The sequence below is a fragment of the Lissotriton helveticus genome, chromosome 4_1, assembly GCF_964261635.1.
Source record: "Lissotriton helveticus chromosome 4_1, aLisHel1.1, whole genome shotgun sequence".
NCBI lineage: Eukaryota > Metazoa > Chordata > Amphibia > Caudata > Salamandridae > Lissotriton > Lissotriton helveticus.
In genome coordinates this window covers 1,449,738,775-1,449,810,863 of record NC_136063.1, presented here as the reverse complement: position 1 = coordinate 1,449,810,863, position 72,089 = coordinate 1,449,738,775, and the positions used below count along the sequence as shown (strand labels likewise).

General features: G+C 44.0%; 1 protein-coding gene and 1 pseudogene across 1 annotated transcript; both read right to left on the bottom strand.

Moving 5' to 3' along the window:
* Positions 1–18,181: 18,181 nt before the first annotated feature.
* Positions 18,182–18,638, bottom strand: LOC144827551 (von Willebrand factor A domain-containing protein 5A-like; annotated as a pseudogene).
* Positions 18,639–56,582: 37,944 nt separating this feature from the next.
* LOC144827550 (von Willebrand factor A domain-containing protein 5A-like) lies at positions 56,583–57,041 on the bottom strand. Its single transcript, XM_078685812.1, has one exon. The coding sequence runs from the start codon at positions 57,039–57,041 to the stop codon at positions 56,583–56,585; it is 459 nt and encodes a 152-aa protein (XP_078541938.1).
* Between the last annotated feature and the right edge of the window lie 15,048 nt (positions 57,042–72,089).

The following is a 72,089-nucleotide window of genomic DNA, read 5'->3' as shown; positions in this document are numbered from 1 at the left end:
CTTCTGTTTTAATGCATTTCCAAGCAATTTATAACATCAGCATTGGTTTTATTGCACTGTTTGTATTTTCCCCACAGCCTACAATAATTGACCACTTTGTTTGTAAATCTGGAACTCACCTTCTGAGTGCATGCTCACTGTCTTCATTCAGAGAAATCATGCTCATGCAGTATATTGTTGAATATAAAAAAAAGGCCAACAAGAGCAAACATTGTAGCGCACAATGTAATACATTTAAAATAGGTCATTACTGACCTCATGCTTTGCTAGCTAAAACTTGGAGAACACATCCTTTTGGGGAAACCCCACTATTGTTGAATTAACTGAGGAAGTTCCGCATCTCAATCCTACGTAATAGCAAATCCAAAAACGTCAGTGCTTTGCCATTGCTCAACCTCGTCTGTCTGACCATTTCATTAGGTTTGATTACTATGTTTTCGTAGTTAAAAAGGCTTCTGTTACTCAAGTACTTTTGTCTCTTCTTACCTCTTCCCTTACGAATTCTTTCTTCAGTATCTTTCTTTGATTTACTCTTGCAGCTTTTCCTACGTATCACGAAGAAGGGTTGTAGGCTCTGCTTACTACTCTTTGTGGCTCATGCACATAGTGACGGTACTCCAAATCTGTTCATGCTATGTGTCTTTCACCAAAGCAAAGATGTTGACTGGACTGAGACTGCATGTAATGAGAATACTCTGCATGGCAGCATGCTGACGGTGAACCACAATTTCCAATAGGTTTATGTTTCCTCGATAACATGGCAGCCTGGCAGGCCAATTCCCTTTATCTCAGCTAATGACAGTCTATTTGAGCATATATCGAGACATGTGGACTACTTCTTACAGGATCATGTTCACACTTTACCTTCATATGTGAAAGACATGGGTGATTGTCTTAAGAGGGTGTACGATATACCTTGGAGAGATGAATAGATGTTGATGACATTAGACGTAACATCTCTTTATACGAGCACACAACACCATGATAGCCTTAGGGCAGTGGAACATTTCCTAAAGAGTAGACCTTTGAATTTGTACAAACACACTCTCATGTTGATTGAAATGATCAAATGGTGCCTTAACAATAATTATTTTCTTTTTAACAAGGAAGTGTACAAGCAGATATGTGGAACAGCGATAGGCTCCTGCTTTGTTCCCAGCTATGCTTATTTGCAAATGGGCTGGTGGGAGAAATAGGTGCTCATCAATGACCACGGCCAAGTATTTGCAAAACATGTTGTGTGCTGGCTCAGATGTTTTGATGACTTATTTTGATTTGGAATGGTACCAGGGAGACAGCAGAGAATTTTGTTGAGGAAATGAATCACAATGATCCTTATTTACATTTCACAGTACACATCATCGAAATACTAATTGAGTTTTTAGATCTGCATGTTTATTTACAAAATGGGAAATTAGAAACTAGACTCTTTAAGAAATCCACAGCGGGTAATTCCATTTTGCTTGCCAGACGTTTACACCCAAAACACACCATATAGAACATTCCTTGTGGTCAGCTGTTGTGTATAAAAAGGAATTGCAGCACCACACAAGATTGGGAGACTAGCTAAGATGAAACAATACAGAGGTTCTATCAAAGGGGTTATTCTAGAGAACTAGTGCACAAAGCAGTCACCAAAGTGGAGTTGTTAAGTGGTGAGTTAGTACGTTTCTCTAAAAGATAGAAGAAGAAGAAAGAAGGATCCCAGATTCGAATGATCACCAACGTCAGTACACAACAGGCTAAACTGAGAACAATCCTGAGAAAGCATTGGCATTTCATGAAAACAGAGCCAATATTGGGACCGACTATACCCAGCTCCCGACTTATCACATTTTAAAGAGACCATTATATGAGGTATTGCCTTGTACAGAGTAGCTCAGAAGTGAGGATGAACAGAAATTGGCTGCAACAGTGGAAATACTTGGAAAAATGCCCCAACTGCAAAACTTGTAATTTTTGGCTAGACATTAGGTAAGTTATGACACCTTTTTCCAATGAACCCATTGAGCTCACACAACCGTATAATTGCAGAACTATATGTAATCTATGTACTACAATGTGGGTTATGATATATGCAGGAAGTACAATCCTACATGGATTGTACTTCCCATATAAGGATGCGGCAATACTTAAGGGAAGTTAAAAACCAGGATTGGTCCTACACAGTCTCCGGAAATGTTTCTGAAGCTCTTAACAACAATGCGGGGTGTCTGAAATATTTTGTCATTGATGCTGTTCCACCGCATACCAGGGGAGGAGATCTGGAGCGATCAACTAAGGAAGCTGGAAAGCAGATACATTCTGAACTTAGATAGTAAGTCCCCTAGGGACCTCAACATAGAAAAGGACTTTATATATTCTTATGAGGCTGTGAAAGAGTCATGACATATTCCCAGGCAAGATCCGTCAGTGATTAAGATACATTAGTACGACAGATATACTGCCAAGTAGTCATCTACGTGTAAAGATGAGGTGACCATTCACCTAACCTAATCAGGAATTGTGTTGATGGGAGTAAGTCTTTAATGTTGCATGGATATCGTAGATGGTTACATTTTTGTCACAGGAAGCTGAGATCAGGGGAGGTTATTTGACATGCTTGCTGAATGAGCATTGAGTGAGATCCTGTGTTTCATGATACATTAACATTTGATTGAAGGTTTTTTTCTTTTTGGTTATTTAAAAATCCCAATGATAGATGTTGGGTTTGTTTTAGAAGCAATAGCAAGAAGCAGTAGACCATGTTAAAAAGTATGATAACTTTTTCTTAATTGTAGTGCATGTCAGGGCAGGCCCACTTGGGTGATTCCTAATGGGGTCGCAATTGATGAGGTAGGTAGCAATTTCTGACTCAATGAGAATCACTAAAAACACAGGGATAGTGGCCTGCTGGGGACAGCAGACCATGATGTCTCTGTTCGCTTTTAAATGAAGCAATGTTTTTCATTTTTTGATAGTGCAGCCTGCTTTCCTTTTGAAACATTTCACTTTCATTGACTGTTCTTAAAAGAAATTCTCACAACCATACATATAAAGGGGAAGGGTTCCCCTGGGACCCATTCCCATCTGCGACTGGGTCTCCACCTACTTGAAGTAGGCGGTAAAATGCAGATGTTTTGCGACCGCATTTTGGTTGAGGGTGCGTCTAAATCAGCTTGACATAAAAAGCGTGCAATGTTATTAGTTATATATCGAAAAGAGAGTAGGGGCCAAAATGCAACCCTGTCGTACTCCTCTATGGGATAGGATCTTATCAGTCAGCTCATCCTGTCTCTCCCATCTTATTCATGCAAAGTTGTCCTCATGGAGATGAACTACCAATGACAATAGATGGGATGGCATTTTCATATAACCAAGTGTGTGCCAAAGGGTTGAGTGTAGGACTAGATCAAACTGAGTGCAGATTGACAAATGCAACATATAAGTTAGTGACTGTGCTCCAATAAATCATCAAATACTGGAAAGCTTGGTCAATAGTAGAAACTTTTGATCAAAATCCTACCTGAAATGGGCTAAGAAGGGCCATCTCAGACATCCAATCCTAGATATTGTTGAGAACACAAGCGTAGAAAATTTTCTGGATATGGTCAATTAGCCTTATGGGTCTATAATTGTTTGAAGTGGACCAATGCTTTTTCCTATGAACAGGAATCACAATGGTGCCTCTCCAAGACTCAGGATGGGGCCCCCACAGCAATGGCATGAGCAATAATGAGTATATAACATACCCATGCGTCCTTATCTGATAAAAAAACATCAACCTCGGGAGCTTTTCAGTCAGCAGGCTAGTCTTTGTTGCCCAAGACCGTACTTAATCAGGCAATGGCGCGAACGCGCGCAGCGGGCGCTCCACCGGCGCACCGAAGGCATGCCAAAGGCAAGCCCGTCTGCGCCCGTCCGCGCTCGTACCGTGCTCAGCGCCAGCCCCCCTGTCCCTAAGACCTCAGGGAGAACCATACCTCTTATATATTCCAGCAGTGCCTTGAAGACTCTCAACCAAAATAAATCTGACCAATCTTGCAGTATTTATCTACCTGAACACGGGCTCTCTCACATCTTGAAGCTCTGCACAGGATGCAATGTTAAGATTCCTGAGTTGACATCACTTCCTGTGGCAGAACGGACTAGGAAGCAGGTAGTTTCTAACCAAGGCACTGCCTGGAACTGTGTCCTGATCAACGCAATATCGTTGATCAAGCACAGTACTGAATGTGCCTCCTTTTTGGAAAATGAAGGTATAAAGATAGCCTTCGTCACTGAGACTTGGACGGATGATGGCTCAGGGCCTGACCTGGTGAAAGCTACACCGCCCGACTATATCTGCTATTCACTTAGCAGGGCTCAGAAAAAAGGAGGTGGTCTTGCAGTCATACATCACAACACCATAATATCATCCTTCAATCCACTAATAAATGAGAAATGTGAAGCGCTGGATTTCTGCCTTCGGATTTCTCATCAGGATTCTTTTAGAGGCTCCCTTATCTACAGGCCACCAGGCCCGAGAAAACCTTTTATACCCCATGTAGGTAACATTTTAGAAATTGGGCTTCACACTCCCTCATTTACAATATTGGGCGATTTCTATTTCCATCTAGAGGCAGACCTGGACCCAGATACAGCCAATCTTCTGGATCTTATGTCAGGTGGAAACCTAGAACAATTGTCCTTCGGAGCCACGCACCAAGCAGGTCACACTCTAGACGGGATCTTCTCCAATAACCCCCTACTCACTTTCACGAATGTACACCCTCTCACTTGGACCGTTCATTCAGCAGTACTCTTTAAGCTTACCATACCCAATCGGTCGGGCACTATACCCTCTAATAAATACGTCGAATCTAGAGCCTGGAAAAGTATAGTAGGGGAGGATTTAGACAGCCTTCTTACTACTACAGACTCCCCATCTCCCACGAACCTGGATCACACCACCAAAGCCTGCTCAAAATGGTTAGAAGAGGCATGGAAGAAGCTAGCCCCCTCAAAATCGGTTCGCCTTCATAGAACAAGACCTTCTGCACCTTTGTACTCACAGGAGCTCAAAGACCAGAAACTTATATGTAAACATCTTGAAAGAAATTGGAGAAAGGGATATAAGGACAAAGACAAAAAGGAATATAAAGTAAGTCTAGCTCAATATAAACAGTTGCTGCAAAACACTAAACAAAAATACTATACGGACATAATACTTGAGGCCAAAAACTCACCCAAAACTATCTTCAAAACTGTTAACTCCCTGGCCCACCCCAGAGTCCCAGCAATCCCAGCAAGCCAAGACTTATGCAATAAAATAGCCAAGTTCTTCTAAGACAAAGTTAACGTCATCTTCTCAACATTTTCAGATTCACCTAAGGGAATGACAGCTGATCCAGCCACTTGCACTAGCACAGGCTCAAATATAAAATCTAATCTTAGACTTACTAGATTTAGCCCTCTCTCCGAAGGGGACACCTACAATCTTTTGGCTAAAACTAAATCTGGCTCCCCTTATGACCCATGCCCGATAGAGGTATTAAAACTAGCTGGTTATACTGTGGCTTGCAAACTTACTTCCATCTTTAACCTCATTTTTAACCCCTTCGATGCTCATGACGGAACGGTTCCGTCATGAGCATCGGTCGAGCTGTGCTTATGACGGAACCGTTCCGTCATGACCACGCCCGTTTTCATTAGGGCTCAGCACCGGGAGGGAATCAGGGCCGCACGGAAGAGGATAAAGAAGGATACTTTCCTAGGGAATGGAAACAGGCCTCCATTCTGCCGCCACTGAAAAAACCTAACCTGGATTCCAATGATCCAAGCATCTTCAGGCCCATATCCAGACTTCCTAACCCAGCAAAATTGATTGAGAAAGATATGAATAATCAACGTAATCAGTTTCTTAATCGCACTCAGGCACTTGATCCCACCCAATACGGATTTAGAGAGGGCCATAGCACAGAAACGGCTCTTATCAAATCCACGGAGGAAATAAGAGCCGCTCTGGATAAAGGAGGCAGGGCCACCCTCATCATGCTGGACCTGTCAGCGGCATTTGATACGGTCCACCATGCAGTACTGTTGGACCGATTAGATGAGATAGGAGTTAAGGGCAATGCCCAAAAACTTTTAAAATCCTTTCTCCTGGAAAGATCCCAAACTGTTAAACTAGACAGATTTGAGGCGGATGCCTTCTCACTGCCATGCGGAGTCCCGCAGGGGTCTTCACTGAGCCCAACACTTTTTAACGTTTATGTGTCCTCTCTTGCGCCCCTCATTGAATCCTACGGTTTTAATTTAACATCATACGCTGACGACACCCAAATTGTAGTAACCATTCAACCTGAAAGACCACAAGACACCGCAGTCAAATTTCATGACTGCATGTATGCGATAGGAAACTGGATGGCACAAAACTGCTTGAAGCTAAATTCTAGTAAGACCAAAGTTGTGCTATTCGGAAACAACCCAGCTTTCTGGACTCCCAACTGTTGGCCGAACTCACTAGGACTACTACCAGTCCCAACCAGGAAGGTGAAAAACCTGGGAATTTGGATTGATGACACTCTTAGCTTCAGGGAACAGGTGAACTCAGTAGCATCCTCTACCCCGTTCACTCTCAGAGCCTGCAAAAAAATCATGCCACTAATTCCTAAAGAAGCACAACAAGCGATGGTAACTGCATTGGTAATGTCTAGATTAGACTATTGTAACAGTCTCTACCTCAAGCCACAAGAAGGCCTACTGAATAAGTTACAGATTCTCTAGAACGCAGCCGCCAGACTTCTTTCTGGAACACCTAAATATGCATCAATCACAGGCGCAATCAGAAGGCTACATTGGCTGCCGATGAGGAAGCCTACCAAGTTTAAGGCCTTGTGTGTGGTCTTCAAAGCACTGCATGGAATAGGTCCAAACTTCCTAAAACAACACTTCCAATGGTACTCACCTAAAAGAACACTCCGTTCTTCAGATGCCAAATTGGTGGTAACACCCAGGACGAAGAACGCCAATTGGGGCGGCAGAAGCTTTATTGCTAATGCAGCCATAGCTTGGAATTCCCTCCCTCCTCATCTAAGACATCTGACCAACCTGATGGCATTCAGAAAGGTCTTAAAACATGGCTTTTTACCAATTAGGTCTGAATCTAGTATACAAACCATCCTCCTAATGTCCGTCAGTAGGCACTTCACCCATAGCGCCAGGACACCTTTTTGGTAACAGCAGCGCTTTACAAATGCAATTAACATTAACATTAACTGAAAGGTCATCTGGTCCTGTGGTCCTTCCCCTTGCAGTGGCTGAAAGGGATTGGACCACATCTCTGAAGTCAAACAGGGCTTCAGAAGGAGATTGACAATGTAAGGGGGGATTGGGTTCAGGTCAGGTGTTTGGAATGTTGGCATCATATAAAATGCTCAGCCCATAATGAGGGGGCAACATTGTTTTCCGGTTCAAGTCCAACTGGAGCAGCACTATGAGACACTAACTTCCAGAATAAAGTAGTCTTTAATTACACAGGCTTCATGAACGGCAATCCATCTCTGCACATCCCATTTCCTTTTATCATAGGAAATAGCTGATTTGTAAGCTATCCTGGCCAGGGGTATGCTATACACATCTCTATATGGTTGATTGCCCTAACTAGAGAGTGCTGGTGCTTGCGACATTCAGTGCTGAAAAAAGAGGTTGGATTTGGGAGTGAGTCTTTTTCAGCTTGCCGGGACTGTGAAGTACCCTGCTATGCATTCAGACAAAGTTGTGTGGTTTAAAATCAACTGGTCATGAGAGTGCAGTTTGCCATCCTCAATTATTGTTATAGGTTAAGTAAAATCGGTAGCGAGGGTAGAAAGAATGTCAGGGCGATTTTCCACTTGACTCCAATTTAAATGGCATTTGTCAGAGGTCAATTTAACGTCCCTAGTAAGGAAGGACAAGGCAGGGTTCAAGGAGATGGTTAAATAAAGTTCCTTAATGGACAAGGAGAGCGAACCCACCTTTGTTAACCCCACCCCTCAGGTGCGGGAGGCGAGGTGAAGCACACATCTCAGTCTCCTCCATCTCAAAGTGGATCATGCCCCATCGCACTGGAGGGTGGCATTGTAGGAGTTGTACCCACCCTAAGGAAGGGACCCTTTTGTCCCGACCTGCACACCCCTTTAATGCCTCTAAATCTAGTATTTTGGGAGACCGTGAACCTTGCCTTCTGAGATTCTAGAAAAAAGGACCTAAGAGCTGTGCTGACCCAGGAAAGAGAAGAGTACACCAACTGCCTTGGCCCCAGCCCTACCAGCCTGTCCCGTCTATGACCTGCCTACAGCAAGAACCACGTGGAGTCCAGCAGCCAGCAACCCCCAGAGCCCAGAGGACCTGCCTTGCGACCATCCCATAGACCCTGTTTCCCGTGAGCACCTGATTTGCTCAAATAAACCTCAACGTGAAGGGTCTCCCCGATCGTGACCGGAGCTGGTGAGAAAACCCGACGCCAGAAGACACCCCTGCAGCCAACGCCCCAAAGTCTTGGGTAGCCTGACTGACAGTGCTCAGGCATCCCCCCAGACTTCAACTTACCTCTCCAGCTGGTGGTTGCCTTCAGAGAGCCTCCCTACAAGAGCCTGCAGCATCTTTTCAAAACCAAAGGTCTGTATTGGAAGGCACAGGGCCCCTGACGTTGGTTTTGCACCCTGCACCCAGCCGCCAGAGTCCCACTGGTGGTGCAGCACCTGTGCTGGTCATTGGCCCCTGTAGTGCTGACCTTAACCCCAGGAGCTTTGCTCCTACAAACGAGTAGCCTGCTCGTCAGCAGTCCCTATCCGAAGGCCCCTTTAGCCCCTTTAGCTAACATTGGACTCCTGCACTAGGCACCCGGCCGCCCCAGTGCCCTAATCTAGACCTTGGGGAACCTTGGTACTAACCCCGAAAACTAACTCTCACAAGTCATTTACTTACCTGCGAAATCGCTAACACTTGTTCCCCATAGGAACACATGTAAATATATTTTGGGCCTAAAAAATTTCTAAATGTTCAACTGTGTTATATGAAGAAAAGAACATTCTATTGCAAAGTATAAAAAGTCGTACTTATCTTCTATGTAGTGATCCTAAGGTGTGGTATCTAGGCATACCACCCCAGTACTTAAAGTAATCCTAAAGTAACTAAAAAGTAATCTAAAAGTACTTACTGTATAATTCCAACTGCATTTTAAAAGTGATAAAAACCTGTAACAATTGCAATTTCAAGCACAACTGCATTTCCTTGAACAGTCTTGCATTTGAAAGGATATTTTACTCGCCTGTGCCAAGTCCTGCTTGGTTCTAAAATAAAACATATGAATATATTTGTTTATACTCACCAAATTGGCCTGGATTTTGTCTCTGAGTGTGTGTAATCAGTCCTTGATTGAGTGACACAAGAAATGCTTAATACACCCTCTGTCTAAATGCTTGGCCACACTACCACGAAAAAAGCTGTTAGTAATTACCTAATTTAGCCTCTGCTATACCTCTGCTGGAGACTCCCTGGACACTGTGCACTATACCTTACTTTGGTATAGTATATACAGAGCCAGCTTCCTACCTACAATATCAGTGATGTCTCACAGTTGTTTTGCCCCAAACAATTTAACTCTTTCTTTAGATACAGAGCGACAACAATTCCAAATGAGCAGAGCATGCGTTTGAAACGTGCATGCCCTGGACTCCACCAATGTAGACTATTATCATAACAGAAAACCAAGTAAATATCCAAATCGGTTAGCCTGCATACCTAGATAAACTCCTGATTAAAATCCTTTATAATGACTCACTACAATTTCAGCATTCTCCCATGGCAAGTAGAAGCAGACACATTCAGACTCAGGAGCTATCATCAATAAGGACGCACCGCTGGGGTCATGCATAATGTCGCCACTACATAAACATGGAGGTAGGATAATAAGAATGAGAAGACATTGACAGTGCACATTGGAAGAAGACATTTCCCAAAAAGGCCATTTTGAAGAGCATCTCCCAACAATAAATATGACATCATTTTCTAAAATAGAAAAATAGCCTTAAAGCATTTTGTGATAAAATGTATAATAAATGGTTTTAAACATCACCAATGTCATGTATGAAGATTTAGCTATAGCAGCATAGTGAAAGGACTGCTCACATAAAGTAACTTGAGGAGCACTTGGGTGAGGCATTAAGCAAAGATAATCTAAAAAAAATCCAAGAATACCTAACCATTCAAAGTAGGTTTGAAACCATTTCCCAAGTCTATAATTATCCAGAGTGGCCAAGATTTACAGACACCGAGGGTCATATTTATCAAAACATCACACATCACAACACACCACACCACAGCAAGCCACCCTGCTGTGTGAAAGGACAGGAATGTGTCGTATTTCCCATTATACAGCACGTTCCGGTCCTTTCCTAACGCTGGTACACTTTTAGCTGCCTAACACCAATGCAGTCACCCTTGTTTCATGTTGCAAAGGTGCCTGCTTTGCAGACAGTGTTAGTTTTGCGCAGGAAGGGAAACCTTCTGGCACAAAGACAATCCACAGAGGCATTTTTCTCTGTTTACGTGTGCTGCTGAATGCAGCACACTTAGAGGGAGGAAACTACGAGGAGAAATAAAAATATATCTCCTTATTGCGCCTCTGGTGGAGAGGCGTACAATTCTGATGCATTCCCATGTCTGCCAATGTTGAAAAAATCTGAGAAAGTGTCAAAATCCATGGGTGAACCACCCACTCTCCACCCATGGCATGCCTCCCTGCTGCAGAATAATGCATGCAGCCTTGCGTTACTCAAGATTTATCAAGCCACTAAGGCAGAGATCTTCAAACTGTAGTTCGTGTGCCCTGGGGCCCTGTGGCTGCATTCCCTAGGAGGCGCAAATGCATCTTCGACTATTTGTAAATGAAGATGGCCTGGGCGTGAGATTTTGTTTAAATGGTGCACTTACAGCAGTGACAGCCGGCATAACTCGCGGGTGGCCGGGCATGCGCGGGGGTTGGGGAGCGTGAAGTTGCAAAATGCAAATAAATATATACACTTACCTTGCCGCTAGGTCCCGAAGCTCAGCTTCTGCTCTCCTCGTGGGACTCGAGGAACAGGAAGCCAGGAAGAACTGCCAGGCTCCCCTGACCAATCACAAGGCTGCAATACAGCGTTGTGATTGTTAAGTACCCATGCTCCCCTGACCAAATACAATGCTGCGATGCAGCATTGTGATTGGTTTTGAGCATCCTGGTTCTATGCTCAACCAAGGAATGGGGGCCTGGTCATGTTCTCCACACAGGCTGTAATGGAGAACAGTGAAAGTGCGCATGACTCTTGTGGGCGGCGCGAGAGGACCGACCAAACAGTCATTGCACACTTAGGAGTTGTTAAACCACTCATCCCCTGCCCTGCTCTGAGAGCAGAGCCGCCCCGCCGCCCCGCCGCCCCGCCTGCCTGCAAAGGAAACATTAAATGATAATAACTCAAAGGTATTATCATTTTATATTTCCTTTACTTTGCACTGCTCAAAAGCAGCAGGGTGACACTCCTTTGCCATAGCGGAGCAACGACACTGACTTACAGGCTCTCCTCATTTACAATGGGCATATTCTCAAGGACTTATCGGCGAGTTAGCAGCACTTTATCACAGCCTAAGTGGCAATAGATTTATCGCCCCATTCACAAGCTGGAGCTAACAGCCGATATTACCAGTTTTCCTGCGATAGCAGCTGCAAAAAATATCGCCACAGATGACACCAGCAACAAATGCTAATGATATGCAGAGTAGGTGTTCCCGTGCAAAAAGCCGCGAGAACACCACTTCACAACATTCTCAACGACCAGCCAGATCGGCGATGAGATCCCAAAACATGCTATAAGGCGAGTTAGCAGAAGGGATTTAACACCTGCTCTGACCTGGTGTTAAGTCGGACGACAACCTGCACCATAAAAGGGAGCCCAGCCCAGAGCCACACCTGAAGAACAGCAGATGCCATGGAGCTACTGATCAAGCAGCTCGGAGCCCCAAGAGGGCCACAACACTCACTGTCGCCAGCCTCAGGCCCGCCACTCCCCCGACCCTTCCTGCGCCCCCCCCCGGACTACCACAGAGGCAGCGCAGGCAAAGACAGAGAACCTTCAGAATACGCAACAGCCTCACAGACTTAACACCAGAGGATGTCACTGCCCACTACAGGCTCAAATGAACAACCATCCTCTGCATCCTTACCATCATTGCCCACAGGCTGACGGTACCAACCGCTTCACAAACCTTCACATCATTCCAGCGCCTCTTGACCTTTTCCATTGTCCTCCTCAAGTCTGCAACTGAATTCACATGGTCCGAGATGGTCTGTCATATTTACGTCTTTGTTGCCAATGACACGTTGGAGGTGACGAACAGTTGTTGGTAGTGTTCTATCACCGCCGTAACGATGATCCTGTTTTCCTGCGAACTGAACCGCGTCTTCCTCTTCTCCTTGGCCTTCCCCAACCCCGAGGTTCCTTGCTGGGCATCTGTTGGGCTTGTGGGGTTCGTGGTGTCCTCTGCACTCGGTCCAGGTGCATCCATAGTGCTACAGTTTTTTTTTTTGTTCTGCTTTTATAGTGCATTTTCCCGCATGACGCGTGGGAATTACAGGCCTGCCGCTGGTTATCGCTGATTTTTGTATATCGCGATTTGGGGCATCACAACTTTTTTCGTGTTTTGCATTTTTGGGCATCACGTTAATTTTAACGCGGTCATTTGGCACGTTTTTGTGAGACTATAGCATGGTGCTGCTGGGTTGAGAATACAACGTTAACACAGTGTTATTTTGTCGCGATAAACAGCGATGTGCAAAGTTGCGTTATGCTTATTTTGTGATAATTATCACCCGTTCTTGAGAATATCCCCCAAAGTGTGTGAACTTCTATCCTGAGTGCCATGGGGACATTAAAAGAGGTGTTGCCCTCCCCCTCTGTACGCTTCCTTTTTCCACAGTGGAGCGCAACTAAGAGCAAAGCCTTCTTTTCTGCCTAGGTTCATTTCAGACTTGCATCTCTCACCAAAAGATGTAACTTCTGGCTTTTTTATTCTCCTCCTCACCTGTCCATGAGGAGTGGCTTTTTAGATTCGAACGTAAGAGCTGTGAGCTTATACCGGTAGTTTATGGTTATTGACTAGTTTTCTAATTTTTATATGACTTAAAGAAAGAAACGCAGTACCAATTGGAAGTAGGCACTTTCTAGATGGACCTCTGTATTTATCAAAAACCTTTACCTGCTAGCAAACCAGGAGCTTGCCCGACAATTATTATATCACTTCTTAAATGAGGGCCTGTCCCTAAAATGTGCCTAGAAGCTCCTCTGATCTATTTTCAGACATGTTCAAGCACTATTACTTAGATGTGAAGTTCAGCATTGAATCACACTTGTCCTGGAGAGTTTTGTGGTGCATAATGAACTGGGTTGGCATGATGAGTTGAAGAGTTTATTGGTGTGATTCATGATGAAGCATCTGTGACAAAGGGAATCCACTAGAAGAATGGAAATTACCTTCTGTAGCGTTGTTTCCATTTTCTCATAAACCTTATGCCTTCTCTCTTGCTAGTGAATATTAATCCTGACTCAACCTTTTTAATCCTTTATTTTTGAATTGTTGCTCTTTTTGTCTCCATCATTGCCCATGTGGAGCACGGAAAATCAGGGTGAACTAATGTAATTGACACAGTTCGACAACTTTTTGGGCTTTCTTCTCTTCCAAATGTGACACCACACAGGTCTGTAGATAAAGTTGCAACCCTAGGTGGATTTTGTCTTTATCTTACAAATCACATGATGTAAGGTGAATAACGACATACAAATGGCCTCAATGCACATAGGAGGAATACCAAAATAAAAGTAATACCAAAATAAAAGTAAATAAAACTTTAATCATTTAACTATGAACGAATTTGTTAATTTCTTGTTGTGAATTCTGAAAAAACTTTGGATTGCAATGTGAGCAGTAAACAGCCTAATTACCTCACCTATTAGGTATCAAAGTTATGGCAGAATTTATTGAAAATGTACACTCAACACACAATTTCAAAATGTTTATAATTGTCTTTAAAAAGGAGACATTGCTGAACTCACCGTCACATTACCTCTCAAGAAGAATAAATATTTGTCAGAATGAAACTCCAAGTAACCAGTTAAAGTTTATACTGGCTCCCAAGCATTCTTTATATTTGGTGATTAACCTATTGCACACATTTACCTTTCAGGTGGCAGAGAAGAGATTTTTTTGTTTTACATCCATTGAAAATCCCAAGTGCACACCTGTTTTCCATTCCATTTGTTTTTTTATCTTGTTTTTTTATCAAAGTTTGTCCGTTCTGTTTTCTTTTGCGTGCAACCCGATGATGTGGTCTGCCCCAGTACCACATTAAATTTGAACAAATCGAAAATAGGAGCGAATATACACTCCAAATTGGACGCACAGCTGACTATGCATGATGCTATAAAATCTTTAACACATTGTCCATTTTTTAATTTGTATTCCTTGTACTCCTTTTAGTCCTCTTAATCCTTTTTGTTCTTCAAACGGTTCTTTGCCACTGGATTCAAGCAAGCCGGGCTGAAGACGGCTGGAATGCCAGAAACCGGTCCTCGGAAGCTTGTTTCTGGTCCAGGGAAGAAATGGCTTGTCAGTTCGGGCTGGACTGTTCCCATGAGGCACAGGGTCCGACTGATTTGCATATAGCCATGTCTGAACTGGGGTGGCAGAGTGGGCTAAAGAACGGTGATGGATTAAACCCAGATCTTTTGACTGGGTGTGAGTGTTTGATTGATTCAGATGCTCCGTCCATCACCACCCCCTTTTGTACCGCTTTTGGCCGCCATAAGTGTGGCAGGGTATGCTCAGACGTGAGTCCCTTGCTCACTTTGCCACTGGATTCAAGCAAGCCGGGCTGAAGACGGCTGGAATGCCAGAAACTGGTCCTCTGAAGCTTGTTTCCGGTCCAGGGAAGACATGGTTTGGCAGTTCGGGCTGGAATGTTCCCATGAGGCACAGGGCCAGACTGATTTGCATATAGCCATGTCTGAACTGGGGTGGCAGAGTGGGCTAAAGAACGATGATGGATTAAACCCAGATCTTTTGACTGGGTGTGAGTGTTTGATTGATTCAGATGCTCCGTCCATCACCACCCCCTTTTGTACTGCTGTTTTTTCTAAAAACAAACGTATCAACGTTTTCCCTCTAGGGCATTAAAGCTCCGTTAACCTTTATGAATAACTGCATCCAACTCACATCGTAATCTCCTCCCCAATATATTTCTCAAGCATCTGCTTTACACAAGGGTTAGAAAGCCTGCTTTGTATCTCAGTCTTAGGAGTAATGGCCCAGTGGAGTGGGCAGCGGAGTCAACCTGCTTCGCAAATTGTAGGTTTGATTAGTGCGGCTGGTGCTATGACACCAGGCCCCAGTGGCATGAGGGACCAGTTAAACCCAATGTCTGTTTTAACATTTTTCCTAACCTGCAGTAGGGCCCAGTAGCCACTTGCTCTTGCAATATTTCTTTGGGCCTCTGTGTAATGGTCATGGGGTGAGGGAAATTGTAGCAGAGGAGACACGCTACTTTAGGCATCAGTGAAATGGCAGTAACCGGGATGGGGCAATATGGGAGCTAATGTTTTTAACAAAGGGCAGAGGAGACATACCACTTGGCGAGGCAATAGCTATCATCAGTGAAGCAGGTGCAGCGGCACTGGGGTCCAGGGTTTTGAGGGGCCCACTGTATTACAATTCAGCGCTTTCTTATAAAAAAAGGATGTGGGCATATTTTCCTTGCGAGAGTTAGGACCGCGGTCATCATTGCTGCAAAAAGGAGGGACAACACATGGGAGCGCATTTTTTTCTCAAAAGGGAGGAAATGTGGCCTAATAGTGAGAACTGCTGACTTTGGAACTGGGGAACCAGGTTCAAGTCCCAGCGTTCGTCCAACATCCTGTGGTTCTTGGCAGATTCACTTAATTTTCCTGAGCCTTAAAAACATCCTACCTTGTGCATTGTAGTCGGAGGAGATTTCTTGCTACTCAGGGCCACGATTAACATTACTGCAGCAGGTGCAGTTGTATTGGGGCCGAGGAGTGTGACAGGCCAAATTATGGGAAGCAGAGCTTTTTTGGTTAATTTATGTTTTTGTTTGATGTAGTTGTTCTTTAATAAGTCTCACATTTATTGTGAATTATGCAGCATAGAAAACATCTCCCAGAATGATCTCATAAGGCCCAACCCTGTACTCAGCCCTACCTCTGCCCAATCTTTGTTATAAAGGTTTGGAGGGGGCCCTGACTTCAAAATATTTTATTTGTGAGGGTTCAGAACAAAACGTTTTAAGACCTCTGTGCTAAGGCCATGCAAGCTGGCTTTGCGTGGCTTGATAAATCTCATTTAGGTTTTGCGTCGCACTTGCTCTCCTCTGTGTCGTGCAAGGATGACACAAAACCTCGATTAAAAATGACCCAGAGTATATAGATTTTCCAAAATTATAACATTTATTAATAGAGAGATTTACGTAGTCACCTCTAGGCCGATAATTAGTTTAGAGAGGGTGGGCTACCCATATTGCAACACAAAAATATAGGCAAATCCAGAGGCAGATACTCAAAACTCCACAATTGTAAAATTGGGGAACTCCAGATTCCTCACTGTGAAGCCTTGCTATTCCCCATTCCTTTTCCCTCTAAATTCACCTTTTCGGGTGCTCTTATTTATCGCCTCCCTGGGCCTTCTAACAACTGGGGCTCTGTCCTTGCTGACTCCACTTGCCCCCATATTCTATGGGGGGGGGGCAATTAATCAGTGCTTGGTGACCTCAACTTTCATCTTGAGGACCCCAACAATAAATCAGCATTAGCTCTCATAGATGACCTGAACACTATTAGCCTTCGGCTTCTTAACTCCTCACCGACTCACTCAGCAGTGCACCGTTTGGACCGCATTTGTTCCAATATTTTAACCTTGACTGTTGCACTGCCTATTCAACTCTGCTGGACTGATCACTTTGCAGTTCCTTTTACCATCAAATCCCTCCCAGCCCCTCCTTCCTGACCGGTTTTAATGCAAAAATCAAGGAACTGGTCCAAACTTGATTAGTTGGTGCTTAATGAACAGCTCTTAAATAAAATCCGTATCCTTACATCCCAACCTGACCCAGAACAAATTTCTGTGCATCATTGGCTCTCGGAAGCTATTGATTCCACCCTTCCTCTGTTAGCCAAACCTCAACTCAGAATGCTCCCTCCTGCCCCTTGGTTCACCGACTCTCTCAAACAAGACAAAAAACACTGCAAAGTCCTAGCGAGGCAGTGGAGGAAGCACTAAGAGCCAGAGGCTAAGTTAGTTTACTTGGCAGCAATGAAAAAATAACATTCTCTGTGTATATAAGCTTGCGACACCTTCTTTATGGAAAGGATCACAAATTCCCAACATTGCCAGAAAACCCTGTTTAAAGTGGTGAAAGACATTTCAGCAGCTAGTACTTTTCTGCCTCCTCCGTCACTCACACAACATCAGTGTAATGAAATAGAAAAGTTTTTCCTTAATAAGGTAGAGTCCATTCACCACCAACTAGATTCAGACTGATCTCATCAAGGTAGCTTTACCTTCCCTGCTACCTCTTATGTTGATCATGCTGACACACTTTCCCAGGCTTCCTCTTCTGATGAGTCTCGACATATCAGGAACTGCCTCCGGCTGGACTTGGCCACTCTCCAAGCATTACTGGGAACTATCAAGTCTGGCTCCCCACTTGACCCTCAAACCCCATACAAGCTTAGGCTTTCGGACAAGTTGGTCCTTAGCGTGATTCTTAATCTTCCTAATGCCTCTCTAAGCTCAGGTCACATTCCTGAGAACTGGAAACACGTTCTTGTGCTTCCTTTACTGAAAAAGACCAGTCTTGATCCTCTTTACTGGTCATCTTATCGTCCTATAACGCTTCTATTTTCTCTAAAGTTTTGGAAAGACATATCAACTAACAACTATCCTCTCACGTGACAATTCAAAATGTATTTCATCCATCACAGTCTGGCTTCCGATCTGGCTGCAGTACCTCTGTTTATTAATTGATCAAACACATTTTGATCTGTGAATTCTTCCCATCGTTGAGTGGCTCTAGCTGTGGGTTTGGAACTCAGAGCTGAAGGGTGAATGGCAAAGAGCCTACAGTCTGCCTATAGACTCACAGTTCCAACACTCTGGGATCCACAGATGGGCCGAGCAGTGTGTCTTCAGCTTCTACACACTCAAGCAGAGGCATATCTTGTATGGTTCCTAGCCAACAGAATGAGCTTGCCTTTAGTATCCCAGTCATCGTAGCAAACCTGGCTGGTGGCATGTAGCCAGATCAGGGCGAGGATTGTGGCCCACACTGTCGAGTCAGTGTCCTGGCCTGTGATGTTTGCCTTGAGCTCCTCCTCAGTGGTCTCAAGGGCAGAAGCCAATGAAGCATTCAGTGTCCAAGAGCCATCGTCATTTTGTGCCGCCTTGAGTTTTGGGACAGGATCTTCCTGAGCTTTCTTAACTGGAGTAAGGATGCCAGGGGGCACTACTGGAACGGGGTGGCGCTTTGTAAAATAGCATATTGCTATCTCCGGCTTGGGCACATTCACTGGGCACTCACCAACATCTGAATTCATGGCAGCCAGAGATCTGTTGTAGATTTCAGCAAAGTCCTTCACAGCCAGGCGATGGCAAAACGCAGGAAAGCCTCAACAGGAAACAAAGAAGAAAAAGCAGAGCCCAATCAGCTCTGCTTGGGGTGACAGAATATCTTAGGCAGCAGCTTGATGGTGGTGGCTTGGCAGCTCTCATTTTACTAGACTTGAGTACGGAATTTGACACGGTCTCACATTCCATCTTGGCTGATCATCTTGAAGCCTCAGGTATTGAGGGTGTGGCCTTGAGGTGGCTTATCTTTTTCTTAAAAGATTGCTTGTTCCAAGTCTTCTTCCTTACCACAAAATCATATCCAGTAACTTTATCTTCAGGAGTGCCGCAGGGCTCTATTTTGAGCCCTTTCCTTTTCAACCTCTATGGTCAGCCTCTGGCAAACATTGCGGAGAAGTTGGGAATTACTATTTTTTCCTACGCAGATGATACCCAGATCATCTTTTCTCTTTCTGCCGCTCAGTATCCGACCCTTCCCTGCTCCAGCTCGGACTGAGTAATATCTCTTTGTGGAAGTCCAGAAATTCCTTGTAGCAGAACAGTTCTAAAACAGAGGTTTTTATTCTGGGGAAACAATCCTAAACTTTGGAGAACTAACTACTGGCCTGACACTTTGGGACCTCTACCTGCTCCGGTCCCTAAAGTTAAGAACCTGAGTTTTACTATTGCTAACAATCTCTGAGAGTAGAGCCGCCCACCCGACTCGCCGACCCGCCTGCCCGCAAAGTAAACATTAAATGATAATAACTCAAAGGTATTATCATTTTATATTTCTTTATTTTGCACTGCTCAAAAGCAGTGGGGTGACACTCCTTCGCCATAGCGGAGCAGCGACACTGACTGATAGGCTCTCCTCATTTACATGGGGCATATTCTCAAGGATTTATCGGCGAGTTAGCGGCACTTTATCACAGCCAAAAAGGCAATAGATTTATCGCCACATTCACAAGCTGGTGTTAACAGCCGATGTCACCAGTTTTCCTGCGATAGCAGCTGCAAAAAACATCGCCACAGATGACACCGGCAACAAATGCTAGTGATATGTAGAGTAGGTGTTCCCGTGCAAAAAGCTGCGACAACAACACTTCACAACAATCTCCACGACCAGCCAGATCGGCGATGAGATCCCAAAACATGCTATAAGGCGAGTTAGCAGCAGCGATTTAACACCTGCTATTACCTGGTGTTAAGTCGGACGACAACCTGCACCATAAAAGGGAGCCCAGCCCAGAGCCACACCTGAAGAACAGCAGATGCCATGGAGCTACTGATCATGCAGCTCGGAGCCCCAAGAGGGCCACAACTCTCACTGTCGCCAGCCCCAGGCCCGCCACTCCCTCGACCCTCCCTGCGCCCCCCCCGGACTACCACAGAGGCAGCGCAGGCAAAGACAGAGGACCTTCTGAATACGCACCAGCCTCACAGACTTAACACCAGAGGATGTCACTGCCCACTACAGGATCAAATGAACAACCATCCTCTGCATCCTTACCATCATTGTCCACAGGCTGACGGTACCAACCGCTGGATCCCCACCTCCAATCAGCGTTGTTGCTTTCATATTGGCATCGAGTTTCTTCTTGGTTTTGCCCTATACATCATTCCAGCGCCTCTTGACCTCTTCTATTGTCCTCCTGGCAGGTCCGGGTGTCCTCAGGATCGTACGATGCTCAATGGGTTCCACCTCTAGACAGCCCCTAGGTCTGAAGTACCACAGACTCGAAGGAGTGGGCCAGTGAGGGACAAAAGGGGAGGGTAGGATGGGGACGGCGGGGAGAGAGAGCTGTAACGAGAACAAGGCACTATAAGTCAAGCACATACACTACGGTCACCTTAAACATAAGTTATAAGTGATACATACTAATATTCTGTATATAAACACATATGCAGCAATACCTGTAAGGGAAAATAAGTTTGCTTTGCCTGGCAATCTGGATATGCAGTGAACGTCACAAAGTCTAAAATGCAAAGAACAACAGGTTATATGTCTATCAACAGATCAGTGACATATCACCACAAAAGGCATTGCAAACACGTACCAAATGATAAACAGAATAGGCTTCAACAGGGGGCATTGGAAAACAGCCAGCCAGGCGAAGCTCATTAACCCCTGTTGCAACAAAACAAAAGATTGCGCAATGAATAATTCATTAATCCAACTCTAGTGATTGCGCTCCGGGTTAATATCACCCTGAAGTATGCCACATGACATTATTATCCAATGATCCAATTCAGAGACGGTAACACGGTACTGATTTTCATAAGGACACAAAAAAGGCAATGTGTGCTGAACTTGCTATCAGCAAAACAAACGAAATACTAATTCTGCATGAAGTTCCGACTTGGTGTAGATAACAAAGCACAATTGCCAAGATCCAAAAAACAACGTCATCAGTAAAACTTGAAACGTCCCAAGTCCATTAGACAACAGTGTCCGGAGGCGGGCACGGTACGACAATGTCAAGGATACTCTCTTACTGCAGAGAGTCACTCCAAAGTCACTTCATAGGTGCCCGAAGGCGTGCACAGTACGACAAAGTCCGAATACTCTCTTACTGCAGAGAGTCACACCATTTGCATACGGAGTAAAACTCCCACCCAATGCTTGATGACAGGAGCTCCTATCCGCAATATTACAATATTCAAAACAATACTCAGGAGAACGAACCGCTAGAGCCTAATGACTCAAAGCGGAACCAACAAGGAACAGGAACAAAGAAGAGCAACTGTGTGGCTCTCAGGAAAAGGATACACTTGAACTGGTGCGAACACCCCTACCGTGATCTTCAAGAAGAACGCAGAATCAACGGCGGTGCTCCGCTGTTCCCGGCTTCATCTTGATACTTTGCGCAATGACGTCACCTGCCTCTTCCGCCGCGCGCTTCTCCTAGGAGCATGGGAATTGTAGTTTATGCCTGCAAAACAAGTCTCAAGGCAGTGTTCGAGCCCGCACTCCGCCATGGGACACAACACCTCCTCAACGCTGCAACTGCATTCACATGGTCTGAGATGGTCTGTCATTTACGTCTTTGTTGCCAATGACACATTGGAGGTGACGAACAGTTGTTGGTAGTGTTCTATCAACTCCGTAACGATGATCCTGTTTTCCTGCGGACTGAACGGCGTCTTACTCTTCTCCTTGGCCTTCCCCAACCCCGAGGTTCCTTGCTGGTCATCTGTGGGGCTTGTGGGGTTCGTGTTGTCCTCTGCACTCGGTCCAGGTCCATCCATAGTGCTACACAGTTTTTTTTTGTTCTGCTTTAATAGTGCATTTTCCCGCATGACGCGTGGGAATTACAGGCCTGCTGCTGGTTATCGCTGATTTTTGTATCGAGATTTGGAGCATCGCAACTTTTTTCGTGTTTTGCATTTTTGGGCATCACGTTAATTTTAACACGGTCATTTGGCATGTTTTTGTGAGACTATAGCATGGTGCTGCTGGGTTGAGAATACAACGTTAACACAGTGTTATTTTGTCGCGATAAACAGCGATGTGCAAAGTTGTGTTATGCTTATTTCGTGATAATTATCACACGTTCTTGAGAATATCCCCCAAAGTGTGTGAACTTCTATCCTGAGTGCCATGGGAACATTATAAGAGGTGTTGCCCTCCCCTCTTTACGCTTCCTTTTTCCACAGTGGACCGCAACTAAGAGCAAAGCCTTCTTTTCTGCCTAGGTTAATTTCAGACTTGCATCTCTCACCAAAAGATGTAACTTCTGGCTTTTTTATTCTCCTCCTCACCTGTCCATGAGGAGTGGCTTTTTAGATTCGAACATAAGAGAGCTGTGAGCTTATACTGGTAGTTTATAGTTATTGACTAGTTTTCTAATTTTTATATGACTTAAAGAAAGAAACGCAGTACCAATTGGAAGTAGGCACTTTCTAGATGGACCTCTGTATTTATCAAAAACCTTTACCTGCTAGCAAACCAGGAGCTTGCCCGCCAATTATTATATCATTTCTTAAATGAGGGCCTGTCCTTAAAATGTGCCTAGAAGCTCCTCTGATCTCTTTTCAGACATGTTCAAGCACTATTACTTAGATGTGAAGTTCAGCATTGAGTCACACTTGTCCTGGAGAGTTTTGTGGTGCATAATGAACTGGATTGGCATGATGAGTTGATGAGTTTATAGGTGTGAGTCATGATGAAGCATCTGTGACAAAGGGAATCCACTAGAAGAATGGTAATTACCTTCTGTAGTGTTGTTTCCATTTTCTCATAAACCTTATGCCTTCTCTCTTGCTAGTGAATATTAATCCTGACTCAACCTTTTTAATCCTTTATTTTTGAATTGTTGCTCTTTTTGTCTCCATCATGGCACATGTGGAGCACGGAAAATCAGGGTGAACTAATGTAATTGACACAGTTTGACAACTTTTTGGGCTTACTTCACTTCCAAATGTGACACCACGCAGGTCTGTAGATAAAGTTGCAACCCTATGTGGATTTTGCCTTTATCCTACAAATCACATGATGTAAGGTGAATAACGACATACAAATGGCCTCAATGCACATAGGAGGAATACCAACATAAAAGTAATACCAAAATAAAAGTAAATAAAACTTTAATCATTTAACTATGAACGAATTTGTTAATTTTTGTTGTGAATTCTGAAAAAACTTTGGATTGCAATGTGAGCAGTGAACAGCCTAATTACCCCACCTATTAGGTATCAAAGTTATGGCAGAATTTATTGAAAATTTACACTAAACACACAATTTCAAAATGTTTATAATTGTCTTTAAAAAGGAGACATTGCTGAACTCACCTGGTAACACCGTCACATTACCTCTCAAGAAGAATAAATATTTGTCAGCATGAAACTCCAAGTAACCAGTTAAAGTTTATACTGGCTCCCAAGCATTCTTTATATTTGGTGATTAACCAATTGCACACATTTACCTTTCAGGTGGCAGAGATGAGATTTTTTTGTTTTACATCCATTGAAAATCCCAAGTGCACACCTGTTTTCCATTCCACTTGTTTTTTTTTCTTGTTTAAAAAAAAATAAATATATATTACATTTTTTTGTAGGCACACGTATGGCGTTACACAGAGTACTAATACATATAATAATCAAATATTAAGCAAATTATAAGAAAACATTTAAAAAAAAACAGTACATTGATTATGGTACAGTTTACGAAAGGAGAAATAAAGAACACAAACCCTATATAACAAATTGCCTCAGTTTACCAGACAAAACATAACTTAAGGGGTTAAATCAATTATAACTTTCACTTATCCTCTCTTTCCATTGATGAATTGGTTCCCATATTTTCCTTCCCAACCTCCTTGCCCTTCTACCCTTCCTAGCATAGATGCCTTTTTCTAAATTAAAAATCCCTAATAGCAAGGCAATCCATTGTTGTATTACTGGAGGTATTTTGTCTAGCCAGGCTCTGGCGATCAACAATCTATACACCGCCATCGCTGCAAACAAAAATTCACGATGTACCTCACCATTGAACCCTCTAACCCCTAACAAAATTACTGTTGGTGTTAGCGTCACATCCAACCCAAATGTACGACCCAGGAAGTCTACCATGCCTTTCAACAAAGTTCGTAATTGAGGGCATGTAGCAAAAATATGTATGCTTGTCATGTATTCCTATAGGTTCTGAATCGATCCCCCTATTCCTGACCCTATTCTGGTTAAACTAACTATCAAGTTAACTAACAGTCAGCCCATGAGGCAAGACAAGCCCCCATGATGCAGATACCGTTATCTGACGCAGTCACACTACGGCACAGGAACGTGTTATCTGATTAGGTCATAACGCTTGAGATCTAATTAGACAAGCGACATTCCTCCAGCCCCTGATAAGGCATACGACGTTCTCATAACAAATCAAATCTATGACAACCTGGAAAATCCGTGCGGCCATTGTTTTGATTTCACAGAGAACTTCAGTAAAAGAATGTGCTAACGAGCAAGTCGTATGACATCTTTATTGACGTATCAATGTCCATCCTTACGTCAATCTCGGCACCTTTAAGGTATAAATATTGCTGATCTTGCCCTATGCAAACACACGCGTGGTGACAAGACGGAGCAGCCACACTTGCCGAGCAGAAGCAGAGCAGACCCCGCTGGCAGCAGCCCCGCCTTCCTGACGCGCTGAGAGACGCGCTGCTATCTCCTGCCGAGAGACCCAGCACCGGCGCTTTCGGGCAGCCCTCGCAGGCAGCCTGGAATATCGGGACCAGAGAAAGAGATACCATTCCTCATTCATCCTAAATTCCAGGTACAGAACTGAATAACCCCTCACAGAGAATTCTTTAGTTATTCACTTGGCAAAAACAAACTTAACTTAAACTGTAACTTTCTATTCCCGCCCACGCATTAGACTTAGGTCAGGTACACGGGGTAGGCGTATTTAGAAACACCAGTTGAGTACGTTTAGTCAAATGTATATGTGTATGTAAATCATTTTAAAACATCATATGGCTCAGAAACCATATCAATGTTTTTACAGTATTATTTTATACTATTGCTTTTAATGTATGCACTTTACTTAACTATAAGTATTGCAATAATATCGATCCATTTCTCTTGTACGAGAAAAGAGACTGATCAATAAATAACACCTTTTTATTGAACACGCCCGTCTCTTCCTTTTCTCTACATTCTGATGAGACTAAGAATGCACGTACTGACTGAGTAAAATAATTGCCTTGTGCTCACACGACTCTGGAGATACACTCTTGATTAGGGGAGAGCAAAGTTGTCATGTTCTATGGTTGTCAGAAACTAAATCCCTTCTTGTCTACTCAGGGGAGTTAATTCTTTCCTGAACATTCGGGAAAGTTTCTAGCGAACTCTGAGCTACGCTGGCAAACCCAAAACTTAAGTCTAGTATCGACTGTAGTAGACCTAGTTAACCTCTGGCCTAGGCCTTTACTGCTGTAGGTATTATTCCAATGCGCAGAGCCTATTGGGAAGATAGGAACTACACTACATGGCGCCCAACGCGTTTAGAAAGGGCGATAAAACTAACGTAAGACATTTAGAGTAACTCAGTCGTGCTTTCTCACTCAGACCCCTTTTCCCACATACTCCAAAGACGTCTGGAGTGGGTGAAAGGTTATATCCTCCAAAACCTCGCAGGAGGGAACTCCTATGTATGGTTCTTGGTATAGTCAACGTTGAAGGATAAACAGTTCCAAAATATTGTGCATCTAATCTCTGTTTCCATTAGAAACCTGATCTGCAAACAAACATAATACCATCCTGTCAGTAAAATGGGAGACAGTGATGAAGAAAGAGAGGCAGTTAGATTAGCAGCTGAAATAGCAGCAGCTGATACTGCAGCCCTAGATGCGGACGGGGATATAATACTCATCCCGGTCGCCAAAAGGAAATCTATAACCTTAAAACTTATAGAAAATGGACTGACACCAAGAGGTGGTACAGTCATATTCGTAATTGAGGCACACGAATATCGGCAGACAGAGGTATACTATACATGGATACATTTTCCAGCAGCAAATGCTGTAACAAAGTACTTCCACTATTACAAAATAGAGGTACCACCTGACATTTACACTCCTTTCGAGGAGGTGGAAGTACCACTCAAATTCCAAGAGCATTTGCTCTTATTTGATGGCGCCCTAATACATAACAATCACATTACAAGGCTCGGTCCTTTAGGTAGACCAGGAGCAACGTGGCCGGTCCTAGCCGGATACACACCACACCCAGACATCGAAGGAATGTCTACAGGAGAGCTGTTAATACAGCTAAAACAATTAATAAAAATTCATAGACAATTAGTCCAGTATGTAATGCGGACTTCAACAATTCAGCCAGCGATTAAACTTCCACAGCTGACCCCTCACCAGGGGAATACAAATAAAATTACACCACAGAACATCCAGTCTTGCCTAGGTAAAGTACCGGCTAAACGGGAACAAATACCATTCTGGTTGGCACAGAAAATTACCCAAATAGAGGCGGTGTTTCCTGACACCACCCCGCTGGAAAAACACAGGATTCTGACTATCTGTCTTCCAATGGGAATCGCACCACACATAGAGGACTGTGACACTTGGGGTACAGTCTTCGCTTCTATCTACACAAAAACGCACGGTGTTCCATCCATTTCGGTAATACCAGATGTGCTAAAACAAATTCAAGATGAATACGGTCCAGAGCCCGCTTTAACTCTTGGTATGAAATTACTAAAAGACTTCAAGCAGGTCTCGGCTATATTATTAGCCAACATAAAGGGAGAAGCAGCAAACGTGGCGATCCGCCAGAGGTTAAAAGAGACAGATATAGCAGACCAACCAGCTGAAATTGCCAGAATCATAGAAAAATCCTATGAAGAACTAGGTAGAGATAGTTTAGGTGGAATACCAGTAAAACCGCAACTGACTGAAAGTCCAGAAAAAATATTTTTTAATAATAATTCACCAAAAAAGAACTGGGATGGAAACAAACAATCCAATCCTAAAGAAAAGAAATTCCAGTCCAGAGGAAGGTCTCCAAGGCGAAGAGAAAAATCTCCAAACCGAAGACAGAGGTCACCGCAGAGTGACCCCTCTGGGAATAGATATAACCTTAGAAATAGGGATAATATTACTTATTACTTACTGATGGTGCTGACTTGCGTGATTTCACTTTGGGACCACGCAAACAGCGTCAAAAGCGTTTCATAGCAGCCTCTGTATATGCAGCATACAATGAGGCCTGGAAGGTTACTCAAATTGAAACAGCAGAGAGAATACGGGAAATTGACCGTATTAATTTGGAAAAATCACTTTCTGTAGTGGACAATGGGTTAATGACTCTGTCCTCCAGAATTTTTTCATTGGACAGCATTGTGTCGTCAGCAATCGATATATTATCGCAAGACTTACTGTTATTACAACATGGTCAGTCACAATTGCGTTCTATTGTACAGCTTGGCTGGACGTTACAAAATCTGCGTTCAGGCTATGTGCCTTGGCGTTTAATCAACACAACGTCACTATTCCAAATCTTTAACCTTACTGATAGACAAATCGGTATGGCACAAAAGGGTGCTGATTATACAATCTTGAGCATTGAAAAACTAGAAAGATTACCAATGACAATGTCAGAACGACCTGTCAGTGAATGGATAATACACGGAATCATAAATATTCCAATCTCAACCTTCAGGTTTCAATACTGCCAAAAATATATACAGGCTGGCATGTACGAGAAATTGGGAAAGGGGTACATTAAAACAACTTGGAACCTGCCCTATTCACATGCATGTGTCAGTAATAAAGGACAGAAAGTGTTTCTTAGTGGCAACAATTGTGCTATGTCACTAAGCGGCACGCTTCTGTGTAACGGAATTAGTTTGCATGGAGCCTGTGAAGGGAATTCATACAACCTTTCATGTCACCAGCAAGGCGCACCTGCAACTGAAATAGAACCATTCTTTCAAAGACTCTATAATGGGAGTTACATTCTTATTGTAGACCGCAGATGTTGTAGTCTTATGCCCGGGACTCCTTATCTAGTCACTACGACTGCGAAGGTCAAGTGCTGTGGGCGCTCATTGTTCCCCAGCTCCTTCCCAGACAGGGAGGCAAGGGCATGGCCCGATTTGAAAATTACTTCTATTCGAATAGATACTTTAAGCAGAATGAAAACAGTGCTTCTTCAGACGCCTACAAGGCTCTCGTCATCAAAAGAAACGTATGATCTACAAGTCGCAAGGACGACTGCAGAGATACATACATTATTATCAACTAATTCCCCCGTACATTTCGCGGAAATCCTGAGCGAAATCTTAAATATTTCTGATACCACAGGGGTCTCAAAGGTATTTAAGACAGTATTTTCGATGGCATTAACACCATTCAAAGCCATACTGGGTATTTTTCCAGATTTCGTCCATTCGATTTTTGGCGGACTTCCCCTGATCCTGGGACTAATTGCAGGAATCCTATTCTTAGTCCTTATTTTTCGGTATGGCAACCCATGTCACAGATCAAACTCTCGCGACAATGGAAGATACAATCCTAGCCATTGGATACCGGGACCGGATATCAAAAATCCTGGGACTCTCCCGGCTTAGAGACCTGAACATGACTTGGTTTCTATCATTTCGACCAATGTGGCAAAGGTGTGTTTTACCTGTATTGAGGTGTCTGCTATGCGGAGAAGAATGCGTGTTAGACACCTGTCTGACGCTACAATCGGATGCGCCAGTGGATGCAGATACATTGTTGGTTCCTACCAAGGTTCACGCTTTGTGCTGCCCTCAAAGGCTGCCAATCCTGATGACGGCATTCATGGAATCTTCACCACTACGATTGAAGAGTAGTGAAGTTCAAGATGAAAGCAGCATCGAACAGGTACGACCTTCTGTCAGCAATGCGAATCAGAATGTCAATGGAGACAATCATGCGCACGAATGCATGGTTACACCTATTTCCGACTTAGTGGAACTTTCCCATGAAGCTGTTGACAGTTTTTTCGAAAGCCTTAATGATATGATGTTCTCTCCAGAACAGAAATAGAGACTTTTGAGCAAGCTCGCACACGGCGTTCCCTGAATTCGGCCTTCAACTTTAAAAATAAAGTCACATGAACAATTTTTCCCACCAGTTCACGGACAGCAATTTTTTAGCAGCCCCAAATTATTTTTTACAACATTTTCGGGACACTTATCTTCTGCTTAAAGTAAGAAACTATTCCTAGAGAACTAAGATTTCTATTTTTAGATACTTTATAAACTTTAGTTGCCCGCTGGTATGTTCACAAACATTTTATTATGTGATGAAATGGTCTCGAACTTTCTTTCTGTATAGCCATATTAAGAGCCATTTCATGTGTATTTCTCATATACCAAATAAGCAATAATGTATACAAATGCGTGTTTACTTTAGCGTTTAATTCATAGCTTGAGTGCATACAAAATATATGACTGCAATTTTTCAGTATATTTGAAAATTTCAAAATGCATTTATGTATTTTGGGGTGGTAAGGTATACACTATACTCTATAGTATGTTGTACTATGTTATACTATGCATAGATTAGTAAATATGACCATAGTTAGCGTGGAGTGGGTGTCATGTATTCCTATAGGTTCTGAATCGATCCCCCTATTCCTGACCCTATTCTGGTTAAACTAACTATCAAGTTAACTAACAGTCAGCCCATGAGGCAAGACAAGCCCCCATGATGCAGATACCGTTATCTGACGCAGTCACACTACGGCACAGGAACGTGTTATCTGATTAGGTCATAACGCTTGAGATCTAATTAGACAAGCGACATTCCTCCAGCCCCTGATAAGGCATACGACGTTCTCATAACAATTCAAATCTATGACAACCTGGAAAATCCGTGCGGCCATTGTTTTGATTTCACAGAGAACTTCAGTAAAAGAATGTGCTAACGAGCAAGTCGTATGACATCTTTATTGACGTATCAATGTCCATCCTTACGTCAATCTCGGCACCTTTAAGGTATAAATATTGCCGATCTTGCCCTATGCAAACACACGCGTGGTGACAAGACGGAGCAGCCACACTTGCCGAGCAGAAGCAGAGCAGACCCCGCTGGCAGCAGCCCCGCCTTCCTGACGCGCTGAGAGACGCGCTGCTATCTCCTGCCGAGAGACCCAGCACCGGCGCTTTCGGGCAGCCCTCGCAGGCAGCCTGGAATATCGAGACCAGAGAAAGAGATACCATTCCTCATTCATCCTAAATTCCAGGTACAGAACTGAATAACCCCTCACAGAGAATTCTTTAGTTATTCACTTGGCAAAAACAAACTTAACTTAAACTGTAACTTTCTATTCCCGCCCACGCATTAGACTTAGGTCAGGTACACGGGGTAGGCGTATTTAGAAACACCAGTTGAGTACGTTTAGTCAAATGTATATGTGTATGTAAATCATTTTAAAACATCATATGGCTCAGAAACCATATCAATGTTTTTACAGTATTATTTTATACTATTGCTTTTAATGTATGCACTTTACTTAACTATAAGTATTGCAATAATATCGATCCATTTCTCTTGTACGAGAAAAGAGACTGATCAATAAATAACACCTTTTTATTGAACACGCCCGTCTCTTCCTTTTCTCTACATTCTGATGAGACTAAGAATGCACGTACTGACTGAGTAAAATAATTGCCTTGTGCTCACACGACTCTGGAGATACACTCTTGATTAGGGGAGAGCAAAGTTGTCATGTTCTATGGTTGTCAGAAACTAAATCCCTTCTTGTCTAATCAGGGGAGTTAATTCTTTCCTGAACATTCGAGAAAGTTTCTAGCGAACTCTGAGCTACGCTGGCAAACCCAAAACTTAAGTCTAGTATCGACAGTAGTAGACCTAGTTAACGTCTGGCCTAGGCCTTTACTGCTGTAGGTATTATTCCAATGCGCAGAGCCTATTGGGAAGATAGGAACTACACTACATGCTATCTGCTGCTGGAGCGCTACAGCGTGGGCAGGTGATCCCTGTAGTTCCTCCCCAGTGTGCAGTACGTGCCGGAGTATAGTAGAGTTGGTATAAAGTTTTGTAATGTTGGGATTGGAGCAGAGCAGAGGACAGAATATCCTAATTCCAATGAGTCCGAAAAAAATCGGCCCTGTATTCCTAGTTTTTCTGCCCATTTATTTTCATATTTTTCAATATCATCCACCTTCAACTCTACCAAGATAGCATAAAAACTACGAATAGAACACACCCCACCCTGTTCTATAGCTTCCAAAATACTATTTTTTAGCAAAACCAGCCTCTCCCCCTTCTTTCCTACTGAGAAAACTCCTGACCTGCAGATATTCAAAAAAACTCTGTCTGGCGATGTTAAACTTTGCCACAAGGTCGGAGAATTGCAATAAATTCTCGTCTAGGCCCAGTAAATCCGCTATTTTTATAATTCCTTTTCTAGCCCATTCTGCCATAGTAGCATCAGCGAAAATTGAGGGTGGGAGGGATTTATTCCTATAGAGTCTCGTGTATCTGTTAAAACTTCCCAACCCACATTTTTTTGCTACGGCTGTCCAAATATTATGCGCCGCTAGAACAGTCTTAAACTGTGTACGTTTGTAATATGAAGAGTCGGTACATCTTAAGAAGGCGTTCTCGGTTTCTGGACCCAACACAATAGAATATACCGTAGTCGAGAAGGCATTAACTTTCAAATCTGCACCACTCGCACCAATCAAACCCTGCATATATGGAAGAGCCGAAGCCCAATTATATAATCTAAGATCTGGGACCCCCCACCCCCCCTTGCCCTTGGTAAAGTCATACATTTATAGGCCCGCCTGGTCTTTCCATGTGCCCAAATAAACTTATTCAAGATTGCCTCAACCTTATTAAACCAGGAGATCTCGAACATTAAGGGTATCGTTCTAAAAAAATAAAGAAACTTAGGGAATATAAGCATTTTAATTACGTTGGTGCGACCCACCAACGTGAGTCTAAGATTATTCATTATAACCAGATCCAGGCTTACTTTTGTCAATAAGGGGGACATATTCCATTTTACCACCGTCTCAAGTTTAGCCGATATTTCAACCCCTAGATAGACTGCCGCCCGAACCACCCGTATATCGTTGCAGCTAACCAATGAATTCTTAATTATTTGTGTTTTGGTACTATTAAGCTTATAGCCTAAGATTACGCCAAATTTTTGGGCCTCCTGTTCTATTTCTCCAATTGCCGTGGATGGATCCGGGGTAATTATAGCGACATCATCTGCGTATGCCAACACGTTAATTTGTAAACCATTCAAACAAAGGGGGAGAATTCTAGGATTAAAATTAAGATGCCGTAGATAAGGGTCCATATAGAGTGCAAAAAGAAGAGGAGAACTCGGACAGCCTTGCCTTGTCCCCCTTTTTATCTGTACCGCAGCCGTGAGTTCTCTGTTGATCTTAATTCTGGCTGTTGGTGCCTTATATAAAACCTGGATTGCTATTATATAACCTTCACCTAACCCAAAGTGCCTCATTATTTCCCATAGATACCGCCAGGCGACCCTGTCAAAAGCCTTCTCGGCATCGAGGAATAGAGCTGCGACAGGGCCGCCCGAGACCTCCATGGCGTCGAAGGAAGTGATCACTGTTCTGACATGTTCTGTGGTGCCTTTCCCCGGGATGAACCCATGTTGGACTGGAGAGACCAGCTTCTCTATGACTGCTGCCAATCTTGTTGCCAAAATTTTTGAGTACAGCTTCACATCAGCGTTCATTAGAGCTATAGGTCTATACAACCCGGGGGCTGTGGGAGGTTTGCCTTTTTTCAGAATAACTATAACTTCAGTGCCTCCCCAGGAGTCTGGAATCGAAACCCCCCTCTGAGCTTGAATAAGCATGTCCATTAACTCGAACCTAAGGGCCGCCAGAAATGTTTTATAGAACTCCACAGGGATCTGGTCTGGGCCTGCAGCCTTTGAAGATGGGAAGTCTGAAAGGGCTATTGTTAATTCTTCTAATGTTATGCTAGATTCCAGTTTTTCCCTTTCAGCTACCTCTGACTCGGTCAATTGAAGATTTTCAAAATAGTCCCTGATTCTTTCATCACTCTCCTCTTCTTCCACGTCATACAATTCTGACTAGTATTTCCTAAACTCTTCTCTTATGCCTACCGAATCTGAAATCAAATTGCCTAATCCATCTTTTATATTCTTAATATCCCCTGCAGCAATCTTCTGCCTCGTTCTAACAGCAAGAATATGCCCCACTCTCTCACTCAACTCGCAAGCCTGTTCCTTCCTTGCCAGGTAATTTGCTGCTATTTTATTAGCAATATTTTCCGCTATTTCTGCCTTTAATACCACAATTTCCAACAGCTGTTGATCCAGGGGGCATCTATTCACAATTAACCTACCCAGCTCTTCCTCTGCAGCTAAAAGGGAATTAACTTGCTGCTCAACCCTTTCTCTTTCCACTTTCTGTCTAAACATTGTAAAACTAAGTGTCTCACCCCTTATCCAAGCTTTAAACGCATCCCATGCATTACCAATACTAGTGCTCCCCTTGTTAATACTCCAGAACTCCTTAATCCAGATATCCATATGCCTACAATAACCTACATCTTTTAAGAGAGCTCTCTCGAATGTCCAACTGTAAAGTTTCCTTATTATCCCGCTTAAGCTAACTGTCAGGATTAGGGGGTTGTGGTCTGAGACCAGGCGGGGCAGTTTCCTAACCTGTGAGCTTGCAAGTAAGGAGTTGGAGATCAAAAAGTAATCCAGTCTTACCGTTATTCTGTGTGTAGCAGAAAAAATGTGTCACCATCCACCTGAGGGTAGAGATTTGCCCAGACATCGGACAAAGCATTATGTAGTGCCATATCTACTACCGCCCTGTGCACCCTCTTCTTCCTCCCGCTATACCCCTGTCTCTCTTGTAGCTCAACACCAGAAGGACGGTTGATATTAAAGTCCCCGCAGCATATAATGGGCTCGGGCCAGGTTGGTAACTCCTGATCCAAGAAGTCAAATATGTCGGGGTCATCGCCTGTCGAGCCATACACCGAGACCAACGTAAACTTAGTCCCTCTAAAGCCTACCTCAATTATGACCCACTTCCCCCATATATCCTCTTTTTTCCTATAAACTATACAGTCTCTACCTTTCCCTAATACAGCTACCCCACGGGTCTTTGAACCTTGTTTTGTATATGCTAGTACATTAAAACCCAACTGCTCTAACAAATATCCCTTTCCTCCCTCCACGTGGGTTTCTTGCAGGCAAATCAAATCTGGATACATTGATTTCAAAAAAGCTGATACACGTAATCTCTTCTGAAGATCATTTTGACCACAGACATTCACTGTTATAATTCGGCAGGCCATTAAAAAACATCTAGTATTGGTACCAACTCTCTATTCCATTTCTCAAATTTTTCTCTTATTTCCCCCTGCCACCGAGTGAATAAGCCCTGTACCTGTACCTGTAGCTTCATATTGTAACTCTGTGTGTGCAACGTGTGCCCTGTTTCCCCCCCCAGACCTCCCCTCCCCCTCCCTGAACCCCACCCTCGCTACCCCTCCCCCACCCTCCCCTACAGGCAAATAGGTCACACATGACCTATGTGTGGACACTAGGGAAGCAGCCGTCGCCACCCCCTCCCTACCACTATTCACGCCCCTGAGAGACCCCCTTAGCTACTCCTCCTTGTACCCCAAAGCCTCCACCTTATACGCCTTTGCTTTGATTTCAGAAAAAAACATTTTAACCTGGCCTTTGGTAACTATTTTCAGCTTGGCAGGGTACAACAAATAAGCCTATGAACCCAAGGCCTGGATGGGGGAAATCAGCTGCCTCAGTCTCCATCTGCGCTCGACTGTGATATGGCAGAAATCCGGCCTTTCGAAAAAAGTAACATTGTTAAATACGCGTTTAGCTCTGGTTTGGCCTTATCTAGTATAAGCTGTCTCAATAGAAAATTCCCTACATAAATCAACAATGCTCTGGGTCTCCCCTCCTGGGCCCCCGCTTGCCCCCTTTTAGCTACAAACGGAAAACGATGGGCCCTCTGAATCTCCGTTTCCCATTGCCAGGTTGCCAACTCCGGGAAAGCCCCTTTTTAGGAGATTCACCACAAACATTCTAGGGTCTTCCCCTTCGAGCCCTTCTGCCACTCCTAAAAGTCTAATGTTGTTGCGGCGCTGCCTATTTTCGTAGTCCTCCAGCTTCCAGTTAACGTCTTCTGTCACCTTTTGGTGCTCTTGCTTATACGTTTTCAGATTTCCCAGCTCGTCTTCCAATCTGCCAGTTCTTTCCTCCACCTGTGAAACCCTCTCCACCACCTCGTCATGCCTTTTACTCATTTTCCTTAGCGTATTCTGGATTTTCCGCGCTTCCTGTCTTGCTCTCCTACTTTCTCCCCTAGCCTCAGACTGCATTAGTTTCAACGTATTAAATAGCAAGTCCAGCGTGACCGGTGGCTGGGGTGCTTGTGCTGAACCTTGAGCTCCGGTCGACAGGACAGGGCTTTCTTGTTCCATAAATGATAAGGTGGTAGCAGAGTAGTCCCAAGCTAGTTTTTTTGAGGGGTCAGTGGTGCTGCCTGTTGAAGAAGGCTTTCTTTTAGATAGTCGCTTCTTCTGCGTACTTCTCTGAGCCGGAGAACTACTGCCTGTATCAATACCAGTGGACTCATCAAAACTTGTTTCACCTGAGGGCACAGACTGGGACTGGGAGTCTTCATTAACCGAAAAAAATGTATCTGGGGAAACAGCGCCATTGCCAGTACCAACTTCAACTAAAGCAGAAGTCTCTTCCCCTAGTTTGGCGAAACCATTTGCCAGGTCCATGATTTCTGCCCAGTCTGAGGTACTCGGATCGGCCGATAACTCCACAGTGCATGGCGCCCCTGCATTTCCCTTCAGTGAAATCTGGCGTTTCGGCACTGCCCCTTCAGCTACCTCAGCAATACTCCCGCTTTCTCCACTTTCACTGAGCAGCCCAGTACGCGTTGAAACGCTATCTGCCTGCCCCTTACTCCCACTTGCCTTCTCCGCCGGTCTGTTGTCCGAATTAGCTGTCTCATCCTGTGTTTCCTCCGGTATCGGATCAGGCGCTTTCTCTGACCTCCGTGCTGTAGCTGTTGCAGGCACTGACACTGACAGCTTCATCTTCGTCGGTCTTCCATGTTGGCTAGCAACCACTGCTCCAGCTTCGGAATCCATGGCAGCACTACGATCGTCTCTCACAAACAGACTCTCGGCATTGTTACTGTTTAGCCCGCTGCCTACAGGTATGTTAGCGAAGCTCTCTGCAACTGTAGGTTGGCGCAAAACACCTTCCTTTGATTTGAGCTTACTAATTGCTCCCGGCTCCTCGGGGTAACCACGGCGGCGTCAGGGCCATTTTTCTTAGCCGTTATTCTCTTGTAGCCAGCGGCCCCTTTTTGAAAACCGCTTAAAGGATTCCTTGAGTCCGTTTTGTTTCTCTCTTTAAGGGTCGGATCTCTCTGGGCGTCATTGCCTTTGGTACCCCCTTTTCCATCTTTCGCTTCAGTCCCTTTTACTATAGGGGGGGGAGGCATCCTAAACCAGGTTCTCAAAATCAACCTGGCAACACCAGCCACCTTCCTCCGTATACGGGACAGTACTTGCTTTAACAAAATTCTGCTGGGGTGCTTTTTCGGTATTACTTCGTACGCTCTCCTGTCCTTGAAAACTTGAGAATCGTAGTAACCCGACTCAGCAGCGTATAAGGGGGATACCACCATTTAGAACCACGGTAGGGAGGAGGAGAGAGTGCGACTCACTCACTGCATACCACTAGCGGCCATCTTGCCCAGGGATTGTTGTTGAAAATTTATACTCAACACACAATTTCAAAATGTTTATAATTGTCTTTAAAAAGGAGACATTGCTGAACTCACCATGTAACACCGTCACATTACCTCTCAAGAAGAATAAATATTTGTCAGCATGAACCAAGTAACCAGTTAAAGTTTATACTGGCTCCCAAGCATTCTTTATATTTGGTGATTAACCTCACACATTTACCTTTCAGGGGGCAGAGATGAGATTTTTAGGTCTCGCCTGTCGATGCGCATGCGCATCGAGCTTGCGAGACTATTGCGGCTTAAACAGTCTTTAACCAAGTTGCAAGGAATCGTGGCGATTCCTTGCAGTGCCCGTGACTTTTAAGCTCAATGCGCATGTGCATTGAGCTTAAAAGCGCGTGCACATCAGTTCCCTCAGCCGCAATCGCCGTCTGTTCCCTCAGCCGCATTCCTCCGACACCTTTTGAAGTGAAGCTTAGCTTCACTTCAAAGGCCCCGGCTTCTTCACACCCACATGCCGCTCTCCCCGCTCCGCCCCCTCCCCTGCCCGCCGTGTGCATTTCTCCTCCACCCCCTCCCCACAGCAATGCCCTCCGTCTTGTTTTTTAATCACGTCTATCCGCATCTCAGCTTGCTGCCATGACTTTGCAGTCTCAATTATTTAGAAAACTTGCTGCCTTCTCCGAATTAACGCTGACTCCGGGTCAATCCGGCACCACCTGCACCCATAACCCTCGGCCCTCCCCGCATCCTCCATTGCAATACACCCCTTCACCCCTCCCAGACAGCGCCTGACCTCCCTCGCCATGTCTCCCGAACGACCGCAGAAACTGTAACCAACCCAACCGGCCTCAGAACGATGAAAGGCATGAAGACTATCCAACTCATGCATACGTCCCTTCCTGCAAGCCCCCCAGTACTCCCCCCCTGTTGCTCCCGTGCACCGCTGCTTCCCAACCACGTCCAGGTCCTCCCCTCCCCTTGCCCGCAAGGGTCCCCTATGGCTACTGCCTGCCCCCTCCCCCCCCCATCTGCCCTGCAACCGGACCCTTCACTACCTCCACCCCAGCTGTCCAACTTACAGCCCCCGCTTCCCCCGGGCGGTCTTCTGCCTCCGCCCCACGGGCTAATCAGTCACCTCTATCCGGACAACGAACCTCCATCGGCCAAAGCAGCAGATATGCGGCTCTCCCAGTGCTCCCCCTAACTTGCACGTGTCTACAATGCCATCTCGTTGGCAGACTTTAAATAGTCTGTTTTAAGATACTGGTTAATCATGTAGACAGTAAACTGACATTTAAGTTCCTGTTTATTCACAAACGTGACGACCAATTACTCCCAAAGCTTGCTTTATATTATACCACCGGCTTGGTCACACTGTGATTCTGGGTATGTTGATCAGTTTCCTCATTGATTATTTATTAAGATTGGGTTTCCACCTGAATGGGCTACCTCCTTGTCTCCAATATTAACTACTGTGTGGCAAACGTTCCCTTCTGTGTCTTGTACTGCACTAACCCTGTGTCTTCTGCTGCCCTTGCCCTTCGTGTCTTCTGCTACCCTTTCCCCGTGTGTCTACTGCTTCCCTGTGTGTCTTCTGCTGCCCTTGCCCTGTGTGCTTTCTGCTGCCCTTGCCCTGTGTGTCTTCTGCTGCCCTTGCCCTGTGTGTCTTCTGCTGCCCTTACCCTCTTTGTCTTCGGCTGCCCTTGCCCACTGTATCTTGTGCTGCTCTCACCCTGTGTGTATCTTGTGCTGCGCTCACCCTGTGTGTGTCTTGTGCTGCGCTCACCCTGTGTGTGTCTTGTGCTGCGCTCACCCTGTGTGTGTCTTGTGCTGCTCCCACCCTGTGTGTGTGTTTTGCTGCTCTCACCCTGTATGTGTCTTTTGCTGCTCTCACCCTGTGTGTGTCTTGTGCTGATCTCACCCTGTGTGTCTTGTGCTGTCCTCACCCCATGTGTGTCTTGTTCTGTCCTCACCCCATGCGGTGTCCTATGCTGCTCTCACCCTGTGTCCTGTGCTGCTCTCACCCTGCATGTGTGTCTTGTGTTGCTCTTGCGGCCCCCTCCACCCCTGTGTTCTCACCCCTCTCCTTGCCATGTATTTTCATCACCCCTTTCTGTCCCGTGCTTAGGAGCCGCAATCTCTGGGCATAGGAGCTATGGCAATACCGCATAATTATTATATTTGTTATCTTGAAGTAGTTTTTGTCTTGTGGGCGCTTTTCGACAGGAGCTTGTAGAACGTAGCCCTCTGTTCCCTACTGCCACATACGTAACTTTGAACTGAAGAGGTCTTAAACGAAGCGCTGTTCACTGCAAACACTTCAGGAATATTCTTCAGCGCTATACATGCAGATACGTGAACTGGTGTTGCCAATAGGTCTCGCAGTAGGAAAGTTGGAGCTATTGGTTTTGTAAATGACAAAGCCCTTTATGTTTTGAAAATGAAAACAAAAAAAAAAGGCATTGTTATTTGCAATTGTAATAGCTCCAACTTTCCTACTGCGAGACCTATTGGCAACGCTAGTGCTTGCGGACATCAGCTTGACTTGTATTGACCCTGCACCCCAGCAGACATGCAAGCATCAGACATCGACAAGCATCAGACATATATATTCACCCACTCTGCTTCAGTCACCCACTTACACAAATCGCGCCGATACCCCGAGCAGCAGTGCCCGCAATACCGCACTACCAAGCCTTCTGTTATGCCACATCTCTCAGCTTACAGATCCCTTCGCTCTTTCTTTTCCTCTCAACGTTTCTGCCTCTTTCACTCTCTCTTCCAACTCTCTCCCCCCTCTCCATTTACTTACACAAATCTCGCAGATACCACAAGCAGCAGTGCCCGCACTACCAAGCCTTCTGTTATGCCACATCTCTCAGCTTACATATTCCTTCGCTCTTTCTTTTCCTCTCCACGTTTCTGCAAATCGTTCTGTTATGCCACATCTCTCAGCTTACAGATCCCTTCGCTCATTCTTTTCCTCTCAACGTTTCTGCCTCTTTCACTCTCTCTTACAACTCTCTCCCCCCTCTCCATTTACTTACACAAATCGCGCAGATACCACAAGCAGCAGTGCCGCACTACCAAGCCTTCTGTTATGCCACATCTCTCAGCTTACATATTCCTTCGCTCTTTCTTTTACTCTCCACGTTTCTGCCTCTTTCACTCTCTCTTCCAACTCTCTCCCCCCTCTCCATTTACTTACACAAATCTCGCAGATACCCCAAGCAGCAGTGCCCGCACTACCAAGCCTTCTGTTATGCCACATCTCTCAGCTTACAGATTCCTTCGCTCTTTCTTTTACTCTCCACGTTTCTGCCTCTTTCACTCTCTCTTCCAACTCTCTCCCTCCATCTCCATTTACTTACACAAATCTTGGTGAGGCACAGGCAGCAACAGTGCAAGCTTCCCTCACACACAGAGCAGGTACAGCACAGGCAGCAACAGTGCAAGCTTCCCTCACACACAGAGCAGGTACAGCACAGGCAACAGCAATGCAAGCTTCCCTCAAACACGGAGCAGGTACAGCACAGGCAGCAACAGTGCAAGCTTCCCTCACACACAGAGCAGGTACAGCACAGGCAACAGCAGTGCAAGCTTCCCTTACACATGGAACAGGTACAGCACCGACAGCAGCAGTGCAAGCTTCCCTCACACTTGGAGCAGGTACAGCACAGGCAGCAGCAGTGCAAGCTTCCCTCACACATAGATCAGGTACAGCACAGGCGGCAGCAGTGCAAGCTTCCCTCACACACAGAGCAGGTACAGCACAGGCAGCTACAGTGCAAGCTTCCCTCACACACGGAGCAGGTACAGCACAGGCAGCAACAGTGCAAGCTTCCATCACACACGGAGCAGGTACAGCACAGGCAACAGCAGTGCAAGCTTCCCTTACACATGGAACAGGTACAGCACCGACAGCAGCAGTGCAAGCTTCCCTCACACACGGAGCAGGTACAGCACAGGCAGCTCTGAACAATGTGCCTGACCTTATTGCAAGGTGAACTATCCCTTTCTTTCTATAAATTGAGATAAGCCTAGTAGTGGATGTGTTAGCTCCTACTACTAGGTTCAGTGTCTATTGTCACATTTACTTTGAACTATACATTCCTAAAGCCATATGTGTGTGTGCCCATTAATCCCTGGTGCTGTACTTCACCGTCCCTCAACCCTTTTCTAGTGAAAAAAGGGGGAGGGGGATTGGCAACGCCTCACGGGAGCAACCACCATGGAGGATGTGTCAAACTGGTACTCGCTTGACTCCCCACTGTATCATCATCAGCAGTTGCCAACCGTAAAAGTAAAGGGGATCAAAACATTGTGATAAATAAAACAAAAATCCTCTCACCCTCACTCACCCTCAACACCTCACCCTCACCCTCACTCACCCTCAACCGTTCACCCTCAACCCCTCACTCACCCTCACTCTCACTCACCCTCACTTACCCTCAACCCCTCAGCCTCACCCTCACTCACCCTCACTTACCCTCAACCCCTCAGCCTCACCCTCACTCACCCTCACCCTCACCCTCACTCACCCTGAACCCCTCACCCTCACTCACCCTCACCCTCACTCACCCTCAACCCCTCACACTCACTCACCCTCACCCTCACTCACCCTCAACTCCTCACCCTCACTCACCCTCAACACCTCACCCTCACTCACCCTCACCCTCCCTCAACCCCTCACCCTCACTCACCCTCATCCCCTCAGCCTCACCCTCACTCACCCTCACTCGCCCTCACTCACCCTCACTCACCCTCACCCTCACTCACCCTCACTCACACTCACTCACCCCACCCTCACTCACACTCACTCACCCTCACTCACCCTCACTCACCCTCACCCTCACTCACCCTCACCCACACTCACCCTCACCCTCACTCACCCTCAACACCTCACCCTCACTCACCCTCAACCCCTCACCCTCACCCTCACCCTCACTCAGCCTCAACCCCTTACCCTCAATCACCCTCACCCTCACTCAGCCTCAACCCCTCGCCCTCACTTACCCTCAACCCCTCATCCTCACTCACCCTCAACCCCTCACCCTCACTCACCCTCAACCCCTCACCCTCACTCAGCCTCACCCTCACTCACCCTCACTCACCCTCACCCTCACTCACCCTCACTCACCCTCACTCACCCTCACCCACACTCACCCTCACCCTCACTCACCCTCAACGCCTCACCCTCACTCACTCTCAACCCCTCACCCTCACTCACCCTCAACACCTCACCCTCACCCTCACTCACCCTCAACCGTTCACCCTCAACCCCTCACTCACCCTCACTCTCACTCACCCTCACTTACCCTCAACCCCTCAGCCTCACCCTCACTCACCCTCAACCCCTCAGCCTCACCCTCACTCACCCTCACCCTCACTCACCCTCAACCCCTCACCCTCACTCATCCTCACCCTCACTCACCCTCAACCCCTCACACTCACTCACCCTCACTCACCCTCAACTCCTCACCCTCACTCACCCTCAACACCTCAGCCTCACCCTCACTCACCCTCAACGCCTCACCCTCAACACCTCACCCTCACTCACCCTCACCCTCACTCACCCTCAACCCCTCACCCTCAACACCTCACCCTCAACCCCTCACCCTCACTCACCCTCACAACACATATTGTGTTACAATAGGTGTCACATTTGCGGAAGATAAAACTATCTAGAGATGTAGCATAACGACCAGAGCTGCCATATAAGTCACATAAATACTAAACATGTTGCATTCCAAATGCTATAGGTGTCACATTTGCAAACGTTATAACTATTGGCATTGTAAATGACAAAGCCATCAATATAGCAATTTTAACATCGCAAAAATAAATAAATTATGTCATTTACAAGACCAATAACTACAACTTTTCTAATGCGATACTTATTGCATTCCAACCCCACTCATCCACGCAACGCCACTCACACACGCAACGCCACTCACACACGCAACGCCACTCACACACGCAACGCCACTCACACACGCTACGCCACTCACATACGCAACGCCACTCACACACGCAACGCCACTCACACATGCAACGCCACTCACACACGCCACTCATCCACGCAACGCCACTCATCCACGCAACGCCACTCATCCACGCAACGCCACTCTTCCATTTGCAAAAAGAAAAATGTCTAACTATTCTATTGCGAGACCTATTGCATTTCCAATGCTTGTTTTGTTTTACATCCATTGAAAATCCCAAGTGCACACCTGTTTTCCATTCCACTTGTTTTTATATCTTGTTTTTTTTTATCAAAGTTTGTCCGTTCTTTTTAGGGCTCGGACTCCTCCCCCTGGGGGAGGAGTTAGAGAACTAATGTTAAAGGAGAAAAAAAAGAAGAAGAGGGCCTTGGAGAGAGAAATTCCAGACATTCCTTAGCGTTTTATGTCATGTGGCCAGTGATTCGTCTTCCTTGTGTTTTCTTTTTAATAGGCTTGAAGTGATAGGGTAAATGTAGTTTTGTTCCGCCATTTTGAGGCATATTTCGTGCGTGCTCGCGCAAAGAAGTACATTAATTATAATTAGGAGCTGTCAGGGTGCCTCCGTTAGTGAATCCAGCTGGCCGGGCGCGTTCACAAATCTGCAGCGCTCATTGCGCGCAGCTTCCTTTTCTGTGATGCTGCCGGCAGCTACAGGTAGCTACAGGTGGGGGGCCGTTCACTGCTCACCGAGTTGCACCGCTTGGCTTGCTTGGCGGGAGAACGGGCGCGGCGGACAGTTAGCGGTGGTTGTGGCGGGGACGAGTGATGATACGATCTCCGCTTACCGCTTGCTGCACTCCGCTCTCTCCTTTGCCGCCGGGCTGTGGTGGGCTGTGGCGGCGGCGGCGGTGACGGTTCTGGTCACCGGCCCCCGGCTACGGCTCCAGTTCTTGTTATTAACTCGCCAGTGTTATTTTGGCATCGAGTCTCAAAGCTTACTAGAAGGAATGCCGTGACTGGAGGAGCGCTCACATAATGTTACATAATGTTTTCATTCTTTCTTTTTTTTATTTTTTGCTGCTGCTGCTCCGGGGAAATATTTTTGGAGGGAGTTCCTCGAGTGTGGGATCTGCGTACATGAGATATGGCGCCCGAGAGGTCCGACTGTGGAGAGGCGAGGAGCGCGCGCCCCGCCTCAGCCCCACTGGTGGACTGCTCGAACAGCGTATGTACAAACCTCTTACGCCGTGGTGCGTCACTTTTAATATGGGGAAAGTGACGTACGGGCGGCGCAAAGGGGCTTGTAAGTAAGCCCCTCGATTTCCAGTGTCACTGAAATGCACAGGACGGGAAGGGAGATGGTTGCTTTATTTTGTATATTATTTTAAAAGTGCCCCTTTCATTCCCATTTCCGCTGCACCACGTTAGCCCACTGATAGCAACAGCCAATGTATTTTGGAACAGATATATTTACATACCCAGACTAATAATTCTTTTTCTAGAAATAAAATAAAATAAAATACCAGAATGACAGTAGCAATGCCTTTTAAAATCCCTAAAGAATAAATATATTTATACTATATATACGCATGCGTATAGTGTAATTTGTTCAATATTTTCACTGTTGACGGAAGGCTGGAGGAATATCATTCACTTAAGAATGAGTTTGCCTCTTACCTACCATGGCCCCTCCCTGGAACTAATGATTCCTCCAGTGGGTCATGCTGCCACTCCCTTGCCACTAATTGCTAATAAGCTGCATATTACATTTTGCATTTGTCAGGCAATTAAAAATAAATGTGGCCTGCTAAGGTTATTTAGAACAAGTTTACCAATCGAAAACGGAGTCAGAGGTTTATTACTACAGTATGGCTTAGGCGAATTTAGAAAACAATGCTTAATTACTCACAGGTTGCTTTCTAGAATTTACAAATGGAAATAACCCCTCCCCCACTCACAAGGCCTAGTAATGGAGATCTGATCTCACTGCATTGATTTAAACCATTGTGTTCTGATTACTATCAAATTTCTTTGTTTCTAACCACATCAGATGAAATGCAGACACAAACTATATGTGAACATCCGCTTAGTGTAATATGTTATTTATTAATATTGTTGAGGGGGAGGGGCATTATGACCCATCCGAGGCTTCGCCTTCCATGAGCCAAGGCCCTGCTCGACACTCAGCAGCGGCAATAAATAGCATATTACACTATTTACATCTGCATATATGTATTGTTCATATCACGCCATGTTTCAAGATTTTATGTCCAGAAATTCTCAGCACAGATATTTAACCAGAACTAGAGCATATGGTGTTAAATCCTTACAATGTGAAACAATCCAAGTAAATTGGCCTTGTCTGCATGGGGTCAGTTGTTTTCCTTCACACTTGGATTGCAACATGGAATGTGTGAGGCAGTGCGCTCTAGTTCCTTGTTCTCGAGTTAGATCGCCTATACTACTGGAAACATAATTTAAACGATGCACTGTTGTAATGAAGGTGTGAATGTACTTTCATTATTAAACTTGCTTCAAATACACATGTTTTGTTGAGTCACATACATGTACAGTTTGTATATAGAAGCCGATGGCACCACCCTCAGGGGAGAATCCCCCGCCATGCAATGCATGGGCAAGGCCTGCAAATCTAACCTTTTTTCATTCTGGCAGTGAGTGCAGAGTGACAGTGAGTGCAGAGTGACTGTAGAGTGCAGAGTGACTGTAGAGTGCAGAGTGACTGTAGAGTGCAGAGTGACTGTAGAGTGCAGAGTGACTGTAGAGTGCAGAGTGACAGTGAGTGCAGAGTGACAGTGAGTGCAGAGTGACAGTGAGTGCAGAGTGACTGTAGAGTGCAGAGTGACAGTGAGTGCAGAGTGACTGTAGAGTGCAGAGTGACTGTAGAGTGCAGAGTGACTGTAGAGTGCAGAGTGACTGTAGAGTGCAGAGTGACTGTAGAGTGCAGAGTGACTGTAGAGTGCAGAGTGACTGTAGAGTGCAGAGTGACAGTGAGTGCAGAGTGACAGTGAGTGCAGAGTGACAGTGAGTGCAGAGTGACTGTAGAGTGCAGAGTGACTAGTGAGTGCAGAGTGACAGCAGAGTGACAGTGAGTGCAGAGTGACAGTGAGTGCAGAGTGACAGTGAGTGCAGAGTGACTGCAGAGACAGCGTGTCAGGGTGCACATTGTGTGAGTGTGCAGAATGAGTGTGCAGGGTAAACAGTGTGTGACTATGCAGGGTGACATTGGGAGTGTGCGGGTGAGCAGTGTGTGAATGTTACGGGGCAGTGTGTGAGTGTGCAGAAAACACCACACACACATACACCACACACACATAACGCACACACAAACCACAAACCACACACCTCAGTCTCTCAACACCACACACTTGTCACCACTCAACACAACACACTCACCACCACACTCAATCCCCAGGCTCACCCCCACAGACTCACCACCACACACTCACCAGCACACAGAAAACAACACACACAACAACACACCCCCAGCCGTCAATGAATGCTTTCACCATGCACAAACACCAACAACCATCATCCATCTGTGCACGCTTTTACCAAGCGCACACCCACCAGCCGTCAGTGCACCCTTCCACCAGGCACACACACCTCCAGCCGGCAGTGCACTTTTCCACCAAGCAATCGCAGTATGGTACACTTTACTTTTAAACATATTCATATAAAGCACAGCATGCCACCATTGGTAAAATTACAATTCAACCAACTTACTTCCACTACACACCACATGCACACACTCCATAACACATGGCAAAAAGACATTGGCATTTACAATGCCATTAGCTCAAACTCAAATAAATCAGAGCCCGATTGCATTTCTAATGCTTGTTTCTTTTGCGTGCAGCCCGATGATGAGGTCTGCCCCAGTACCACATTAAATTTGAACAAATCGAAAATAGGAGCGAATGTACACTCCAAACCGGACGCACAGCTGACTCTATGCATGATGCTACAAAATCTTCAACACATTCTCCATTTTTAAATTTGTATTCCTTGTACTCCTTTTAGTCCTTTTAATCCTTTTTGTTCTTCAAAAACTTTTTTCTGTCACATGTAGAGCATTAATATGTACAAACATTTCTTCTGCTACAAATCTGCCAATCCAGGCCTGTCTTTGAAGCATGATATATACATAAACTGTCCTCAATAGTAGATCTCTTTAACCCAATGCATTTCGGGCATTTCATCGCCCTTCCTCAGGGGTTCACGAAAAAGTTTCCAAAACTCACATTAGACTGCATTCTCAAAACAAAATACTTCAAATACAACCCAATGAAAAATCCATGCCCTGTTTTTTCTAAAAACCAAAGTTTTCCCTCTAGGGCATTAAAGCTCCATTAACCTTTATGAATAACTGCATCTAACTCACATCGTATACTCCTCCCCGATATATTTCTCAAGCATCTGTTTTACACAAGGGTTAGAAAGCCTGCTTTGTATCTCAGTCTTAGGAGTAATGGCCCAGTGGAGTGGGCAGCGGAGTCAACCTGCTTCGCAGAATGTAGGTCTGATTAGTGCGGCTGGTGCTATGACACCAGGCCCCAGTGGCATGAGGGACCAGTTAAACTCATGTCTGTTTTAACATTCTTCCTAACCTGCAGTAGGGCGCAGTAGCCACTTGCTCTGGCAATATTGCTTTGGGCCTCTGTGTAATGGTCATGGGGTGAGGAAAATTGTAGCAGAGGAGACACGTTACTATAGGCATCAGTGAAATGGCAGTAACTGGGATGGGGCAATATGTGAGCTCATGTTTTTAACAAAGGGCAGAGGAGACATCCCACCTGGCGAGGCAATAGCTATCATCGGTGAAGCCGGTGCAGCGGCACTGGGGTCCAGGATTCTGAGGGGCCCACTGTATTACAATTCTGGCTTTCTTTTAAAAAAAGTATGTGTGCACATTTTCCTTGCGAGCATTAGGGCCGCGGTCATCATTGCTGCAAAAAGGAGGGACAACACATGGGAGCGTATTTTTTTCTGAAAGGGAGGAAATGTGGCCTAATAGTGAGAACTGCTGACTTTGGAACTGGGGAACTAGGTTCAAGTCCCAGCGTTCGTCCAACATCCTGTGGTTCTTGGCAGATTCACTTAATTTTCCTGAGCCTTAAAAACATCCTACCTTGTGTAATGTAGTTGGAGGAGATTTCTTGCTACTCAGGGCCACGATTAACATTACTGCAGCAGGTGCAGTTGCATTGGGGCCGAGGAGTGTGACAGGCCAAATTATGGGTAGCAGAGCCTTTTTGGTTAATTTATGTTTTTGTTTGATGGAGTTGTTATTTAATAAGTCTCACATTTATTGTGAATTATGCAGCACAGAAAACATCTCCCAGAAATGATCTCATAAGGCCCAACCCTGTACTCAGCCCTACCTCTGCCCAATCTTTGTTATAAAGGTTTGGAGGGGGCCCTGACTTAAAAATATTTTATTTGAGAGGGTTCAGAACAAAAAGTTTTAATACCTCCGTGCTAAGGCCATGCAAGCTGGCCTTGTGTGGCTTGATAAATCTCATTAAGGTTTTGCGTCGCACTTGCTCTCCTCTGCGTGGTGCAAGGGCGACACAAAACCTTGATTAAAAATGACCCAGAGTATATAGATTTTCCAAAATTATAACATTTATTCATAGAGAGATTTACATAGTCGCCTCTAGGCCGATAATTAGTTTAGAGAGGGAGGGCTACCCATATTGCAACACAAAAGTATAGGCAAATCCAGAGGCAGATACTCAAAACTCCACAATTGTAAAATTGGGGAACTCCAGATTCCTAACTGTGAAGCCTTGCTCTTCCCCATTCCTTTTCCCTCTAAATTCACCTTTTCGGGTGCTCCTATTTATCGCCTCCCTGGGCCTTCTAACAACTGGGACTCTGTCCTTGCTGACTCCAATTGCCCCCATATTCTACGGGGGGCAAATAATCAGTGCTTGGTGACCTCAACTTTCATCTTGAGGACCCCAACAATGAATCAGCATTAGCTCTCATAGATGACCTGAACACTATTAGCCTTCGGCTTCTTAACTCCTCACCGACTCACTCAGCAGTGCACCGTTTGGACCCAATTTGTTCCAATATTTTAACCTTGCCTGTTGCACTGCCTATTCAACTCTGCTGGACTGATCACTTTGCAGTTCCTTTTACCATCAAATCCCTCCCAGCCCCTCCTTCCTGACCGGTTTTAATTCAAAAATCAAGGAAGTGGCCCAAACTTGATATGTTGGTGCTTAACGAACAGCTCTTAAATAAAATCCCTATACTTACATCCCAACCTGACCCAGACCAAATTTCTGTGCATCATTGGCTCTCGGAAGCTATTGATTCCACCCTTCCTCTGTTAGCCAAACCTCAACTCAGAATGCTCCCTCCTGCCCCTTGGTTCACCGACTCTCTCAAACAAGACAAAAAACACTGCAAAGTCCTAGCGAGGCAGTGGAGGAAGCACTAAGAGCCAGAGGCTAAGTTAGTTTACTTGGGAGCAATGACAAAATAATATTCTCTGTGTATATAAGCTTGCGACACCTTCTTTATGGAAAGGATCACAAATTTCCAACATTGCCAGAAAACCCTGTTTAAAGTGGTGAAAGAAATTTCAGCAGCTAGTACTTTTCTGCCTCCTCCGTCACTCACACAACATCAGTGTAATGAAATAGAAAAGTTTTTCCTTAATAAGGTAGAGTCCATTCACCACCAACTAGATTCAGGCTGATCTCATCAAGGTAGCTTTACCTTCCCTGTTACCTCTTATGTTGATCATGCTGACACACTTTCCCAGGTTTCCTCTTCTGATGAGTCTCGACATATCAGAACTGCCTCCGGCTGGACTTGGCCACTCTCCAATCATTGCTGGGAACTATCAAGTCTGGCTCCCCACTTGACCCTCAACCCGCATAAAAGCTTAGGCTTCTTGACAAGTTGGTCCTTAGCGTGATTCTTAATCTTCCTAATGCCTCTCTAAGCTCAGGTCACAGACATTGCGGAGAAGTTGGGACTTACTATTTTTTCCTACGCAGATGATACCCAGATCATCTTTTCTCTTTCTGTCGCTCAGCATCCGACACTTCCCTGCTCCAGCTCGGGCTGAGTAATATCTCTTTGTGGAAGTCCAGAAATTCCTTGTAGCAGAACAGTTCTAAAACAGAGGTTTTTATTCTGGGAAACAATCCTAAACTTTGGAGAACTAACTACTGGCCTGACACTTTGGGACCTCTACCTGCTCCGGTCCCTAAAGTTAAGGACCTGAGGTTTAATATTGATAACAATCTCTGAGAGCAGAGCCGCCCGCCGACCCGCCTGCCTGCAAAGGAAACATTAAATGATAATAACTCAAAGGTATTATCATTTTATATTTCCTTTACTTTGCACTGCTCAAAAGCAACGGGGTGACACACCTTCGCCATAGCGGAGCAGCGACACTGACTTACAGGTTCTCCTCATTTACATGGAGCATATTCTCAAGGACTTATCGGCGAGTTAGCGGCACTTTATCACAGCCAAAGTGGCAATAAATTTATCGCCCCATTCACAAGCTGGTGCTAACAGCCGATATCACCAGTTTTCCTGCGATAGCAGCTGCAAAAAACATCGCCACAGATGACACCGGCAACAAATGCTAATGATATGCACAGTAGGTGTTCCCGTGCAAAAAGCCGCGACAACACCACTTCACAACATTCTCAACGACCAGCCAGATCAGCGATGAGATCCCAAAACATGCTATAAGGCGAGTTAGCAGCAGGGATTTAACACCTGCTCTTACCTGGTGTTAAGTCGGACGACAACCTGCACCATAAAAGGGAGCTCAGCCCAGAGCCACACCTGAAGAACAGCAGATGCCATGGAGCTACTGATCATGCAGCTCGGAGCCCCAAGAGGGCCACAACTCTCACTGTCGCCATCCCGAGGCCCGCCACTCCCTCGACCCACCCTGCGCCCCCCCGGGACTACCACAGAGGCAGCGCAGGCAAAGACAGAGGACCTTCAGAACACGCACCAGCCTCACAGACTTAACACCAGAGGATGTCACTGCCCAATACAGGCTCAAATGAACAACCATCCTCTGCATCCTTACCATCATTGTCCATAGGCTGACGGTACCAACCGCTGGATCCCCACCTCCAATCAGCGTTGTTGCTTTCATGTTGGCATCGAGTTTCTTCTTGGTTTTGCCCTTCACATCATTCCAGCGCCTCTTGACCTCTTCTATTGTCCTCCTCAACGCTGCAACTGCATTCACGTGGTCCGAGATGGTCTGTCATTTACGTCTTTGTTGCCAATGACACGTTGGAGGTGACGAACAGTTGTTGGTAGTGTTCAATCACCTCCGTAACGATGATCCTGTTTTCCTGCGGACTGAACCGCGTCTTCCTCTTCTCCTTGGCCTTCCCCAACCCCGAGGTTCCTTGCTGGTCATCTGTGGGGCTTGTGGGGTTCGTGTTGTCCTCTGCACTCGGTCCAGGTCCATCCATAGTGCTACATGTTATTTTTTTTGTTCTGCTTTTATAGTGATTTTCCCGCATGTCGCATGGGAATTACAGGCCTGCCGCTGGTTATCGCTGATTTTTGTATCGCGATTTGGGGCATCGCAACTTTTTTCGTGTTTTGCATTTTTGGGCATCACGTTAATTTTAACGCGGTCATTTGGCATGTTTTTGTGAGACTATAGCATGGTGCTGCTGGGTTGAGAATACAACGTTAACACAGTGTTCTTTTGTCGCGATAAACAGCGATGTGCAAAGTTGTGTTATGCTTATTTTGTGATAATTATCACACGTTCTTGAGAATATCCCCCAAAGTGTGTGAACTTCTACCCTGAGTGTCATGGGGACATTAAAAGAGGTGTTGTCCTCCCCCTCTGTACGCTTCCTTTTTCTACAGTGGAGCGCAACTAAGAGCAAAGCCTTCTTTTCTGCCTAGGTTCATTTCAGACTTTCATCTCTCACCAAAAGATGTAACTACTGGCTTTTTTATTCTCCTCCTCACCTGTCCATGAGGAGTGGCTTTTTAGATTCAAACGTAAGAGAGATTTGAGCTTATACTTGTAGTTTATAGTTATTGACTAGTTTTCCAATTTTTATATGACTTAAAGAAAGAAACGCAGTACCAATTGGAAGTAGGCACTTTCTAGATGGACCTCTGTATTTATCAAAAACCTTTACCTGCTAGCAAACCAGGAGCTTGCCCGCCAAATATTATATCATTTCTTACATGAGGGCCTGTCCTTAAAATGTGCCTAGAAGCTCCTCTGATCTCTTTTCAGACATGTTCAAGCACCATTACTTAGATGTGAAGTTCAACATTGAGTCACGCTTGTTCTGGAGAGTTTTGTGGTGCATAATGAACTGGGTTGGCATGATGAGTTGATGAGTTTATAGGTGTGATTCATGATGAAGCATCTGTGACAAAGGGAATCCACTAGAAGAATGGTAATTACCTTCTGTAGTGTTGTTTCCATTTTCTCATAAACCTTATGCCTTCTCTCTTGCTGGTGAATATTAATCCTGACTCAACCTTTTTAATTCTTTATTTTTGAATTGTTGCTCTTTTTGTCTCCATCATGGCCCATGTGGAGCACGTAAAATCAGGGTGAACTAATGTAATTGACACAGTTCGACAACTTTTTGGGCTTTCTTCACTTCCAAATGTGACACCACGCAGGTCTGTGGATAAAGTTGCAACCCTAGGTGGTTTTTGCCTTTATCCTACAAATCACATGATGTAAGGTGAATAACGACATACAAATGGCCTCAATGCACATAGGAAGAATACCAAAATAAAAGTAATACCAAAATAAAAGTAAATAAAACTTTAATCATTTAACTATGAACGAATTTGTTAATTTCTTGTTGTGAATTCTGAAAAAACTTTGGATTTCAATGTGAGCAGTGAACAGCCTAATTACCTCACCTATTAGGTATCAAAGTTATGGCAGAATTTATTGAAAATTTACACTCAACACACAATTTCAAAATGTTTATAATTGTCTTTAAAAAGGAGACATTGCTGAACTCACCTGGTAACACCGTCACATTACCTCTCAAGAAGAATAAATATTTGTCAGCATGAAACTCCAAGTAACCAGTTAAAGTTTATACTGGCTCCCAAGCATTCTTAATATTTTGTGATTAACCTATTGCACACATTTACCTGTCAGGTGGCAGAGATGAGATTTTTTTGTTTTACATCTATTGAAAATCCCAAGTGCACACCTGTTTACCATTCCACCTGTTTTTTTTATCTTGTTTTTTTATCAAAGTTTGTCCGTTCTTTTTTCTTTTGCGTGCAGCCCGATGATGTGGTCTGCCCCAGTACCACATTAAATTTGAACAAATCAAAAATAGGAGTGAATGTACACTCCAAACCGGACGCACAGCTGACTCTATGCATGATGCTACAAAATCTTCAACACATTGTCCATTTTTAAATTTGTGTTCCTTGTACTCCTTTTAGTCCTTTTAATCCTTTTTGTTCTTCAAAAACTTTTTTCTGTCACATGTAGAGCATTAATATGTACAAACATTTCTTCTGCTACAAATCTGCCAATCCAGGCCTGTCTTTGAAGCATGATATGTACATAAACTGTCCTCAATAGTAGATCTCTTTAACCCAATGCATTTCGGGCATTTCATCGCCCTTCCTCAGGGGTACATGAAAAAGTTTCCAAAACTCACATTAGACTGCATTCTCAAAACAAAATACTTCAAATACAACCCAATGAAAAATCCATGCCCTGTTTTTTCAAAAACCAACGCTTTCCCTCTAGGCCATTAAAGCTCAGTTAATCTTTATGAATAACTGCATCCAACTGACATCGTAATCTCCTCCTCAATATATTTCTCAAGCATCTGGTTTACACAAGGGTTAGAAAGCCTGCTTTGCATCTCAGTCTTAGGAGTAATGGCCCAGTGGAGTGGGCAGCGGAGTCAACCTGCTTCGCAGAATGTAGGTCCGATTAGTGCGGCTGGTGCTATGACACCAGGCCCCAGTGGCATGAGGGACCAGTTAAACCCCATGTCTGTTTTAACATTCTTCCTAACCTGCAGTAGGGCCCAGTAGCCACTTGCTCTGGCAATATTGCTTTGGGTCTGTGTAATGGTCATGGGGTGAGGAAAATTGTAGCAGAGGAGACACATTACTTTAGGCATCAGTGAAATGGCAGTAACTGGGATGGTGCAATATGGGAGCTCATGTTTTTAACAAAGGGCAGAGGAGACATCCCACTTGGCGAGGCAATAGCTATCATCGGTGAAGCAGGTGCAGCGGCACAGGGGTCCAGGGTTCTGAGGGGCCCACTGTATTACAATTCTGGCTTTCTGTTAAAAAAAGTATGTGTGCACATTTTCCTTGCGAGCATTAGGGCCGCGGTCATCATTGCTGCAAAAAGGAGGGACAACACATGGGAGTGCATTTTTTTCTGAAAGGGAGGAAATGTGGCCTAATAGTGAGAACTGCTGACTTTGGAACTGGGGAACCAGGTTCAAGTCCCAGCGTTCTTCCAACATCCTGTGGTTCTTGGCAGATTCACTTAATTTTCCTGAGCCTTAAAAACATCCTACATTGTGTAATGTAGTTGGAGAAGATTTCTTGCTACTCAGGGCCACGATTAACATTACTGCAGCAGGTGCAGTTGCATTGGGGCCGAGGAGTAACAGGCCAAATTATGGGAAGCAGTTCATTTATGTTTTTGTTTGATGGAGTTGTTATCACCCAGAAATGATCTCATAAGGCCCAACCCTGTACTCAGCCCTACCTCTGCCCAATCTTTGTTATAAAGGTTTGGAGGGGGGCCTGACTTCAAAATATTTTATTTGTGAGGGTTCAGAACAAAAAGTTTTAAGACCTCTGTGCTAAGGCCATGCAAGCTGGCCTTGTGTGGCTTGATAAATCTCATTTAGGTTTTGCGTCGCACTTGCTCTCCTCTGCGTGGTGCAAGGGCGGCACAAAACCTTGATTAAAAATGACTCAGAGTATATAGATTTTCCAAAATTATAACATTGATTCATAGAGAGATTTACATAGTCACCTCTAGGCCGATAATTAGTTTAGAGAGGGTGGGCTACCCATATTGCCACACAAAAATATAGGCAAATCCAGAGGCAGATACTCAAAACTCCACAATTGTAAAATTGGGGAACTCCAGATTCTTTACTGTGAAGCCTTGCTCTTCCCCATTCCTTTTCCCTCTAAATTCACCTTTTCGGGTGCTCTTATTTATCGCCTCCCTGGGCCTTCTAATAACTGGGGCTCTGTCCTTGCTGACTCCACTTGCCCCCATATTCTACGGGGGGGGCAATTAATAAGTGCTTGGTGACCTCAACTTTCATCTTGAGGACCCCAACAATAAATCAGCATTAGCTCTCATAGATGACCTGAACACTATTAGCCTTCGGCTTCTTAACTCCTCACCGACTCACTCAGCAGTGCACCGTTTGGACCCCATTTTTCCAATATTTTAACCTTGTCTGTTGCACTGCCTATTCAACTCTGCTGGACTGATCACTTTGCATTTCCTTTTACCATCAAATCCCTCCCAGCCCCTTCTTTCTGACCGGTTTTAATGCAAAAATCAAGGAACTGGTCCAAACTTGATGTGTTGGTGCTTAATGAACAGCTCTTAAATAAAATCCCTATCCTTACATCCCAACCTGACCCAGACCAAATTTCTGTGCATCATTGGCTCTCGGAAGCTATTGATTCCACCCTTCCTCTGTTAGCCAAACCTCAACTCAGAATGCTCCCTCCTGCCCCTTGGTTCACCGACTCTCTCAAACAAGACAAAAAACACTGCAAAGTCCTAGCGAGGCAGTGGAGGAAGCACTAAGAGCCAGAGGCTAAGTTAGTTTACTTGGCAGCAATGAAAAAATAACATTCTCTGTGTATATAAGCTTGCGACACCTTCTTTATGGAAAGGATCACAAATTCCCAACATTGCCAGAAAACCCTGTTTAAAGTGGTGAAAGAAATTTCAGCAGCTAGTACTTTTCTGCCTCCTCCGTCACTCACACAACATCAGTGTAATGAAATAGCAACGTTTTTCCTTAATAAGGTAGAGTCCATTCACCACCAACTAGATTCAGACTGATCTCATCAAGGTAGCTTTACCTTCCCTGCTACCTCTTATGTTGATCATGCTGACACACTTTCCCAGGCTTCCTCTTCTGATGAGTCTCGACATATCAGGAACTGCCTCCGGCTGGACTTGGCCACTCTCCAATCATTACTGGGAACTATCAAGTCTGGCTCCCCACTTGACTCTCTACCCCCATACAAGCTTAGGCTTCTGGACAATTTGGTCCTTAGCGTGATTCTTAATCTTCCTAATGCTTCTCTAAGCTCAGGTCACATTCCTGAGAACTGGAAACACGTTCTTGTGCTTCCTTTACTGAAAAAGACCAGTCTTGATCCTCTTTGCTGGTCATCTTATTGTCCTATAACGCTTCTATTTTCTCTAAAGTTTTGGAAAGAGATATCAACTAACAACTATCCTCTCACGTGACAATTCAAAATGTATTTCATCCATCACAGTCTGGCTTCCGATCTGGCTGCAGTACCTCTGTTTATTAATTCATCAAACACATTTTGATCTGTGAATTCTTCCCATCGTTGAGTGGCTCTAGCTATGGGTTTGGAACTCAGAGCTGAAGGATGAATGGCGAAGAGCCTAAAGTCTGCCTATAGACTCACAGTTCCAACACTCTGGGATCCACAGATGGGCCGAGCAGTGTGTCTTCAGCCTCTACACACTCAAGCAGAGACATATCTTGTATGGTTCGTAGCCAACAGAATGAGGTTGCCTTTAGTATCTCCCAGTCATCGTAGCAAACCTGGCTGGGGGCATGTAGCAAGATCAGGGCGGGGATATTGGCCCACACTGTCCAGTCAGTGTCCTGGCCTGGGATGTTTGCCTTGAGCTCCTTCTCAGTGGTCTCAAGGGCAGAAGCCAAAGAAGCATTCAGTGTCCAAGAGCCACAGTCATTCTGCGCCGCCTTGAGTTTTGGGACAGGATCTTCCTGCGCTTTCTTAACTGGAATAAGGATGCCAGGGGGCACTATTGGAACGGGGTGGCGCTTTGTAAAATACCATACTGCTGTCTCCGGCTTGGGCACATTCACTGGGCACTCACCAACATCTGAATGCATGGCAGCCAGAGATCTGTTGTAGATTTCAGCAAAGTCCTTCACAGCCTGGCGACGGCAAAATGCAGGAAAGTCTCAACAGGAAACAAAGAAGAAAAAGCATAGACAAATCGGCTCTGCTTGGGGTCACAGAATATCCTAGGCAGCAGCTTGATGGTGGTGGCTTGGCAGCTCCCATTTTACTAGATTTGAGTATGGCATTTGACACGGTCTCACATTCCATCTTGGCTGATCATCTTGAAGCCTCAGGTATTGAGGGTGTGGCCTTGAGGTGGCTTATCTTTTTCTTAAAAGATTGCTTGTTCCAAGTCTTCTTCCTTACCACAAAATCATATCCAGTAACTTTATCTTCAGGAGTGCCGCAGGGCTCTATTTTGAGCCCTTTCCTTTTTAACCTCTATGTTCAGCCTCTGGCAGACATTGCGGAGAAGTTGGGACTGACTATTTTTTCCTACGCAGATGATAACCAGATCATCTTTTCTCTTTCTGCAGCTCAGCATCCGACCCTTCCCTGCTCCAGCTCGGACTGAGTAATATCTCTTTGTGGAAGTCCAGAAATTCCTTGTAGCAGAACAGTTCTAAAACAGAGGTTTTTATTCTGGCAAACAATCCTAAACTTTGGAGAACTAACTACTGGCCTGACACTTTGGGACCTCTACCTGCTCTGCTCCCTAAAGTCAAGAACCTGAGTGTTACTATTGATAACAATCTCTCCCTCAAAGCCCAAGTGACTGAGGTCACTGTAACCTGCTTTGCGGTTCTCAAGTGGCTAAAACAAATCCACTGGTTAATTCCACCTGCAGCCCTGAGAACGTTTACTCAGGCGTTGGTGATTTCCATACTTGACTACAGCATTGCTTTGTACTTGGGCGCTGTTCAAGCCTCCGTCTATCACCTACAGCTCATACAAAACGCTGCTGCACATCTCCTCTTCCGGTTGTCTCGACATGCCTCAGTCTCACCTTTGCTTCATCAACTCCATTGGCTCAAGGTGAACAAACGCATTGAGTTTAAGACCTTGTGCTACAGATCTGGGCCAAACATGGTTTGGCACCCCCCCACATACAAAGCCAGGTCAAACCTTATGTGCCAACTTGACAGCTGAGATCAGCTAGCCTTTCTCTGTTCCCAGATTCTGTCTTGCTCCTATGAGAGGCCATCGTTCTCCTACCTAGACCCCAAACTGTGGAATTCCCTTCCACTGGAATCTAGGATGTGTCCATCTCTCTTAGCCTTGCGTAAGAAATTAAAGACTTTCCTTTACAGCCAAGTATAAACTTTTCTGTGCTGTCATTTGCATTCTGTGGCTTGAGTGTTGTCCTGCTCAGTGCCTGGAAACCCTGTTGGGTAGTTGCATGCTCTATACATCGATAAATAAAAGTGCTAAACTCTAAAGCCTTGTTGAGACCTCTTTTGTCTGTCAACTGTTTAAAAATCCAATGTTTTTTTTATCTGGGGATGACCTCATTGCTATGTGACTGACCAACAACTTGTGCCAGGATGGCCTGTGTGAAGCTGGTGTTTCCGTTATTTGGTTGTGAGTTTCTGTTGTTTAAAAGTAATACATGTTTCTGCATTCTCAGTTTGCCTATTTGCACAGTCATGCCGGCTGGTATATAACTTGGCTTGAATTGCCTACGTATGGAATTTCTGTACCAGACTTTATTGTCTCTCAGTAAGATCTCTTACACCAGGGAGTAGACAAATGCTACTGGAGCCAAGGGGATAATGTCCCATAACAGTGCTGCAGACTATAGCTTAAGTATGCACACTTCTCTTTTCTTGCATGGGAATGAGCACAAACGTCTGTCAAATTGTTGGCTCTTTAAAAGGCTATTCAAGGAGTTGGCATGGAATGAGAAACTCAGCATAACATTTTCAATGCTTGCTCGAAATACATCTAATGTTATTTACCAGAGGGCATACGTTTATGACTACCATGATCCTGTGTAGTGTTGTTTACCAGTGAGTCTAAAGCAGTGGCTACCATGATCCTGTCCCCCGGCTGGGTTTAAACTCACAGGTTTATTTAGAGCTTGGCAGATAGAGGACATCTGCAAAAAGCAATGGGTATACTGGCCAATGGTAGGTCCTACACATGGAATACATATAGAAACAGTTTTTAAGAATTATATAGTTATGCTATCCAGTTTTAGGTTTAACCCTATAATAACTGATAAAACCCCACCAAGAGGGAAATAGCCCTCACTAGTGTGAACATATAAACACTGAAAAACACCTGCACAACCACAAAGTAAATGCCATTAAAGAAAGGAAAAAGAGAGTGAAAGAGTCATTTTTATTACTCCCTGAAGGGGCCAATACAATGTAATGTTGTTACACAAGGAAGCAGCAAGAAAGACTGGGCTAACATCTGCTTGAGTTTTTTTATTTAGGGATGTCACTAAAATATTGTTTCTTCCTTTTGCTTTTTTCAGTTTTTTGGCCTTTGATCTCAAGATGCTGAGTTTAGAGGCATGTTTTAGGTCTTGTTTAATTATTTTATAAACTGTAGAGAAACAGAAAATATCAAAATCATATTTGATATTTTGGTTACCTTTGATTTTTTTTTACTGATAAGTAAAATAGCTGATTTCATAGGACTCTTTCAAAAAGTTCTTACCAAGTTCAACATAGATTGGAGTGATATTGTTTGTATTTGCAGGGATTCAGCCATGTATATGAAATTGTTGTGTGATGATCTGTCAAAATTGATACCTGAGCTGAAGTGCTTCCCTGTAAGAGAGCCTTGCCACTTGCTAGCTGGTATACTGAAAGCATTTTTACAATCTTCAGAGTTAAAGAAGAATGCTATTGACTCTTTGGTCCATTCTGGGATACTGTTTTGTATGCGCGGGAACTAAAACGCAAATATTTATAATTTTGAGCTATGTAGGGCATTAAAGAAGGAGTCATTCCAACGGTGTCATTTAGCTAGTGGTTCTCTGTCCTAGAGGCCGTGAATGCTATATTATCCATGTGGCAACCGATTACAAACTTTTTGCTGAGTGATGATGCCAAAGGAAAGAAATTTGATGATCTTTAGTAGCATATTGATAGTGCTGTGAAAAAAAGTACATTCTTCTTCATTCTTAGATTTTTACAGGAAAACATGACTGCTGTAGTCAACATAATAAAAAACTAGAGTCTGAAAACACCCTAGTCTACCAAGTGTTCAGCATAATTGGTGATGTCAAACATCTTCTTTAGAGTAGGCTGGGAGACACTTTATAGTGACGTATGCACTGAAACATGTTCCATGTTAGAGTGCTTGCCACTTGGTAAGCAAAGAAATGCTGAGGAGCAATTCAGGAAATGTAATTTTACAATGTATGAGAAATGGCTTGCAATGAAGCATAGAAATGTCTCTTCACCAACCATGGCATTTGAAGTCCATGAAGCCTCACTGTGGTATTCTGCACAAGTTCTAGATCCCTTCCGGAAAGGAGAATTTTATAAGGATTTTCAAAAGTGTTGCTTCATTTTTGACCACTTCAATAACTTTGAGGGCATATGAGCCCAGTTCAGTGCATTTGTTGCAGAACCTGTCCCATAGAATTGTAATCTTCAGGTGCAACAGTATTGACATGGAAAGCTATCAGTGGGCAGAGTTAGCTTATTGTGTACTGGCTGTTTTGCTGTTGCCCATCTCAAGTGTCAATGTTGAGAGGGTCTTTTCACAGATAAAAGTTTACATGAGAAGGAAAGAGCGAGTGTGCATGACCTAACACTCACTGAAGAAGTATTATATGGTGTACTACAATAAGTTTGATTTGTATAAATATATTTGGACCTCATATACACTGTACATACATTGTCTATATACCATGCACTATCAGTGCAGAAAGCAAGCAATATTAAAAGCAAAACGTTCCATAAACACCGGATAAACACTGTTTCTGTAGTTTTTAACAGCGCGAAAATGTGATAACTGATAACCACAGTTCTTTTAAGGGTCATGAAATCACTTGAAAACACTGAAAAACCGCACCAGAATTTACCAAAAATAGAAACTGAAAACAGGAAAGCCTATATATATATATATTGCACCATAAATACCAGATTTTCTTACAACACAAATTTCAGTTTTCTTCTATTATTCAAATTGCAACGCAATCAATTTGCACCGCTTCTGCAAGATAGATGTTAGAACAGATTTTAATTATTTCATGGATCTTGTGAAAGGGAGGTGTATTGTTTTCTTTTGCTAAGTAGGTACCTGGCATTTGTGCCTATTGATCCATAACAACTATGACGCCCTCTATGTCAGCAGGGTTTTCTCTTTTTTAACAATGGAGGAGTTATCTTGGAAAGGCCTTCAATAATGAGAGTTGGCCTGAATATACCTCCACCAATGGAAGGAACCATCCTCACTTGTAGCCTTTGTTATTTTTCTTTTGTTATTTTATAATGTGTATTTTGAAGAACAGAAATAAAGAACAATTTACATTTTGTTAAATGGACATTGGCATTCTGATTTGAACATATAAACCTACCAAGAATGTATAAAATGTAAACCTATCAAGAATGTATAAAATGTAAACGAAATACTGAATGACCAGGTCGAAGACATAATTTCCAGTTGTGTCCTTGTCCCTTTAATATCAATGCCAAAAACGTATTTATCTTGAATTTCAATGGACGATAATAATCTTACTATGCAAATACAATTCCAGGTTCATGTGGTTACGTATTTACGTTTCTTGGCAACATCCCAGATATATTTTACGCTATTGTCAGGTTAATGTTCCTAACAAAATCCCATATTTCTTGATTGTACGTTGGTGTCAATATTGACTCAAATTCATAGGGAGTTAATAATAGTTGTGGTAAATATCCCACCAAATTGTTTCTCAAATAAAACTTAAATTGAAAGTGATTTTGCTGTGAGTAGATATGCTTTATTTTAGTAGTACTCATGGCTACTCCTGAATACCAGGAATAAGCCAGGTGCACTCTAAGTTTACTGGTTACTTAGACTTACACTTGGAGGACTACACAAGTAAGTCACAGCTACATTGGGCCCAGGGCAAACATTAATCAATAAATGTTCCAGTAACAGGTAAAAAGTGCAATTCCCAGAGCTGGATGAGGAGACAACATATCAATTGGGAAACATTGTGTCACATCTTGTGCAGGTTTAGGCTGAGACATAGACAGGCATCATTAGTTCAAGAAGCACAAACTAAGGTTACATGAGGGAAGGTTCCTGTTTGAGAAAGACAGATAAATGTGATTTAATATACCCTATATCAAACTATGTGTCAATTAATGCACATGAGGTTCTCTCCCAGGTGTTTGACAACCAGTAGGACACCATCTGCATATAGGGATACAGTCTAAAAGTATCGAGTATAGTTGGAAACACTATGCACCTTTCCATATGATTTTCCCATAAGAAGGAGCTTAGGTGATCTAAAGCCGTAGCACATAAAAGGGATGACAAGGGGTGCATGCACCTAAAGACCCTAAAAGATGCGGAGATAGTCCCTTTAATACAAATCCTGGCAATAGGGGCAGAGTAAAGTAAGTCTACAAAATGGGAAAAGTAGCTGCTGCCTAAAACATCCTACAGATTCCTGCAATTAAAAAGGCCATTTGAGAGAGTCCAATACCTTTTCGGAGTACATGAAAACCACCGCATCCTGAGCCTCAGGACGAATCCAGTGCTTTAGTGCAAATATTGTTTGCAGATAATTTGAGTTGGCTCTACCAGGGATAAACCCCGTGTAATCAAACAAGACCAGTCTCCAAATCAGCGGCTTTGTCCTATTTGCCATCACGCATGCAATAATGTTACTGTTCATATCCAATACATTGTCCTTAAGGAATTGCTCTCACTAGTGTCTTTGTCTGGCTGTAGAGTGAGAGCCTTTCTGGAAGTGTGGAAGGCAGGACACACTGATCCAGGGTTCTCTCTACAACAACAGCAGTTGTAGGGCTAAAAGGACCCAAGAGTTAACCCCTTCATACCCAAGGCTTTATTACCTGCAAGGTTGGCATCCATATTATTGATACAATCGACAAATTGAAATGCTGAATCGTTGTCTCCTTTCCATATTAGAAAGATATTGTCTATGTGCCAGTCTTCCCCAGACAAAAAACGTATTTGAATTTAAAAAAACACTGCATTTACAAACCCACGGGACTTCAACGGGTAGTGCTTTTGCGCCTAGTGTGGCGGGGTTGTATGTGTACAACCTAGAAACTGAACATATACTACATGAAATCAATCCCTTCAAGGATCAAATATCATTATAGAGAAGATACATAGACAATATCTTTGTAATATGGAAAGGAGACAACGATTCAGCATAACAATTTGTGGATTGGATTAATTACTATGACGCCAACCTCAAGTTCACCTACACCACAGATAAAGAAAGATTGGTATTCCTGGATGTCACTATTTTTAGTAACAACGGAAAGCTATACACAGACACTTACCATAAAGCAACAGCTAAAAACAACCTGCTGCGATTTGATAGCTTCCATCCTAGATCACTGCATAAAAATCTACCATACAGACAATTCCTTCGCTTACGACGGAATTGTAGTCAGATGATTGATTTGAAACAACAAGCAGATACACTCACAGCGAAACTGAAAGCCAGAAAGTATCCGTAAGATATAATTCAGAAAACTAAAAAGCCAGCAGAAAAACAGAACAAGGAATCACTTCTGGAAACGTATCAAAAAGAAAAGACAAAAGCACCATTGGTATGCATGACTACGTACAACACAATGTCTAATGAAGTAAAAAAAAAAATCAAACACAACTGGAAAATATTAAACGTAGGGAGAAGAAAGTGGGACTTACCATTGTTCTCACATAAAAGAGCTAAAAGCCCACGTAACAGTTTGGTGCATACAAGATCAATACAATATCCGAAACAGACACAGAAGACACTATCAATGTTCGGTTTACCACGAATCACGGGTCACTACCCTTGTGGCCAATGTAGTGTCTGTTATTTGACATCACCAACAATGTCAGTAGATGTTGGATTGCCTACCCCCTGGGAACTGAGAAAGCATACAAATTGCAACAGCAAGCATGCCATCTGTCTCATTATATGTTCTTGTAACCTTAAGTACAAAGGCATGACGACCCCAAAAATAAGCACACGAATTGTAGAACACAGAAGTACCATAAGATGCAAACATAATATAAGCAAAATGGCAGACCACTTCATAAACAATCACACCCCGAATGAAATGAGATGGACAGTCCTGGAACACATGACAGAAGAAACCAGAAACATTGAAAAATTATTTTTGAAAAAGAACAGAGGTGGGTGTATAGATTCTCTACATACACAACTGGATTACATGATGAGATACCCTGGAATAATACACTGTGAGATACTAATGTATTCATACCTATTACCGAAGGAGACATTAACATCAAATATCATTTGAACACAAATACTTGATTCCCTAAAAATCACCCACTTTGTAAACTCAATGCCCCACAAAGCATCTGGATGTCATGCAATGTGATGCGGTATCACATGATTCCAAGCACCAATCAAGGGCGTCCTTAAAAACCAGGAAGTAAAAAACTTGATCTCTCTCAAGTGATGCGGGATCACATGATCCCGAACACCAATCAGGAGCGTCCTTAAAACCAGGAAGTAAACACTCGATCTCCAACATGGAGGGAGTCAGGGGCACTGCTCGAGGGTTGAGCAGACGAGTGTGTGACTATAGGGACAGTCCGTCCCTGAAATTTCCCTATGATGTTGGTAAATTGACCTAGTTATCAATTGGCCATACAAAGAAAAGGTCCTCAGTGTATGGTCTGTATGTAAATGTCCATGCTTTTCAAAAAAACAATGTGATTCATACATGCCAATAAGCTGTTTATTATAACTAGCAGTGAAAACACAGGTCCTGAAGAAAGTCAATTGACCTTTCGGGGTAATTTGTGGCTTAAACATGTTGACCGATTAGACACTTGGGACCATTATATCCTAGTATAGTGTCACTTTTCATACTTTTAATCCAGCCCCTAAACCTACGCCATTAAATAACCTTTTAGGTTTCTGAGGTTATTTTAAACTCACCCAGATCCCCTGCCTTCACTCACAGTTATCACAGAACTCCGCTTACAAATGTGTCGAGTCCACTCACACACCTTATGTGTGTGAGTGAGGGTCCAATGATGAAGTAAGTCACTAGGTCATACCTGTGTTTGAGGACCCTAATAAATATATATATACACCCAGGTATATATCCAAAAAACTCTTCTTTGATCTCACACAAGTCGGAGACAAATGTGAGCTGAGCACCGATTTACCTGGGTGCCATTACTTACCGGTCTCAGATAGACCATATATATGCACTTTATGATATTCAAGATATTTCCTCCTTTAGTTTGTTGAAGACTTTACTTTACACCATGCATCTGTCAAGCCATTTACGTCCAGAATGTTGCTTCTTTAACAGCTTTAGGGCACCTGACTCTACGAGGGTTGGAGATGTCCAATCTGGCATCTAAAGTTAAGTTAAAGCCTGCACCCCAAATAATGATGTCATCATGACGCTGTCTACAGCGACCGATTATGTCATCAAAAAATCATGAGAATCAGCAATTTTACAGTTTCCCAAATATGTAAATGTACCTCGCTGCTGGATCAGTGTGGGAATAGGTAGGTATGAAGTATAATGTTTTATGGACAATAAGTGCTACCATACAGGCATAGGAGCTGCAGTTTGAGCAACCCAGTGATCCCCAAATTAAGGCTGTCTGTTCAGGTCAACATATGTCTCCTGCAGGTGAGCAACCTCAGTATTATGGCACTCCCGATACGCTAAGTTAAAACGTTTCTTCTTGGGGTTACTCATCTCTTGTATGTTCAATTTTGACATACTTTTGACACAAGCAAACAGAGGTGTTGGCCTATGTTTGTAGGTCGAATTGCATAAATCTTGTATGGTAACTAGGACGTAATCAGTGGGATTGAGTAATTTGCCTTTGTATAAAAACATGTTCCCAAACTAAACATGTAACCTCCTCATCTACTCCCACCTCCACTGAAACCCACAGGTTTTAGCAAAAGAATTGCTACAGCTTCCCAAGAAGACCAAATAGTCGCTTATACAAGAAGGAGTAGCCCTCCACCAGCAACACCCGAGCAGCAACTTAGGCAGACATACATAGTAGATTTATTAATAATACGTCTATGTGAACAAGCATGTGCATCTGGTCAGGCTGTACCATACAGCCTTAATGTTGGTAGGGTCAAAACTGGTCCATATTGTCCAACACCAGGACTACATCAGCTAGTGCAAGCTAGTATACAGCACTTCTCCAAGGACATAAGTATTTAACCAGCTGCCTCCTTATTCCATGTCGCTAGTCCCTCCTCTGGTCTCCCTGTCTTGATTGTCTCCACTCCAATTAGTATGTACATTGATATTTTGGTGCTTGTTCAATACAGCTTTTGCAAATTTGATGGCCTCCTTAAGGCAGGCGAAATGCTAGTGCGTACCTCAATCTGGGTTTTTAAGCCAGCGGGGTAGATCATTGCATAGTTGATGTCTGAGGCCCTCAGATGCACCTCCATGAACACTGGTCTGGTCTCTTGCACAGCCAACAGTAAAGTCAGGGTATATTGACAAAGTAGCTCCCTGGTATTCTAGACATCCCTTTACTCCGGTGAGTCTTAACACTGCATCCCTTTCACTGTAATTTAGAAGTTGTGCAATTATTGGGTGTGAGGAGGCACCCAGCAGTAACCAGAGGATAAGTGTTCTGTGTGATTTCTACATGGCAAACTTAATTGAGAAGTTTGCTCTCCTGAGCATATCACCAAGTAGTTTCTCAACAAATGTCTCTCACTGACTGGTTGCCATGATTTCCACTAAGGCAAGGATGCCAATGTTGTTGTGCCATGTGCAATATTTTAGATCTTACTTTTTAGCTTTGACTATGTCAGTTGGCGGACAAGATACGTTTTCATGCTGTCTTTGAGATCATCTTCTCGGATGGATATTTTGTGCTCTGTCTCATCCGATATGTCACTATGTTTCTCCAGACTATCTTTCATCTGGTGTAGCCTGGCAGTGAGGTGATCAATGTTTTCACTGGTTGTGAGTCTTTGTAATGGGTGCCTCCAGGCTATAGTTCACCCTCTGCTCCTGAGCAGGGGCCCCCTAATCCGTAGTAGTTCTGCTGACTGCCTGCCACTGAAGGCGATTTTGGGTTGCTTAGGGTCCGCCTTGGCCATTACGCAGTAACCAATATGGATGCTAACAAGGTAGAGGGTAGAAAGGACCCCAAAGAGATCAAAGGACCTTGTTTGAAATGTAATTTGATAGTATAAGTATGGTCAAGTTCCACATTGATATGAGTCTGAAATAACCATGTATATGAACACTTATTCCCGTACATCATTTGTGACTATTTTTCATGTGATATCAATTCATGAATAGAAATTTGGAACATTCCTACTCATTCACTGATACATGATTTTGGTTCATTGTTGTGTCAATGGGTTACTGACACTAGTGATTTTAATCAATGACGTTTCTTTTGCACATGTTGAATATAACTTATGACATATAAGCTATTGACATAAGGAATGTGAGGGTTTGGGTTGATTTGATATTGGACTAATATAATTTGATTATCATGCAGGCAACTATATTATCAATAATAAAATTTAATCTTTTTAATTTCTGCATATAAGTTTAGGTTAAATACTTAAGAGTATAGCATTGTCTGTGTTTCTGGATAACTTCATCTCATACGGTGGTGTGAGTTGGTTTGGGGAATTTGGGTTTAAATTGTATACAGTGTTTTTTAAGTGTATATTGTAAATCGGATATGTCGTCGTAGCCTTGAAGAAGTCCCTGGAGGATGAAACGCATTTGCTGTGGCTACAATCAAAATATTTTTTATGAGCTGATGAGAAATAAAGACCTGAATAGTTACATATAGGAATCTTCTATTGTGTTGTTTTGAAAAATGGACAATTGATTCACATTATTTGTGAAGCTGTACTACCTTTGTGACTTATTTTTGAGTGCTGAGTAATATATTTTAAATGTAATAAATATATAGATAAATGTATAAAAGGCTGGGTCTAAATTGCTATTTGACATTCAGCTTCGTCAGCTTGGGCCTTGCATTTGTATTCCTTGGCATTTAAGACTTTGCTCAATTTTGAAATAAGCACTTTGGGCCATATTTAGAGTTTGACAGACATTTGTGTGAAAGTAGCCCCTCTGCCAAAGTCCCTTAGACAAAGGATAACTTCACACATATGTGTAAGTTTACTGTTTTCCGTATACACAAACAAAATTTTAATAGTAACTTTACAACTGTAGAGACTCCACGGTCGGGGCAGAGATTTCCGCACATTAAAAGATAGGACTAGTCAAATTGTTTTAAATATACCACTTAATTGCCTTAATGGTGCCACAACTCAATGTACATTTTGTATGGCCTCAAAAAAACCTAGCCTTCTGTTATAACAATTTGCCTTTGGTGTGAATAACATCTTCTAGTTTCAATTTCATTGAGCAAGCATAGTTGTGGCTAGTTGTTTAAGCCAAAGAATATTAAAATATGTATGTTCAATCATTTCCTGCTTGGAGCCGGGTTTTGGAATCTATTTTATCCTGCAAAGTAGTCTGAGATATCTTTTACCCTGCCCTTGCTCTAATAAAGTTTTAGTTTTGGAGGGCTGATAGGATGGGAGTCAGGGGGATGGATCTGACTGTGTTGCTACTAACTTGCTTTTACAAATTGTGCGGTAAAGGTTTCACAACTAAATATATAATTATGTATTGTTTATGATCAGAATTTTACAGGCGTGATGGCACAACAAATTACTTGCAATACATTTTTTATTTGGACATGTGTTGTTTTTTTATTAGCTGGTTTTATTTGGACCTCATTGGGTGTAGCAGGTTGTTATGTTTGTTAATAACCAAACAACAAAATAGAAATTCTTGAACAAATATACTCATTCTCTAATTTCTCTTAGTGCTATGTAGTCATGCAGATGTCACAAAAATCTGTTACTGACCAAAAGGATGACTACTAGAAATACATCTGTCTATATATATACCAGAGCTGTACCATTGAGGTTATTATTCTTTTCATGAACCCTCATTTTTCAGTCTTAGCTATATAGATAGCATTAGCTGGACCTATTGTTTCAAATATATATAGAGCGGGGCTTTGGGGCAGCCCCTTACTCATGATTGAACAGCTTTTTTTATCTCATGTCCCTGCTCCTGATTCACTAGATTTCCTCCAAATTTGCGTGTGTGTCCTACCTAGGGTAATTTTGGTCTCACAGTGTTCTAATTGGGTATGTTCTATCCTTCCACTCCTTAGTTAGGATTGTTCTTTTTTATATTGCTTTGAGTGCATGTGTTTTCTTGCATCCCCTCCACCCAGGTCCTCTGTTGTCCTTCTCTTTCTTTCAGCAATGTTTACTTTTCTCCCACCGCCTGCCCTCTCTCCTGCCCCTCCCCATAACACCTGTTTTTGTTTTAATTGTTATTTTTGAGGGATTTTTGGATGACCCAGCAGCATTTACTTTCTCATACATTTATTTTGTGAATGTTAATTTGCTGCCATCTTGGAAGGGTAAATAAAAAAAAAATCTACTGTGGTATTACAAAGCATAAGAAAAAAACGTAGTGTAAGTATGGCCCTATGTGTCTAAGATGTGTGTTTTACCAGGTGATCTTTTCTTTTATGGCTTTGTGACTGAAAAGGGAGAGTAACTAGTTGTTCTTTTTTCTGCTTTCCATAATGCATATGTGTAAGAGAGGTGTGGGAGACCCCTGGTGTACCTATGCCCTGGGTACCTCAGTACCATATGCTAAGGTACACCAGTAGCCAATTGTGGAGGTACCAAAGTACTTGCCATAACAACTTAGGGAGGAAGGACGGTGACTGGGGTCTGATATGCAGGATCCCAGTCAGACTAGTCAGAAAACAGAATAACACCAGCAAAAAGTGGGGGTAACCATGAAAGCAGACCCTACTTTCCTGCACAACCCTCCAAATGAAAGATGAGACTAGCCTTGCCCAGTTGAGTCTTCATTTTCTAAGTGGAAATATATGGAGAGTCAATCTCCGTTGCAATGGTTACTCCAAGGTCTATGTTCTATAGAATAGTCCATCCCCTGTAGGGAAATGGACCACATCAAAAGTTTGGGATTTTCACCCCTCATCTGTTTAGGCGATAGGAGGAACTTATGGTCTATCTGAACAATGAAGGGAGTACCAAACAAGTATGGCCTCACCTTCTTCAAGGCCCAGACCGCAGCAAAGGCCTCCATCTCTATAGCTGATCAACATTTCTCACTGGGCGTCAACCTTCTGCTTATAAAGGTACTGGTTGGTCCTGGCACTCTGCATTTAGTTGTGATAAAACAGCTTCTACCTCTATCTCAGAAGCATCTGTCTCGACAATGAAGGTTTGGGAGTAATCAGAGCTTTGCAGAATGGGAGCAGAGCACATGTCCTGCTTCAGGTCATCAAATGCCTTCTGACAGCTAACTGTCAACTGAACTTTCTTTGGCATTCTTTTGGAGGTGAGATCATTAAGGGGCTTCACTAAGGCCCCATATCCCTTAACAAACGTCCTGTAGTACCCAGTCAGGCCCAAGTAAGCTCCTACCCGAGTCTGGGTAGTGGGAGCAACCCAGTCCATTATGGTCTGGATTGTGTTCTCCAATGGTTGGACTTGGCCCCGAACCTACCGGGTGACCCAAGTACATAACCTTGTTCTGCCCTGCGTGGCACTTTGTGGCCTTGATAGTGAGACCTGCCTTTTGCAGGGCCTCCAGAACATTTCTGAGGTGTCCGGTTGATCCTCCCTGTTAGAACTAAATACAGCAATATCATCTAGATATGCTGCACTTTGGGATTCAGATGCTCCGTCCATTACCACCCCCTTTAGTACCGCTTTTGGCCGCCATAAGTGTGGCAGGGTATGCTCAGACATGAGTCCCTTGCTCACTTTGCCACTGGATTCAAGCAAGCTGGGCTGAAGACGGCTGGAATGCCAGAAACCGGTCCTCGGAAGCTTGTTTCCGGTCCAGGGAAGACATGGCTTGGCAGTTCGGGCTGGACTGTTCCCATGAGGCACAGGATCAGACTGATTTGCATATAGACATGTCTGAACTGGGGTGGCAGAGTGGGCTAAAGAACGGTGATGGATTAAACCCAGATCTTTTGACTGGGTGTGAGTGTTTGATTGATTCAGATGCTCCGTCCGTTACCACCCCCTTGTGTACCACTTTTGACCACCATTAGTGTGGCAGGGTATGCTCAGACGTGAGTCCCTTGCTCACTTTGCCACTGGATTCAAGCAAGCTGGACTGAAGAAGGCTGGAATGCTTGAAACCGGTCCTCGGAAGCTTGTTGCCGGTCCAGGGAAGACATGGCTTGGCAGTTCGGGCTGGACTGTTCCCATGAGGCACAGGGTCAGACTGATTTGCATATAGCCATGTCTGAACTGGGGTGGCAGAGTGGGCTAAAGAACGGTGATGGATTAAACCCAGATATTTTGACTGGGTGTGAGTGTTTGATTGATTCAGATGCTCCGTCCGTTACCACCCCCTTGTGTACCACTTTTGGCCACCATTAGTGTGGCAGGGTATGCTCAGACGTGAGTCCCTTGCTCACTTTGCCACTGGATTCAAGCAAGCTGGACTGAAGACGGCTGGAATGCTTGAAACCGGTCCTCGGAAGCTTGTTGCCAGTCCAGGGAAGACATGGCTTGGCAGTTCGGGCTGGACTGTTCCCATGAGGCACAGGGTCAGACTGATTTGCATATAGCCATGTCTGAACTGGGGTGGCAGAGTGGGCTAAAGAACGGTGATGGATTAAACCCAGATCTTTTGACTGGGTGTGAGTGTTTGATTGATTCAGATGCTCTGTCCATTACCACCCCCTTTTGTACCGCTTTTGGCCGCCATAAGTGTGGCAGGGTATGCTCAGACGTGAGTCCCTTGTTATGTTGTGTTATGTTAAAATTTATTTGCAGAGCGCACATACACCAGGTTGGTTTCTTG

What these genes read in the sequence shown, in the direction of transcription:
- LOC144827550 (XM_078685812.1), bottom strand. Translation starts at nt 57,041, where the DNA reads ATGCATTCAGATGTTGGTGAGTGCCCAGTGAATGTGCCCAAGCCGGAG.